The sequence below is a fragment of the Alnus glutinosa genome, chromosome 14 (genome assembly GCF_958979055.1).
Source record: "Alnus glutinosa chromosome 14, dhAlnGlut1.1, whole genome shotgun sequence".
NCBI classification, from domain to species: Eukaryota; Viridiplantae; Streptophyta; class Magnoliopsida; order Fagales; family Betulaceae; genus Alnus; species Alnus glutinosa.
The window spans coordinates 23,564,396-23,625,343 of NC_084899.1; the positions used below are offsets into that span (position 1 = coordinate 23,564,396).

Sequence of the window (60,948 nt, forward strand, 5' to 3'; positions counted from 1 at the left end):
CAGAGAGAGAAAGGTCCAAAGTCAAAGGAAGGAAATTGTCACAAACCACTTTTTGGTGTGAACATCATCAAATTGTAGATATGTGGCAATATATATACCATTAGATCTGTAAAATCTATTGTGTATCATGAAATAATTTATCTCAATTTCAAGTGAAATGGAAATGACGGATTTGAATCTATTGTCAAAATATATAGCCTCTCATATTTATGATATCTTTTTAATATAGGACTTCTTTCTTTCTTTTTTAACTACTGTATATTCCAATAGGGTATTTGCTAAAACTCAGAGAATCTCAAAATTTGGCTGATTATGGCAAGTGAAATCATTTATAGTCAAAATTAGATTATGCACATGAAACACTATGGAAGAAATATACTAGTTATAAGAGAGAAGTTATATGGCAAAAGAGTACCACTATTAGGGCTCAAGATTGCTGTCACTGACTCACTAATGCTCAACCAGACGTTAGCCATAGAGATTATTCAGAAATACAAAAGATTATATTAGTATACATGGGGCCTCATGGTCCAACATTTTCATTTACTAGATGCTACACGAATGCCAATTTATTCTATTTCTGAAGGCTTTTGAGGTTGCTAATGGTCATCGTGTCCATTGGGTACGAATTACAAGCTTGGGTTCGAGCTGACAATTCTTGTGCCACAAAACGCATGGTGGGTCGTGACTCTAGCTTGTCATCCACGCATTGTAAGGCTACAGCCACCACAAATGCCACCTCCTGCGCCATTTGGCCTGTGGGTTGTGGGAGTCCTTGGTCTAGCACATCCTTTAGAAAAAATTCTACAGTGTCGGAAACTGGCATTATTGTTGTTGATTTGGATGATGACAGAGAAGATAGGAGCTCCCTTGGGTGCCTTCCCATCATAATTTCTAATGCCACCACTCCAAAGCTATAGACGTCGCATTTATCTGTTACTCGCATCGTGAATGCAAGCTCTGCACATCCATAAAACAAGATCGACATCCATTTAATGATAGAATATGAGCATGAAAACACATAAAATTGGCTACACACTTCCTAATATGAGAAGCCATCCACCGAATGAGGATCCCTTGCAATTTTCCATCTGAATTATAACGAATTTTAGAGAACCCGATCCTACTCCATTTATAGTTATAGTTATTATACAAAAGTAGTCTATCCTAAGACAAATACTTGAAATGAGCAGTACAAAAATGCAGAAACTAGATTGTTAGCTTACCCGGAGCCATGTAGCCATAAGACCCAGCAATTGTTGTCCAGTTAGTTGTATCTGAACTCATCAATCTTGCAGTGCCAAAATCCGAGAGTCGGGGTTCAAACTCTGACTCCAGCAATATGTTGTTCATAGTTATGTCTCGATGCACAATTTGAAGAGAGCAATCATGGTGCAAGTAAGCAATTGCATGAGCCACACCTTGCACAATTTTCACCCTTCTACCCCAGTCTAGTTCTGCTTTCCCTCCCACCCCATACAATACATTTCTCAAACTGCCTCTCTCCACATATTCATAAACCAAGTACATGCACCCCTTAATGGAACAGAACCCATAAAGCCTAATGATATTGCGGTGCCTGACTTCTGTCAACACACGAATCTCATTCTCAAAACTCTTGCGACTGGCTACTGGGATGTCACTGGAGTCTGACATGTTAAGTCTTTTAACTGCAACAATCTGACCTGTTGTCAATGCCGCTTTGTAAACGCTTCCAAATCCTCCTTTTCCAATGCAGTACTTCTCATGGAAGTTTTCTGTGGCCTTCACGAGATCCCCGAATGTGAATTTACCTTCTCTTTCCCATATTAGTGACTCAGCCTTCTCATCATACTCTCCAATTGTTCTGCTTTCTTCATCGAGGGGTTTTGTCCTCCGATAACATATTATGAGTCCAGCAACAATGATTGCAAGCAGCAATAGGCCACAGATAGGAACGAGGACAACTATTAGAGTTGTATTAGAATGTTTTTTCTTTCTGGAATCTGTGTAACAAGGAGATAGTCCTTCTGCATCTCCACACAAACCTGAGTTTTCAACATAAGCTTTCGCAGGTGCATCTTTGAAAACTGGACTAGTTGGGATCGAACCTGTTAAATTGTTGTATGAAAAATCAATGGAGGTATTGCGTAGACTAACCATGCCGGTAAACGATGATGGGATTTCCCCTGAAAGTTGGTTATGTGACACATTAAGACTCTCCAATGATGAAAGCTTTGCAAGGTTTTGAGGAATATTTCCTGAGAGTCGATTGCTGCTGAGGTCCAACAATGACTGCAACGCGACTAAGTTACCAAGCTCGGATGGTATTACCCCTGACAGGTTGTTGTTGCTCAAGTCCAAGGACAATAATTTACCACAATTCCCAAGTTCTTTTGGTATGTTCCCAGTCAAACTGTTTCTAGACAAATCAAGATTGCTAAGTTCACTCAAATTGCCTAGACTCTGAGGAATCTCTCCTGTCAAATGGTTCCTGCCCAGATTGAGCTTGTACAGCAGGCTTAGATTTCCAAGTACAGTTGGAATTTCCCCGGACAATTCGTTGGAGTCCAGATTCAAATCCTGCAGTTGAGTCAACTTTCCAAGCTCTACTGGGATTTTTCCAGAAATTCTGTTTCTATCCATCTGCAAATTGGTGAGAGATTCACATTCTCCCCATGCCGGTGAGATTTCACCAACAAATTGATTGTGACTAAGATAAATGACACTAAGATTTTGATGAAATCCAAAAGCATTTGTAATGTTTCCATTGAATCGGTTCCCATCAAACCGCACCCTTTGTAGTTGATCGCAATTTCTCAAGCACTCTGGCAATGGCCCTGTGAAGTTGTTGCTAGTCACTGTGAAATGCTGAAGACCAAAGCTGCTGCATAATTCAGGTGGCAATTCTCCAGAGAAATTGTTGTTGGAAAAGCCAACGCTGCTCAGATTACTATACTTCCCAAAGTCACTCGGAATAGTGCCCGAGAAGTTATTGGTGAAAAGAGAGATTACCACCAAATTAGTGAGGCGAGAAATGGTGTCCGGCAACTCCCCATAGAGTTGGTTAGTGTTGAGATCAAGAGTCTGCAGCGATGTCATATTTCCAATCTCCGATGGGATTGTGCCAGTGAGATTATTGGAGTAAAGTTTTAAGACTGTAAGGTTTGTGAGGTTCCCAACTGTCAGAGGAATTGGACCAGAGAGGTGGTTTTGTGAAAGGTCTAATGCCAGCAAATCTTTCAAGTTCCCAATCTCGGATGGAATTGAGCCAGAGAACTGATTTTTAAACACAGAAAGATATTGGAGCTTTGTCAATAGGCCTATTTCCGGCGGAATTTCTCCAGTGAAATGATTCTCCACAAGTTCCAAAGAGGTTAACTCGGTCCAATTGGAGAAAAAATACGGTGAGATCACACCAGAGAGGGATTTGCTAGATAAACTCAAATGTGTAATTTTAGTCAGGTTGGTCAAGGACAAAGGCAATTCCCCAGTGAATGAATTTTGAGCCAGGGACAAGAAGGTGAGATTTGTACAAAACCCAAGCTCAGAAGGAATTGTAGAATTCAAGCTATTCGTACTAAGATCGAGTATCCCGAGCTCCTTGAGCTGGCCTATTGAAGAAGGAATTAGACCACTGAAATTGTTTTTTCCTAGAAGAAGATGTTTGAGCTTGGAAAGGTGGGAAATGTTTGGTGACAATGGTCCTTGGAATAAATTTTCAAAAAGATCAAGGTATTCAAGATTGCCCAGATTGGTAAATACAGATTCTGGTATTGGTCCGGTCAACTGATTCAGGGACAAATCCAAGGACGTCAAGTTCTTACAATCAAGTATAAATCCTGGGAACCCTGAAGCGAGTTTACTGGAATTGATTCCAAGATGGGTCAACAATGGCATGGCAGAAAACTTAGACCAATCAGGATTTACTAAGTTGTTTGATCCAAGGTCTAAGTACCATGCCTTTTGAAGATTGCTAATCTGATATGGGATTGTCCCATCGAGAAGGTTGTCGAGAAGACTTACATACTGAAGCTCCGTTAGCCGGCCTATCTCCGAAGGTATTGGTCCACTGAGATTGTTGTGGCTGAGGTCGAAGCGGGTGAGATTAAGGAACGGAGTGAAGTTGAAGTGGGCCAGTGTTCCGTTGAGCTTGGCACCTGAGAGGTCTATCTCGGAGACTGTTCCGGTTGAGTCGTCGCAGGCAATGCTTGTCCAGTTGCAAAGGTTGTTGAGGTTGGCGAGGGACCATGAAGTGAGAAGAGGGGGAAGAGGGGAGAGGCTGTTTTTCCATTTGACAAGAGCTTCTGCTTGTGTTGCTGGTGATGCTGTAATCTGTAATGAAAGTGTGGAGAGCAAGAGAAGGTGAAGGGAAAGAAGATGAGGAGGATTGGGATTTGCTGCCATGGCTGCCTTTCGACTTTTATCAAACTATCAAACAGCAAGATGTTAACAAGGTGGCAAAATCAGATTATATACGCACTCAAAGTAAACAAAGTGTTGCTTTATATAAATACGCAATGAAAACAGAGTCTTGCATGCTGACGTGCAGTTATTAGTCTGTTAATTTGTCTTTGCTTTGCATTCTGAGGTGCAGTTACGTTTCTTATTTTTCTCTCCTGCCGTGCGGTACTTTCTCTTCACAGGACAAAAAAACTCCTTTCTGTTCTCCGACTCCAAATACAAGAGTCGTGTACAAATATGAATAGAAAAGTCAAAAAAAAAATAATGGAACCCACCTTGACTTGATGAGAGTGAAAGCCTCACGTCCACGTGTTCAAATGTTAATATTGACAGATGTGGCCCTTCCTTTTATTTTTTTCGTGAAGGGCCATCTGGCCCTTCACTTTAAGCATGTGGGGCGACATGTATTAATTATTCCTTTTTTTACTTTTCTTTGGTTTTCTTTTTCTGATTTTTCTTCTTTTTTCTGATTTTTTATTTTTTATTTTCTAATACCTTTTCTTTTATTTAGACTTTAACAAAGATTCTCTTAAATTTTATTTTATTTTGTTACCATTTACAAGTTCATAGAATAACTTTGTTTTATTTTACCATACTAAATAAACTTATTTTATTTAATCCTGATAAATCCATTTTATAAACTTTTGTCTTTTAAAAAAATATTATCTTACATTTTAAATACACCTAATTAAGTTTAATTTATTATTTACTCAAATTTACACTTTAATTGTTAAATAATTTTTCAGACATTACAAGAAATCCCGACTGGTCTAAGTTTTCTGCCATGCCATTGTTGACCCATCTTGGCTTTAATTACAGTAAACTCGCTTCAGGGTTCCCAGGATTTATACTTGACTGTAAGAACTTGACGTCCTTGGATTTGTCCCTGAATCAGTTGACTGGACCAATACCAGAATTTGTGTTTACCAATTTGGGAAAGCTTGAATACCTTATGTTAGGGAAATATTTGTCCCCTCTTTAGAGTGGGGCCAGGTTAGCCCGTCAAGTTGGATTTGGAACTCCGGACTCCGGATTAGTCCTCGGACCTTGAGCCTTGGTCACTAGCAGCCTTCAGTATTTATAAGACCAGTCAAATCAAGTCAGAAAAGATGTTGGACGCCTACATAGAGCCTTGTGCTTGGCAGGGGCATAATGGACATATAACATGCAAGGGTATAAAAGGGAGTATCAGGACTATTTGACGAAAAAAAAAAATCTATTATTCTCTCGTGCTCTCTCTCTCTCTCTCTCTCTCTCTCTCTCTCTCTCTCTCTCTCTTTTTCTCTCCTTTTCATACAAATACTTGACTGACTTGACCGTCGGAGGAGGATTCGCCGGCCAACCCCGGCGGGTCTTTCTTGTTTTGCGGGCCAAGACACGAACGAATGGATGTCTCTGATGATGCCACGTCACCGGCCAAAAATTGCATCAACACCTTAATCTTTTTGATAATTTATTCCGAGGACCATTGTCACCAAACATTTCCCACCTTTCCAAGCTCAAACATCTTTTTCTAGGAAAAAACAATTTCAGTGGTCTAATTCCTGAGGATATTGGAGCAATGTCAACTCTTCGAACTATAGAATTGTACGACAATTCATTGGAAGGGAGTATTCCTTCTTCAATAGGCCAGCTCATGGAGCTCGAGAAACTTGATCTTAGAATGAATAGCTTGAATTCTACAATTCCTTCTGATCTTGGGTTTTGTACAAACCTCACCATCTTGGACCTGCCTGAAAATTCATTAACTGGGGAATTGCCTTTGTCCTTGACCAACCTGACTAAAATTGCTGAATTCGGTGTATCTGCTAATTTGCTCTCTGGTGTGATCCCACCATATTTTCTCTCTAATTGGACCGAGTTAATCTCTTTGCAACTTCAGGACAATCTTTTCACCGGAGAAATTCCACAGGAAATAGGCCTATTGACAAAGCTCCAATATCTTTTTATGTTTAAAAATCAGTTCTTTGGCTCAATTCCATCGGAGATTGAGAACTTGAAAGGTTTGCAGGAATTAGACCTTTCACAAAACCACCTCTCTGGTCCAATTCCTCTGACACTTTGGAACCTCACAAACCTTCAAGTCTTACAACTTTTCTCCATCAATCTCAGTGGCATAATCCCACCGGAGATTGGAAATATGACATCGCTGCAGACTCTTGATCTCAACACTAACCAACTCTATGTGGAGTTGCCGGACACCATTTCTCGGCTCACTAATTTGGTGATTTTACAGATGGGCAGAAACAGAATTTCTGGAAAAATCCCAGTAGAGCTTGGAAAGTTGACTCAACTGCAGGTTTTACATCTGGACTCCAACGAATTATCCGGAGAAATTCCAGCATTTCACTGATAACTTATGGAGCTTGAACTTGAGCAACAACACCCTGTCAGGAGAAATACCATCCCAGCTTGGTTACTTAAACGCAATGGAGAGTCTTAATGTGTCACATAACCAACTTTCAGGGAAAATCCCATCATCATTTACCAACGGCATGATTAGTCTACGCAGTAGCTTCATCGATTTTTCCTACAACAATTTAACAGGTCCGATCCCAACTAGTACAGCTTTCGAAGATGCACCTGCAGAAGCTTATGTTAGAAATTCAGGTTTGTGTGGAGATGCAGAAGGACTAACTCCTTGTTACACAGATTCCAGAAAGAAAAAGCATTCTAATACAAAAATAACTCTATTAGATTTTTCCTATTTTGATAAAATCTTAATGAGATTATATTATTATAATATATCATATTGGGACACCTCTCATGGTCAGATTTTATTTTGTTGTATTTAGCTGTATAAAAATTGTAGATATGTGGCAATATATATACCATTAGATCTGTAAAATCTATTGTATATCATGAAATAATTTATCTCAATTTCAAGTGAAATGGAAATGACGGATTTGAATCTATTGTCAAAATATATAGCCTCTCATATTTATGATATCTTTTTAATATAGGACTTCTTTCTTTCTTTTTTAACTACTGTATATTCCAATAGGGTATTTGCTAAAACTCAAAGAATCTCAAAATTTGGCTGATTATGGCAGGTGAAATCATTTATAGTCAAAATTAGATTATGCACATGAAACACTATGGAAGAAATATACTAGTCATAAGAGAGAAGTTATATGGCAAAAGAGTACCACTATTAGGGCTCAAGATTGTTGTCACTGACTCACTAATGCTCAACCAGACGTTAGCCTTAGAGACTATTCAGAAGTACAAAAGATTATATTAGTATACATGGGGCCTCATGGTCCAACATTTTCATTTACTAGATGCTACACGAATGCCAATTTATTCTATTTCTGAAGGCTTTTGAGGTTGCTAATGGTCATCGTGTCCATTGGGTACGAATTACAAGCTTGGGTTCGAGCTGACAATTCTTGTGCCACAAAACGCATGGTGGGTCGTGACTCTGGCTTGTCATCCACGCATTGTAAGGCTACAGCCACCACAAATGCCACCTCCTGCGCCATTTGGCTTGTGGGTTGTGGGAGTCCTTGGTCTAGCACATCCTTTAGAAGAAATTCTGCAGTGTCTGAAACTGGCATTACTGTTGTTGATTTGGATGATGACAGAGAAGATAGGAGCTCCCTTGGGTGCCTTCCCATCATAATTTCTAATGCCACCACTCCAAAGCTATAGACGTCGCATTTATCTGTTACTCGCATCGTGAATGCAAGCTCTGCACATCCATAAAACAAGATCGACATCCATTTAATGATAGAATATGAGCATGAAAACACATAAATTGGCTACACACTTCCTAATATGAGAAGCCATCCACCGAATGAGGATCCCTTGCAATTTTCCATCTGAATTATAACGAATTTTAGAGAACCCGATCCTACTCCATTTATAGTTATAGTTATTATACAAAAGTAGTCTATCCTAAGACAAATACTGGAAATGAGCAGTACAAAAATACAGAAACTAGATTGTTAGCTTACCCGGAGCCATGTAGCCATAAGACCCAGCAATTGTTGTCCAGTTAGTTGTATCTGAACTCATCAATCTTGCAGTGCCAAAATCCGAGAGTCGGGGTTCAAACTCTGACTCCAGCAATATGTTGTTCATAGTTATGTCTCGGTGCACAATTTGAGGAGAGCAATCATGGTGCAAGTAAGCAATTGCATGAGCCACACCTTGCACAATTTTCACCCTTCTACCCCAGTCTAGTTCTGCTTTCCCTCCCACCCCATACAATACATTTCCCAAACTGCCTCTCTCCACGTATTCATAAACCAAGTACATGCACCCCCTAATAGAACAGAACCCATAAAGCCTAATGATATTGCGGTGCCTGACTTCTGTCAACACACGAATCTCATTCTCAAAACTCTTGCGACTGGCTACTGGGATGTCACTGGAGTCTGACATGTTAAGTCTTTTAACTACAACAATCTGACCTGTTGTCAATGCCGCTTTGTAAACGCTTCCAAATCCTCCTTTTCCAATGCAGTACTTCTCATGGAAGTTTTCTGTGGCCTTCACGAGATCCCCAAATGTGAATTTACCTTCTCTTTCCCATATCAGTGACTCAGCCTTCTCATCATACTCTCCAATTGTTCTGCTTTCTTCATCGAGGGGTTTTGTCCTCCGATAACATATTATGAGTCCAGCAACAATGATTGCAAGCAGCAATAGGCCACAGATAGGAACGAGGACAACTATTAGAGTTGTATTAGAATGTTTTTTCTTTCTGGAATATGTGTAACAAGGAGATAGTCCTTCTGCATCTCCACACAAACCTGAGTTTTCAACATAAGCTTTCGCAGGTGCATCTTTGAAAACTGGACTAGTTGGGATCGAACCTGTTAAATTGTTGTATGAAAAATCAATGGAGGTATTGCGTAGACTAACCATGCCGGTAAACGATGATGGGATTTCCCCTGAAAGTTGGTTATGTGACACATTAAGACTCTCCAATGATGAAAGCTTTGCAAGGTTTTGAGGAATATTTCCTGAGAGTCGATTGCTGCTGAGGTCCAACAATGACTGCAACGCGACTAAGTTACCAAGCTCGGATGGTATTACCCCTGACAGGTTGTTGTTGCTCAAGTCCAAGGACAATAATTTACCACAATTCCCAAGTTCTTTTGGTATGTTCTCAGTCAAACTGTTTCTAGACAAATCAAGATTGCTAAGTTCACTCAAATTGCCTAGACTCCGAGGAATCTCTCCTGTCAAATGGTTCCTGCCCAGATTGAGCTTGTACAGCAGGCTTAGATTTCCAAGTACAGTTGGAATTTCCCCGGACAATTCGTTGGAGTCCAGATTCAAAACCTGCAGTCGAGTCAGCTTTCCAAGCTCTACTGGGATTTTTCCAGAAATTCTGTTTCTGTCCATCTGCAAATCAGTGAGAGACTCACATTCTCCCCATTCTGCTGAGATTTCACCAACAAATTGATTGTAACTAAACCAAATGAAACTGAGATTTGGATGAACTCCAAAAGCATTTGTAATGTTTCCATTGAATCGGTTCCCATCAAACCGCACCCTCTGTAGTTGATCGCAATTTCTCAAGCACTCTGGCAATGGGCCTGTGAAGTTGTTGCTATTCACTGTGAACTCTTGAAGACCAAAGCTGCTGCACAATTCAGGTGGCAATTCTCCAGAGAAACTGTTGTTGGAAAAGCTAACCTTGCTCAGATCACTATACTTCCCAAAGTCACTCGGAATAGTGCCCGAGAAGTTATTGGTGAAAAGAGAGATTGCCACCAAATTAGTGAGGCGAGAAATGGTGTCCGGCAACTCCCCATAGAGTTGGTTAGTGTTGAGATCAAGAGTCTGCAGCGATGTCATATTTCCAATCTCCGGTGGGATTGTGCCAGAGAGATTGTTGGAGTAAAGTTGTAAGACTTGAAGGTTTGTGAGGTTCCAAACTGTCAGAGGAATTGGACCAGAGAGCCGGTTTTGTGAAAGGTCTATTTCCGGCAAATCTTTCAAGTTCCCAATCTCGGATGGAATTGAGCCAGAAAGCTGATTTTTAAACAGATAAAGATATTGGAGCTTTGTCAATAGGCCTATTTCCGGTGGAATTTCTCCAGTGAAAAGGTTGTCCTGAAGTTGCAAAGAGGTTAACTCGGTCCAATTGGAGAGAAAATGCGGTGAGATCACACCAGAGAGAGAATTAGAAGATAAACCCAATTCTGTAATTTTAGTCAGGTTGGTCAAGGACAATGGCAATTCCCCAGTGAATGAATTTTGAGCCAGGGCCAAGAAGGTGAGATTTGTACAAAACCCAAGCTCAGAAGGAATTGTAGAATTCAAGCTATTCATACTAAGATAGAGTCTCCCGAGCTCCTTGAGCTGGCCTATTGAAGAAGGAATACTCCCTTCCAATGAATTGTCGAACAATTCTAAAATTTGAAGATTGGACAATGCTCCAATATCCTCAGGAATTAGACCACTGAAACTGTTTTTTCCTAGAAAAAGATGTTTGAGCTTGGAAAGGTGGGAAATGTTAGGTGACAATGGTCCTTGGAATAAATTATCAAAAAGATTAAGGTATTCAAGCTTGCCCAGATTGGTAAATACAGATTCTGGTATTGGTCCGGTCAACTGATTCTGGGACAAATCCAAGGACGTCAAGTTCTTACAATCAACTATAAATCCTGGGAACCCTGAAGTGAGTTTACTGTAATTAAAGCCAAGATGGGTCAACAATGGCATGGCAGAAAACTTAGACCAATCAGGATTTACTAAATAGTTTGATCCAAGGTCTAAGTACCATGCCTTTTGAAGATTGTTAATCTGATATGGGATTGTCCCATCGAGATAGTTGTCTAGAAGACTTACATACTGAAGCTCCGTCAGCCGGCCTATCTCCGAAGGTATTGGTCCGCTGAGATTGTTGTGGCTGAGGTCGAAGCGGGTGAGATTAAGGAACGGAGTGAAGTTGAAGTGGGCCAGTGTTCCGTTGAGCTTGGCACCTGAGAGGTCTATCTCGGAGACAGTTCCGGTTGAGTCGTCGCAGGCAATGCTTGTCCAGTTGCAAAGGTTGCTGAGGTTGGCGAGGGACCATGAAGTGAGAAGAGGGGGAATAGGGGAGAGGCTGTTTTTCCATTTGACAAGAGCTTCTGCTTGAGTTGCCGGTGACGCTGTGATCTGTAATGAAAGTATGGAGATCATCAGAAAGAGAAAGTGAAGCAAAAGAAGAGGCGGCTTGGGATTTGCTGCCATGCCTGCCTTTTGACTCTCACATGTCATGTTTTTTGATCTGCATTCAATCTATTGTAGCCTTGTACGCTTATAGCAAAGAGAGTAAAGGGACTGGGGGAGACAAGAAAGTCAAATGTTATCGGCTCCATGTCTTAACCTTAGCATCAATGATTTAATATATTTGCCCCGAGACCCCTAAACTACAGCCATATGTACTTTTTTCCATATGAGCAGTGCTCATACGTCCATGCAGTTTTAGTCCTACAAACTATCCTTTTTGGGCCCTTATTTTATTTAGCAACCAAAAAAAAGTGAACTTTTTATAAAAACTATTATCAGATAACTTTAATTCACCTTTTTCTCATTAAAAAATAAAAAATAAAAAAATCAACATATGTATTTTTAATGTTGATTTTTGTTCTCATTTGATTTGAGACCGTTTGTTGGACTGAGATGTTAAAATGGTAAATATAGATTTTGTCATATAGACATACTCTTTCAAATTCAGAGATATATTAAAATATTGTTATAGCGTAAATGAGTTTTGGTGAGAGAAATCGAGAGAGTAAAAGAAAAAGAAACAAATAAAAATAAAAATAAAAAATACATGTGTGAATTTTGCATTTAATTTGCATAATTAGATGGAGTGACTTTTTAGTGAATTGGTTAGTTATTTTAGCCTAAAGGTAAAAATAATTAAGCCATTGAAAATGCTCTTAGTTATCTTCAAAAGCTACTAATTTAGCTTACTGCAAACCTGTACCGTTTGAAAAATTAAAAACAAAATTAATGCTGGCATTGCAAATAGAACTGGGAAGGGGGTGACAAAAAAGTCACGAAAATACTCAATATAATTTGTGAAAACGAGTTGGGTCATAATTTGAGTGTGTAAATGTAGTTGAGGCAGCAGTTTGGGTCTAGAATATGATTTAGCTATTTTTAACTTTGCAGTGAGAAGTTTTAGTGTCCACCAAAGTATGTTCAAATCAGGCGCGGCTTCGTAATCTTCTTTGGCTTTTCTTCCTTTAAAAATAGCTTTCACAAATCTTGTCGGACAACGGGACAAGGATGCTATTTTCCAACGACTTTTTATACACTGTCCCTGTAGATGAGGATTGAGACCCGCCGTATTCAATGAATCAATGGGCTGGAATATTTTTAGTGAATGACAACAAGGTATAAAGCTAAGAAAAAAGTTTTTTTTTGGGTGGGTGTTTGTTAACCTAACCATTTAGTAAGTCGAAACTTTTTTTTCTCAAAACTAGGTATAAGGCTAAAGAGATGTTTCTTTTTTAGTAAATTAAAAGATAATTTTTTCTTCAAAACTTTTTTACGACTTAACATGTAAGAATATGATGAAAATATACTCAATTCTTATTAGTAACATTTCATATTTTTAATATGTAGCATTTTTGATGTCATTCGACGTAAAAATGGCCTGAATTCATATAATTTGAAAATATATAATTTCATTAAAATTGTAAGAGATCTTGATCCAACTAAATTTGAGGGTAATCGAATCACTCCTAAACACTTTATAGTGAATAAAGTAGCCTTTAAAGCATAAACAACCTTGATAAATATGTGTCTACCTATGTTTCAAGTTATAAGGTGTTTTTAGAAACTTTTTTTGGAATTAATGAATCAAGCCATGAATATTGTTAAATCATAACTTATTTTAAAAGTTAAAACTTATAAAAAGAAAGTGAATTTAATCGGTTAAGATTTGCCATGGGGTTCATCCAAACCATGGCTACTTGGTGTTTGCTTTCTTTGTATAAAATGGTAGCTGTAATTTATGTATGAATGATGTGAGTCTCTGCTGTTATGGGGGAAGAGTGAGAGTTTTTGATAAGCAATTGGAAACTCCTTTCTTCTATTTGAGAGGCAAGGCTTGATATAATGAGTGAGATAATTAAGTCGAGCCTCCGGCGAATGAGGTGTGATTTTTGTGAGGTAATATTATCTGATTCTCATCATCTGGTAGTGGGGATAATTAAACTGTGAAAGGGAATGTGACACACACCCATCAAACATGGTTAGCCTAAGAATCAGACAATGAATTAATCAGTTGAGAATTTCTAGGAGATAGAATAGGATTGAAAGTGGGTTGCCATTATTCATCCAAAAAGAAAAAAGAAAGTGGGTTGTCAAGTTATCAGATCCACTGAATGATTTCGTTGCAATATAATGATTGAATGAATAAAGGGAAGGTTGTTTAATATCCTCTCAATTTTTGACACAATCATTAAATACGATACAAATTCAACGTAAAATTAGCAGGTTATAATTGAGAGTCTGACTTAAATAAGTTAAGTTAGAGTTGATCCATAGAGTTTTATATATGCTTATGTCTCGATACGATTTGAATCTGATATTTAACATTTAGGGCTGTCAATTTTTATATGACCTACGGATCTAACACAAAATTAGCGAATTAGGGCTGAAGGGTCAGATCCCATTTAACTAAATGGGTTGAATTAAGAATTAAGATTGTCTTATATAGTATTATACTTCTATTTCTACTTCGACACGACCTGAGCTTAACATACGAACGCTAATTAACACCCCACATAAGAATGCTGAGCAACTCTAATATGATAAAAAGTTAGTCAATAGTCTCTAATCAAGGCTACCAATTATAGTTTTAAAAAAAAATACTAATCAAAAGTCTCATTATCCACATTTATAGAAAGTCTGAATGCTCATAAATTCTTGGAAAGTCTAATTTGTTTGTTTGTTTTTTTTCTTTCTTTCTTTGAGTTTTATTTTCACATTGATGAAAGTTTTTGACGTGTATAACTTTTTCTCTCACGTCAATTTAAATTATATGCTCAAGAAAAATTAGGAAATCTTTAAAGTGTATAAATTTCCATCCTCTAGACTCTAGAATGACGATAAGATTGGGCAACATAAGTATGTATGAACACAATACTAAAGCCACATGGGAAAGTTCTCTCTTCTTTTTTTCTTTTTTCTTTTTTAATTATTATTTTGAAAGAGTCACGGGGCTGAGAAAAAATAAAATGAAAATGAAGAAATTAGAGATGCTGACCCTTATCCCTCTTGGCCCTATCCGTAAAGTAAGAAGTTGCAAGTTGCATGGTTGGAAATGGTACATATTTGGTGAGGATCCAAATTACGTGACAACCCACTGACCCACAAATATAGTCAAAGGTCAAAGAATTTATTATGAAAGTTGATTTATATATGCCTTGAGACTTTTGTGGCAGATCCATTATTTGATTTGGATTTTTGTACCAATTTGTACCTTGGACTTGATGTGAATCTACAAATTTTCTTCTACAATTGACACAAATTTCATGCATGCATTTAATGAATAGATTTGTCAAGCGGATAGCTTACTAATAAGTAGTAAGGATATATTTGTTAATATCGGTGAGTCAAAAAACCAAAAAAAGACCACAAATTGTTTATTTGAATTTATATGGAAAGATTAAAGGATAATTTTTTATTATTATTATTGGAGGCAATATTATCCGTTCATTTTTTTCACGGAATAATTTCCTAAACTTATATGGATTAGGATCCTTATAATTTTTATTTGTTTTCAAATAGAGAGAACCCAATTTCGTACAAATGTTTAAGGTGCAACAGCCCTTTTGACTAATATATATATATATATGTATATGAAACTTTAAGAATTAATTTTAAGATTTTAAAGATTTAATTTTTACTGTGAATTGAGGTTTCTGTCGTTTTAAAGCAATGGAGAGAAACCTTATCCGACCAAATGAAATCATGGTAATCAAAGGGTGGAGGGAGCAAGTTCTATTCTACAATAACATCCGAAGGTCTCGTTTGCTTCGTGAAATGGAATGATTATTTTTATGTTCCTCTAAAAAAAAAAAAAAATTAAAATTAAAAGGAATAGTTATTTTTCAAAAATAAATAAGAGAGTCTTATCATGCGCTCCTCCTTTCTTTTCTTTTATTTTTTTCTCTGGCAGCTCAAAAGCAGAGTTTTGACCAAGTGGAAATGTTTAAAAAGCTTACTTTGACAAAGAGGAATTTTTGGCTTCTGGATAACTTGCCAGCTTCCCAGGATGGTTCCTGGAAAGCATGCAGAAGCCAACATGGCTGCATGCAAAACAGATATACATTGTATACAAAGAACATGATAATCTTTGACACCTCCGGCTAAGGCTCAAAGAACAATTAGCATCCTCTTGAAGTATGCAAAACAGATATACATTGTATCGATATGAGTAACAAAGGAAATCCGACTAAGTTGAATCCAAGTACTATAAAAACCAAACGAAATAGATGCAGTTGTGACATGCTTAGTTTTCTATTCCTTCCCAGCATTTCTATAGCAAATAGGTGATTTGTCTTAGCTATTTTCATGTTAAATTACTATTTATTCAAAAGTTTTATTTATAAAAAGTGTTAGATTTAATCATTTAATTAATATTTTAGCAATCATCCTCACGTGCGAGACTAGACAATACGTAAAATATTTTAACTACAATAGGGTAAACTGCGAGAGAGTCAGGGTTCAAACTCCTAACTTCTATTCTGACACCATGTTAAATCATCACTTATCTAAAAAAATTAAGCTCATAAAAAATAATAGACTTAATCATTTAATTAATACTTTAACACCTCGACTAATATGCATTTCATCTAGTGACAATCAATTTACAAGTGACCACCGATCATACCGAGGAGATTTTCCCACCGCATGGCAAAATCTAAACAGCTTAAATACAATTTAGATAGATGGAGATAATTCCACCAGCCATAATGCCAAATTTTGATATTGTTTGAGTTTCAGCAAGTACCCTATTAGAATGTACTTAAAATAAAAAATAAAAAATAAAAAAAAAAAAAAAAAAACTATTTCCAAATTGAAAAGATATCATAAATATGAGTAGTTAATAAGACATTAGATTTAAACCCGTCAAATGGAGAGGAACAATTTCATGATACCACGTATTTACAAATTTATACCATTAAATATAACAAAATAAAATCAGAGATGTTACATGTAATATTATGGTATCATTAAAAGACTTCCAATCTGTTAATCTCATCGATATATGATAAGTCTTGAATTATTCGATTCAAGATCCCTTAATTTGCATTTGTTAGACCTAGTTCTTGTTGTATATATAACGTGTTGTTGTAGTTTTTGTGTTTTGTCTTATTTTTAGGTCTTAATTGAAATCTAGTTAAAAACACCTGAATTAGACCTGAAAATACATCAAGGGCAATTTGTTCATTTCCAGAGTTCAAAGTTGCTCCTGCCAAGTGAAGAATCGGCTAAGGCAAATCGATCGATCGACTTTATAATCGATCAATCGAATCATCAGTCGAAGAAGAATGCGATCGAGCGAAATGCGATCGATCGACTTTATAATCGATCAATCGAATTTGGATATTTTCGGAACAATCTGGAACAATGTTGACATATCACTTTTCCTTGATATTTTAAATATCTTAGATATTTTCTAGATATTTCTAGATATTTGTTAGATATTTTCTAGATATTTTTTAGATATTCCTTAGATATTTTCATATATTTTCAAAATATCTTAGATATTTCCAAATATCTCTTATCCTATCCTATCTTATCATATCATATCCTATCATATCCTATCTTATCATATCCTATCTTATCTTATCTTATCTTATCTCTTATCTTATCCCTTCTTTAGATTTTATTTTGTAAATCTCTTCCTCTATATATATGACGCATGGGTGAGAGTAATAGGCATGCATCTTTTGGGAGCTTCGATTGTCTCAGGTGTATCTTAGTTAATTTTAATGCTTTTCATTTCCTTTTGTAATCCGAATTCTCTTTGATTAATATAGTGTTCTTAGTTTATTTAAATCTTGTTTTCTTTACTGTTTTCCTTTAATTTCATGCTTAAATTAGTTTACTTCATGTCTAGCTAATTTAGTTCTTAGAGTTTGATCAAAATCCAATCCAAAAACCATGAAGTGTTCTTGATGTTCTTGAGATTTTCTTAATATGTTTGATGATTGTGTAAGGCTAGAGGATTGCAAAACCCATGCTAAAAGGTTTTGTTTTCAATATTTCAATCCATTTATTCATGAAAAAGGGTTATGCTTGTCTATGAGTTTTCTTGGATTCATGAGTAAAATCAACATTTTTGAAAGATAATGATGTCTTGTGCAATGATGCTTTTTGACATAATGTGTGTTTTCTCATTAGAGTCACCTTATAGGGTATACTAGGGAATACCGGTCGTTTCACACCTTTGGTAGTTTAAACCGTTTTTCAATTATAGTGTAACTTTTACGTGATGCGTTCGGTGTAAAACTAGATACCTTATCATTGTGGTCTAACTAGGGTTTTCATATATTGTGTATGCTTATTAGGATGTGTTGTAGAGTAGTAAGCTAGGGAGCATTAATCACTCCACACTTTTCGTAGTGTAAACGTTTTTCAATTATAGACTAATCTTTACATGGAGTTGATTAATGTAAAACTAGGTGCTTTATAACTACGTCTTAACAAAAGTGTTTTCATGTCGAGGTCGTCGTAATGGTTGACGCCCATTACGCGCTCATATCATGTATGTTAGGAGGATCCATATAGACTTTAAGCATTTCATTGGTTGAGGATTGGACAAGATCAATACCCTAAGTTTTCTCTTAGTTTGTTTTCATTTTTCCGCTTTCATTCCTTCACTTTATTGTTGTAGCTTCAATTCTACAACCTTTACTTTTATTTTTATCTTTAAGTTAAGTTAGATACGCTCTTTAATATTCTATTGCGCAAAACAACCAATAATCTCTGTGGTTTGATCACCCTTACTATAGTACAATCGATACGTACTATTGCGAGTGGTAAACTTATAAATTTAAAATCCACGTAGCCGGTTAGTCCGCTACCAATTTTTGGCGCCGTTGCCGGGGATTAACGGTTGTTTATGGGATATTTAGGATTGTATTTAGTTTGATTTAGTACATAGTGTTAATTCTGTCCATAAGCTGTTTTTGGTTCTGTATAAAATCTGATTTTAGTGTTTTTTGGGTTTTACTTCGGTTCTGTCTGTTTTCTGCAGAATTCTGTTTCTGTAGAAATATCGATCGATCGACTTTTTGGACCTGTAATTTCGATCGATCGATCGACATAAAATTAGATCGATCGATTTTTGTTTTGAGCAGCACTGTTTTTCTGCTGACTCCAGACCGAACTTCCATTTAATTTCTTACTTTCATGTGCATAGTTAGACTTTAATTCTGTCTTAGATTTATTTTCTATACTTGCTTGCATTTTTCTTTTCTGCAGAGAATCGATCGATCGACTTGAAAAGTGATCGATCGAAATATCGATCGATCGACATAATATTGGATCGATCGAATATTCCTACAGTAGCACTCCAGCTGCTACTGCACTGCCTCACTGCAGACCGGTTAGTTTTTCTTCCTTTTTCATTTCATTTCTTTTATGTACCTTGTATATATAAATTAAATTTTGTTGGTGCATGTTTGGTCGTCGTTCATTGTCATTGCCTATTTTTCCCTACGACCCAAACTTAGAGCGGATTTCTAGACGAAGTAGATCCAAACGGAACTCACGTCTAAGAGCCCATTCTAATTCACCAATGGATGAAGAACCAAAGCCTGTGCTGTTGAGGGACCACTATGTTCCCTCAACATACACACCTACTTCAAGCCTTCAGTTGCCGGACATTACGGCAGCTCATTTTGAAATTAAGTCTGGATTCATTCAAATGCTTCCATTATTTTACGGACTTAATACTGAGGATCCTTATAAGCATTTAGATGAATTCATAGAAATCTGCTTCACCATTAGGTTGCAAAATTTTACAGAGGATTCTTTAAGGATGCGTTTGTTTCCGTTCTCCTTAAAAGAAAAAGCTAAGTATTGGTTGACTTCCTTAGAGACTAACTCCATTACTTCTTGGGCTCAGATGCAACACGAGTTCCTTAAGAAGTACTTTACCATAGGGAAGACCAATCATATACGAAAAGCCATAACTGGTTTTTCACAAATAGAGGGAGAACCTTTTCATGAAACTTGGGAGAGGATGAAGGACCTTTTACGAAAGTGTCCACATCATGCTGTTCCCAAGTGGCAGCTTGTACAGTGCTTCTATGATGGCTTGACTGAGCCACATAGACGGATGGTAGATGCCTCATGTGGGGGTACTTTTATGTTGAAGAGTGAGGATGATGCATGAACACTTTTTGAAAATTTATCAGAAAACTCTTTACACCATTCATCATTCGGTCGTAGGACAAACACTAGGAACCAAACTCTTTATGAGGTATCCCAACCTTTGGACTTGAATGCCAAAGTGGATGCCTTATCTAGAAAATTAGATCAATTGTTAGCATCTGGTTTTGTTCCTGCGACTGCATCTCATATACACACACCACATGATGCATGTTCATTTTGTTCCGATCCATCACATCAAGCCGGAAATTGTCCTATTGTTGGATAGTCTTCTGAGCCTCCTTTTGAGCATATGAACGTAGTTTACTCTAGACCGGTTAGTGATCATTTTAATAATTCTTATAACCCGGCCTTGAAAAACAATAGTAATATGTGGCGGCCTAATGTTCCACAATACAATGGACTGCAAAACCAAGCTTATCAGCAGTCCAACAATCAATTTTACCAGCTGCCACCTAATAGTAGTCCTCCCAACCCACAATAGCAATCAGCCCTTCCACCTCTTAGAAATTCTACATTTGAGGAAAATGTGTTGACCAATCTCAGTAAATTTGAGTCTCAGACTCAAATTCTGAATTCCCACTCTCAGTCTATAGCAAAGCTAGAAGTCCAACTTGGACAACTAGCTAAGTCATTTAACGAGAGAGAGCAAGGGAAGTGTTTTAGTCCACCAGTTACTAATCCTATGGGTGGAGGGGTAGTCATTGATCCAAAGGTGGGAGAGACAAAGACTGAACCAATAGGACAATTAGAAAAAACCAAACTTGCCAAGGGTAAAGGAGTGTTTACCGAAGCACCACACTCCACCACACAATTCCTTGAGGCACATTTTAAATCCGAAGTGCCATATCCACTATGTCTCAAGGATCCTAATTGGAATGGGCATGAAACGATAAATTTTGCCCAACCACTGCCAGACACAAATCCATTCATTAGCAGTGAGTTCTGATGGGTCTGGCTGAAGACGTTAAACTTAGCACTCCTGGGAGGCACCCCATTCATTTTGTTTCATTGTTTATATTTCATTCTTCTGTTATTTTTAATCTTTCACTTTCTTTTTTTAGTTTTATTTTTCAGGTTAAGTGTTCCTACCTCTAAGTTTGGGGGTATGCTTTTAGCCATACCTCCCCATTCAGGTTTTCTTTATCCCTTAACCATGCTTTCATTTTATATACATTGGGGACAATGTGTTATTTTCAGTTTGGGGGTATAGAAGTACACTTTTACACTTAGTCTGAATTTTGTTAAAAAAAAAAAAAAATCAAAATTTTTCAAATTTCTTTGTGAATATCTATGTTGTTTTGTAGAAATTAGTTGATTTATAATTGTGATTTGCTTTTCATTGACAATTTTAAAATTTTGAACACATGATCACACAATTAGAGATTCTAAGTCTGCTTAATTACTTTTGGCTATGAGATTCACTTGTGAAATTTGAAAAATCATGACATACATTGGCATATTGTTTGTGGGGTATGTGGTTAAGTAATACCTTGCATATTTGTTTTGAGTGTCTTGGATAAAAACCAAGTTTACTTGTTAGATGGATGACGTGGGCATAGTTAAAAAAAAAAAAAAAAAAAAAAAAAAAAAAAAAAAAAAAAAAACTTCATTGAGTAACCAGACCTCTTGCCTCATTAAGCATTGAGTGTTCGCGTCAAAAGATGTAAGTAAATAAAAATGGTTAGTTTGACTTCGTAGTTCTTTTTGACTTGAGTTATTAAGCCCTTAGGGATGTTCTACATCTAGTGCCCTAAAGCCATCTGGTTTGGGAGTCACTGGCCTAACACTTGGTACATAGGTCATTTAGAAGCTTAAAGGAGTTGAGCATTGCACAACCATAATAAATAATGTAAATAATATTAAAGTATGCATATGCCTTGGTTATTCCATCTAGCGAGAGATATAAAGAATTTTGAGACACTGGAGCATGTATGTAGGTTATATTCTTTGAAAGCTCCATAATTGTATGTTAATATCAAACTGCATCATTTCTAACATGTAAGATCTTAGCCGGCCATTTGTAAGCAAGTAGACTATGATTTTCTTAAACTGTGTGAAGATGGAGTTTATTAGTTTAAAGTTGTTCATGAATTATGAACCATTGTTTTGATGATACTTCTTTCTATTAGGTAACATGTATATTTTGTAAAGATAATGTTTGTAGGTAGCATTTTCTGCTAAACCTTCACGAGACTTCACTCGTCCACTAGGATAGCCTAGGGGTTTAAAAGGCTTGTTGCATGTGCTAAATGCAATCGCGTTTCCCACGAAATAGGATATAGATTAGTTGTTTATATTTTAATTTCTAGTTGTAATGCTATGGACTAGCATTATGTAAGTTTGGGGGTGTGATAAGTCTTGAATTATTCGATTCAAGATCCCTTAATTTGCATTTGTTAGACCTAGTTCTTGTTGTATATATAACGTGTTGTTGTAGTTTTTGTGTTTTGTCTTATTTTTAGGTCTTAATTGAAATCTAGTTAAAAACACCTGAATTAGACCTGAAAATACATCAAGGGCAATTTGTTCATTTTCAGAGTTCAAAGTTGCTCCTGCCAAGTGAAGAATCGGCTAAGGCAAATCGATCGATCGACTTTATAATCGATCAATCGAATCATCAGTCGAAGAAGAATGCGATCGAGCGAAATGCGATCGATCGACTTTATAATCGATCAATCGAATTTGGATATTTTCGGAACAATCTGGAACAATGTTGACATATCACTTTTCCTTGATATTTTAAATATCTTAGATATTTTCTAGATATTTGTTAGATATTTTCTAGATATTTTTTAGATATTCCTTAGATATTTTCATATATTTTCAAAATATCTTAGATATTTCCAAATATCTCTTATCCTATCCTATCTTATCATATCATATCCTATCCTATCCTATCTTATCATATCCTATCTTATCTTATCTTATCTTATCTCTTATCTTATCCCTTCTTTAGATTTTATTTTGTAAATCTCTTCCTCTATATATATGACGCATGGGTGAGAGTAATAGGCATGCATCTTTTGGGAGCTTCGATTGTCTCAGGTGTATCTTAGTTAATTTTAATGCTTTTCATTTCCTTTTGTAATCCGAATTCTCTTTGATTAATATAGTGTTCTTAGTTTATTTAAATCTTGTTTTCTTTACTGTTTTCCTTTAATTTCATGCTTAAATTAGTTTACTTCATGTCTAGCTAATTTAGTTCTTAGGGTTTGATCAAAATCCAATCCAAAAACCATGAAGTGTTCTTGATGTTCTTGAGATTTTCTTAACATGTTTGATAATTGTGTAAGGTTAGAGGATTGCAAAACCCATGCAAAAAGGTTTTGTTTTCAATATTTCAATCCATTTATTCATGAAAAAGAGTTATGCTTGTCTATGAGTTTTCTTGGATTCATGAGTAAAATCAACATTTTTTAAAGAGAATGATGTCTTGTGCAATGATGCTTTTTGACATAATGTGTGTTTTCTCATTAGAGTCACCTTATAGGGTATACTAGGGAATACCGGTCGTTTCACACCTTTGGTAGTTTAAACCGTTTTTCAATTATAGTGTAACTTTTACGTGATGCGTTCGGTGTAAAACTAGATACCTTATCATTGTGGTCTAACTAGGGTTTTCATATATTGTGTATGCTTATTAGGATGTGTTGTAGAGTAGTAAGCTAGGGAGCATTAATCACTCCACACTTTTCGTAGTGTAAACGTTTTTCAATTATAGACTAATCTTTACGTGGAGTTGATTAATGTAAAACTAGGTGCTTTATAACTACGTCTTAACAAAAGTGTTTTCATGTCGAGGTCGTCGTAATGGTTGACGCCCATTACGCGCTCATATCATGTATGTTAGGAGGATCCATATAGACTTTAAGCATTTCATTGGTTGATGATTGGACAAGATCAATACCCTAAGTTTTCTCTTAGTTTGTTTTCATTTTCCGCTTTCATTCCTTCACTTTATTGTTGTAGCTTCGATTCTACAACCTTTACTTTTATTTTTATCTTTAAGTTAAGTTAGATACGCTCTTTAATATTCTGTTGCACAAAACAACCAATAATCTCTGTGGTTCGATCACCCTTACTATAGTACAATCGATACGTACTATTGCGAGTGGTAAACTTATAAATTTAAAATCCACGTAGCCGCTTGGCGAGCTACCAATATACCCAAGGACTTTTTCTTCTATCTATTCTCTTTCATTCTCGGAAAGTACTCGTGACTTTCCAACCATTTTACCTCTAGAGGCTAGTCAATCACATTACATTATCTGTATGAATTAATATTATTTTTCACACTAAAACAAAATAAATTATTGAAATCTTTAATTATGAACTAGTACTGTTGCACCAGTACTTGAATACTTGCTTTTAGTTAATTTCCAGTAATATATATGCAAATTAATAAGGATATATTACCAAAATCCTGATTTAAAGAAATCTTGCTTTTTCCCAATATGGGGGATGGTTCTGCTCCTTAATTAAGAAGTTGAACATTTCAAAAAAAAAAAAAAATCCAAAATGTATTCATTAACCTCTTGCTTAACAGAGTTCGAGTAGGTTTTGTAGAAAAGGGCAGTAAAATGTATCTTCTTGAGCTTTGTGTTAGCAAATTGAAAAATATTCCTATTTCGAAGAAAATAATGGTTGGTGGGGGTGCATTCAAAGACAACATGAGCAAAAGCCCATGGTTACAAAACATGAAGTAAGCAAATTCTTGATATATAGAATTAGACAGGTTCCCTTCTTGTATTAGACGATCGAACTTGTAAACCTAAGTGACCCGGCCACTTGGCATTATCAACCTTTCTATTAGATCAAATAATTAGCTTACTAATGGATATTTTCTTTTGATCAGTAATTTTTTACTCCAAGTGGCCGGATCCGAAGGAAATATAAGATTCGAGATAATGACCTCCGCTTCATAAAGCGTGGCGCTAGAATTAATGAGATTATAATATATCATATTGGGATACCTCTCATGGTCAGATTTTATTTTGTTATATTTAACTGTGTAAAAATTGTAGATATGTGGCAATATATATACCGTTAGATTTGTAAAATCTATTGTGTATAATGAAATAATTTATCTCAATTTCAAGTGAAATGAAAATGACGGGTTTGAATCTATTGTCAAAATATATAGCCACTCATATTTATGATATCATTTTAATATAGGACCTTTTTTTTTTCTTTTTTTCTTTTTTAACTACCGTATATTCCAATAGGGTACTTGCAGAAACTCAAAGAATCTCAAAATTTGGCTGATTATGGCAGGTAAAATTATTTATAGTCAAGATTAGATTATGCACATGAAACACTATAGAAGAAATATACAAGTCATAAGAGAGAAGTCATATGGAAAAAAAGTACTACCATTAGGGTTCAAGATTGCTGTCACTAACTCACTAGTGTTCAACCAGACGTTAGCCTTGGCCTTGAGATTATTCAGAAATACAAAAGATTATATTAGTATACATGGGGCCTCAAGGTCCATCATTTTCATTTACTAGATGCTACAAGAATGCCAATTTGTTCTATTTTTGAAGGCTTGTGAGATTGCTAATGGTCATCGTGTCCATTGGGTAGGAATTGCAGGCTTGGGTTCGAGTTGACAATTCTTGTGCCACAAAACGCATGGTGGGTCGCGACTCTGGCTTGTCATCCACGCATTGTAAGGCTATAGTCACCACAAATGCCACCTCCTGCGCCATTTGGCCTGTGGGTTGTGAGAGTACTTGATCTAGCACATCCTTTAAAAGAAAGTCTGCAGTGTCTGAAACTGGCATTGCTGTTGTTGATTTGGATGATGACAGGGAAGATAAGAGCTCCCTTGGGTGCCTTCCCATCATAACTTCTAATGCTACCACTCCAAAACTATAAACGTCGCATTTATCTGTTACTCGCATCGTGAATGCAAGCTCTGCACATCCAAAAAACAAGATCGACATCCGTTTAATGATAGAATATGAGCATGAAAACACATAAATTTGCTACACACTTCCTAGTATGAGAAGCCATCCACCGAATGAGGATCCCTTGCAATTTTCCATCTGAATTATAAAGAATTTTAGAGAACCTGATCCTACTCCATTTATAGTTATAGTTATTATACGAAAGTAGTCTATCCTAAGACAAATACTTTAAATGAGCTGTACAAAAATGCAAAAACTAGATTGTTAGCTTACCCGGAGCCATGTAGCCATAAGACCCAGCAATTGTTGTCCAGTTAGTGGTATCTGAACTCAACAATCTTGCAGTACCAAAATCTGAGAGTCGGGGATCAAACTCTGACTCCAGCAATATGTTGTTCATAGTTATGTCTCGGTGAACAATTTGAAGAGAGCAATCATGGTGCAAGTAAGCAATTGCATGAGCCACACCTTGCACAATTTTCACCCTTCTACCCCAGTCTAGTTCTGCTTTCCCTTTCAACCCATACAATACATTTCCCAAACTGCCTTTCTCCACATATTCATAAACCAAGTACATGCACCCCCTAATGGAACAGAACCCATAAAGCCTAATGATATTGCGGTGCCTGACTTCTGTCAACACATGAATCTCATTCTCAAAACTCTTGCGACTGGCTATTGGAATGTCACTGGAGTCTGACATGTTAAGTCTTTTAACTGCAACAATCTGACCTGTTGTCAATGCCGCTTTGTAAACGCTTCCAAATCCTCCTTTTCCAATGCAGTACTTCTCATGGAAGTTTTCTGTGGCCTTCACGAGATCCCCGAATGTGAATTTACCTTCTCTTTCCCATATCAGTGACTCAGCCTTCTCATCATACTCTCCAATTGTTCTGCTTTCTTCATCGAGGGGTTTTGTCCTCCGATAACATATTATGAGTCCAGCAACAATGATTGCAAACAGCAATAGGCCACAGATAGGAACGAGGATAACTAATAGAGTTGTATTAGAATGTTTTTTCTTTCTGGAATCTGTGTGACAAGGAGATAGTCTTTCTGCATCTCCACACAAACCTGAGTTTCCAACATAAGCTTTCGCAGGTGCATCTTTGAAAACTGGACTAGTTGGGATCGAACCTGTTAAATTGTTGTATGAAAAATCAATGGAGGTATTGCGTAGACTAATCATGCCGGTAAACGATGACGGGATTTCCCCTGAAAGTTGGTTATGTGACACATTAAGACTCTCCAATGATGAAAGCTTCGCAAGGTTTTGAGGAATATTTCCTGAGAGTCGATTGCTGCTGAGGTCCAACAATGACTGCAACGCGACTAAGTTACCAAGCTCGGATGGTATTACCCCTGACAGGTTGTTGTTGCTCAAGTCCAAGATCAATAATTTACCACAATTCCCAAGTTCTTTTGGTATGTTCCCTGTCAAACTGTTTCTAGACAAATCAAGAATGCTAAGTTCACTCAAATTGCCTAGACTCCGAGGAATCTCTCCTGTCAAATGGTTCCTGCCCAAATTGAGCTTGTACAGCAGGCTTAGATTTCCAAGTACAGTTGGAATTTCCCCGGACAATTCGTTGGAGTCCAGATTCAAAACCCCCAGTTGAGTCAACTTTCCAAGCTCTACTGGGATTTTTCCAGAAATTCTGTTTCTGTCCATCTGCAAATCAGTGAGAGATTCACATTCTCCCCATTCCGCTGAGATTTCACCAACAAATTGATTGTGACTAAGATAAATGACACTAAGATTTCGATGAAATCCAAATGCATTTGTAATGTTTCCATTGAATCGGTTCCCTTCAAGCCGCACTCTCTTTAGTTGCTTGCAATTTCTCAAGCACTCTGGCAATGGCCCTGTGAAGTTGTTGCTATTCACTGTGAGCTCTTGAAGACCAAAGCTGCTGCACAATTCAGGTGGCAATTCTCCAGAGAAATTGTTGTCGAAAAACCTAACTTTGCTCAGATTACTATACTTCCCAAAGTCAATCGGAACAGTGCCCGAGAAGTTATTGGTGAAAAGAGAGATTGTTGCTAAACTAGTGAGGCGAGAAATGGTGTCCGGAAACTCCCCATAGAGTTGGTTAGTGTTGAGATCAAGAGTCTTCAGCGATGTCATATTTCCAATCTCCGGTGGGATTGTGCCAGTGAGATTGTTGGAGTAAAGTTGTAAGACTCTAAGGTTTGTGAGGTTCCAAACTGTCAGAGGAATTGGGCCAGAGAGGTGGTTTTGTGAAAGGTCTAATTCCGGCAAATCTTTCAAGTTCCCAATCTCGGATGGAATTGAGCCAGAAAGCTTATTTTTAAACAGATAAAGATATTGAAGCTTTGTCAATAAGCCTATTTCCGGTGGAATTTCTCCAGTGAAAAGGTTGTCCTGAAGTTGCAAAGAGGTTAACTCGGTCCAATTGGAGAGAAAATGCGGTGAGATCACACCAGAGAGAGAATTAGAAGATAAACCCAATTCTGTAATTTTAGTCAGGTTGGTCAAGGACAATGGCAATTCCCCAGTGAATGAATTTTGAGCCAGGGCCAAGAAGGTGAGATTTGTACAAAACCCAAGCTCAGAAGGAATTGTAGAATTCAACCTATTCATACTAAGATAGAGTCTCCCGAGCTCCTTGAGCTGGCCTATTGAAGAAGGAATACTCCCTTCCAATGAATTGTTGAACAATTCTATAGTCTGAAGATTTGACATTGCTCCAATATCCTCAGGAATTAGACCACTGAAATTGTTATTTCCTAGAAAAAGATGTTTGAGCTTGGAAAGGTGGGAAATGTTTGGTGACAATGGTCCTCGGAATAAATTATCAAAAAGATTAAGGTATTCAAGCTTGCCCAGATTGGTAAATAAAGATTCGGGTATTGGTCCAGTCAAATGATTCTGGGACAAATCCAAGGACGTCAAGTTCTTACAATCAACTATAAATCCTGGGAACCCTGAAGTGAGTTTATTGTAATTAAAGCCAAGATGGGTCAACAATGGCATGGCAGAAAACTTAGACCAATCAGGATTTACTAAGTAGTTTGATCCAAGGTCTAAGTACCATGCCTTTTGAAGATTGTTAATCTGATATGGGATTGTCCCATCGAGATAGTTGTCGAGAAGACTTACATACTGAAGCTCCGTCAGCCGGCCTATCTCCGAAGGTATTGGTCCGCTGAGATTGTTGTGGCTGAGGTCGAAGCGGGTGAGATTAAGGAACGGAGTGAAGTTGAAGTGGGCCAGTGTTCCGTTGAGCTTGGCACCTGAGAGGTCTATCTCGGAGACTGTTCCGGTTGAGTCGTCGCAGGCAATGCTTGTCCAGTTGCAAAGGTTGCTGAGGTTGGCGAGGGACCATGAAGTGAGAAGAGGGGGAATAGGGGAGAGGCTGTTTTTCCATTTGACAAGAGCTTCTGCTTGTGTTGCCGGTGACGCTGTGATCTGTAATGAAAGTATGGAGATCGTCAGAAAGAGACAGTGAAGCAAAAGAAGAGGCGGCTTGGGATTTGCTGCCATGCCTGCCTTTTGACTCTCACATGTCATGTTTTTTTATCTATTTTATAGCCTTGAATGCACATGTTTGTTCCTTTTTGAGCTTTTCTCCCTTAAAAAATAGCTTTCACAAATGTTGTTGGACAACGGGACAAGGATGCTATTTTACAACGACTTTTTATACACTGTCCCTGTAGAATCTGTAGATGAGGATTGAGACCCACCGTATTCAATGAATCAATGGGGTGGAATATTTTTTGTGGGCCATTTATTTTAAATGAATGGCCTAGATGTTGACAATAAGGTATAAAGCTATGAAAAAAGTTTTTTTTGGGTGGGTGTTTGTTAACCTGACCATTTAGTAAATCAAAACTTTTTTAAATAAAATAAAATCAAAACTTCTCTTTTTTTTTTTTCATAACTGTTGTTTTTTTTTTAAAGGGTACAAGGTATGAGGCTAAAGAGAGACGCTTTCTTTTTTAGTAAGTCAAAAGATAATTTTTTGTTTAAAATTTTTCTACGACTTAAACTTAAAGCGCGAGAACCCAATAAAAATATACTCAATTCTCATTAGTAATATTCTACTTTTTTAATATGTAACATTTTTTAAGGGATCCTGATCTAGCTGAATTTAAGAGTGGTTGAATCACTCCTAAACACTTTATAGTAAATAAAGTAGCCTTTATAACATAGACAACCTTGATAAATATGTGTCTACCTATGTTCCGTCTTATAAGGTGTTTTTAGAAACTCTTTTTGGAATTAATGAATCAAGTCATGAATATTGTTAAATCATAACTTATTTCAAAATTAAACTTATAAAAATAAGTAAATTTAATCGGTTAAGATTTGCCATGCGGTTCATCCAAACCATGGCTACTTGGTGTTTGCTTTCTTTGTATAAAATGGTAGCGGTAATTTAAGTATGAATGATGTGAGTCTCTGCTGTTATGGGGGAAGAGTGAGAGTTTTTTATAAGCAAATGGAAACTCCTTTCTTCTATTTGAGAGGCAAGGCTTGATATAATGAGTGAGATAATTAAGTCAAGCCTTCGGCGAATGAGGTGTGATTTTTGTGAGGTAATATTATCTGATTCTCATCATCTGGTAGTGGGGATAATTAAACTGTGAAAGGGAATGTAACACACACCCATCAAACATGGTTAACCTATGAACCAGACGATGATATGATTAATTCAGTTGAGAATTTCTAGGAGATAGAATAGGATTGAAAGTGGGTTGCCATTATTCATCCAAAAAGAAAAAAGAAAGTGGTTTGTCATTCTCAAGTTATCAGATCCACTGAATGATTTCGTTGCAATATAAATGATTGAATGAATAAAGGGGAGGTGGTTTAATATCTTCCCAATTTTTGACATAATCAGTCATAGATTTGTGTCATATTCACTGATTATATGAGGTGTGATTTTTGTGAGGTCATATTCATAGGTATATATAAGACCCTATGTCTTGATACGACTCGAATCCGATACTTAACATTTAAGGATTTCAATTTTTTATATGACCTATGAATCCAACACAAAATTAGTGAATTAAGGTTGAAGGGTCAGACCATATTTAACTAAATGGGTTGGATTAAGAATTAAGATTGTCTTATATAGTATTATATTTCTGCATCAACACGACTCGAACTCGACACACAAATGTGAATTAACATCCCGGATAAGAATGCTGAGCAACTCTAATATGGTAAAAAGTTAGTAAGTAGTCTAATCAAGACTACCATTATAATTTTTTTTAAAAATCTAATCAAAAGTCTCATTATTCTCATTCATAGAAAGTCTGAATGCTCATAAATTCTTAGAAAGTCCTATTTGTTTATTTGTTTTTCTTTTCTTTCTTTCTTTAAGTTCTATTTTCAAATTGATGAAGGTTTCTGACTTGTATAACTTTTTCTCCAACGTCAATTTAAATTAAATGCTCAAGAAAAATTAGGAAATCTTTGAAGTGTATAAATTTCCATCCTCTGGACTCTAGAATGATGATAAGATTGTGCAACGTAAGTGTGTATGAACACAATACTAAAGTCACATAGGAAAGTTCTCTTCTTTTTCTTTTTCTTACTTAAGAGTCACGGGGCTGAGAGAAAAGAAAATAAAAATGAAGAAATTAGTGATGCTGACCCTTATCTCTCTTGGACCTATTCGCAAGTTGCGTAGTTGGAAATGGTACGTATTTGGTAATATGAACATATATATAGTCAAAGGTCAAGGGGGAAATTTGAAGAACAGGAAAACGAAAGAATTTATTATGAAAGTTAATTGATATATGCCTTGAGACTTTTGTGGCAGATTCATTCTTTGATTTGGATTTTTGTACCAATTTATACGTTGGATTTGATGTGAATCCACAAAATTTCTTCTACAATTGACACAAACTTCATGCATGCATTTAATGAGTAGATTTGTCAAGCGGATAGCTTACTAAGTCAAGCCTCCAGCGAATGAGGTGTGATTTTTGTGAGGTAATATTTTCTGATTCTCATTATTTGGTAGTGGGGATAATTAAACTGTGAAAGGGAATGTGACACACACCCATCAAACATGCATGGTTAACCTTAGGATCAGAGGATGATATGATTAATTCAGTTGAGAATTTCTTGGAGATGGGATTGAAAGTGGGTTGCCATTATTCATCCAAAAAGAAAAAAGAAAGTGGGTTGCCATTGTCAAGTTATCAGATTCATTGAATGATTTCGTTGCAATATAAATGATTGAATGAATAAAGGGGAGGTGGTTTAATATCCTCTCAATTTTTGACACAACAAGTGAATACGACACAAATTTAATACAAAATTAGCGGGTTATAATTGAAAGTCTAACTTAAATAGGTTAAGTTAGAATTGATCCATAGGGTCTTATACATACCTATGTCTCAACACGACTCGAATCCGATACTCAACATTTAGGGCTGACAATTTTTAACACAACCCACAAACTCGACATGAATCCAACACAAAATTAACGAATTAAAGTTGAATGGTCAGACCCCATTTAATTAAATAGGTTGGGTTAAGAATTAAGATTGTCTTATATAATATTATATTTCTGCCTCGACACGCGAACGCAAATTAATACCCCACATAAAAATGCTAAGCAACTCTAATATGGTAAAAAGTTAGTAAAGAGTTTCTAATCAAAGCTACCAATTATAGTTTTAAAAAAATTATAATCAAAAGTCTCATTATTCACATTCATAAAAAGTCTGAATGCTCATAAATTCTTTGAAAGTCCTTTATTTGTTTTTTCTTTTTCTTTTTTTAAGTTCTATTTTCACATTGTTTGAAAGTTTTTTGCGTGTATAACTTTTTTTCCAACTTCAATTTAAATTAAATGCTCAAGAAAAAAAAGGCGTGTATAACTTTTTCTCCAACATCAACTTAAATTAAAGGGATAATTGCACCGTTGGTCCCTGTGGTATACCATAATTATTTTTTACTCCCTATGGTTTAAAAAGTTCATGGGAGGTCCTCATGATATGCAATAATTACAAATCGATCCCTGGCGTCAAATTCTGTTAAAATTTTTAACAGATTCCGTCAAATGCCACGTCAGCAACACTTGTCTACCGTAATAAAAATATATAAATTTATTAAAAAAATAAATAAAAATACTTATTTAAAAAAAAAAAAAAAAAAAAAAAAAAAAAAAAAAAGCTGAAGGAGCCGGCCACCCCCAAACCGCCCCCAGCCACTGGGGGTGGCCGTAGGGGTGGCGCACGGCCACCCCTGGAAGATCCAGGCAGGGGCGGACTAGCTTTAGGGCCAGCAGGGGCCGTGGCCCCTGCTTGCCCCTGAAAAAAAAAAAAAAAAAAAATAAAAAAATTACTATACTAGTCTAAAATTCCCAAGTTGGCTCCACCAAGGCCACCATCACTATCCAGTAGCCATTTTTTTTTTTTTTTAGGGGCCCACAGCATGGTTTTTTCAGTTGAATACCAAAATCAGTTCATTGCTTCTTAGTTCTTTGGTTCTTCCGTCTATTATCCTCTACTCTAGCCTTCTATTAGCACTTAGCAGTTTATCAGAAGTGAGGAGTCCATTGTCCAAGACACTCCATCAGTCGATTCAGACTTTCAGTTTCAGTCCATCTCACATGCTGCCCTGCAGCACCTCAAGCACGCACGGCTCAAGAAATGAAATGATAGAAGATAAAAAAAAAAAAAAAAAAAAAAAAAGGGAAAAAAACCTGTAAAAGCTCTTAGACAAAGAACTAAAGAACGAACGAAAAACACAAAAAAAAGAACGAACGAACGAACAAACGAAAAAATAATTAAAAAAAAAGCCTGCACAGCTGCACTGCGCCACTACCAGTCTGCCGGTGACTGCCGACTGGTGTCGGTAGGGAAAATAACCGAGGATTTGCCTCTCGGTTTTTATCGTTTTTCTTTACAATGTAGGAGCACTAACTTTCTTGGCTCTTTGTTATTTAGGGTTTTTATGCTAATTCTTGGATATGATCCTGATATGAGGGGGGTTTCTTTGCGGATTTTCGTTGTTGAAATTTTCTGCCTTTTACGGTTTTACCCAGAAATTTCTTGCAATTTCAGGATTTGTGTGATCATTTTTGGAACTTTCTAGGGTTTTGGATTTGCGTTTGGTGATTTGAATATCATTTTCCTATGGTAATTTCACCGAATTTTAGGGCTTATGGAAGTTGAAAAATGAAAATGCATTGCCGCTGTTTGGTTACTGTAGGTTTCAACGTATATCTTATGAGTTATGGAAATTTGTTAGGCTCTGTTTGGCTGTTGGGAAAATTGAGGAAAAGAAACGAAAATTGAATGTCTATTTTTCAGAATAAAATGGGTTCAATCAGAGAGAGAGAGAGAGAGAGAGAGAGAGAGAGAGATCTGATTTGGTAGTTCTTTTGGTTATATTGGTTGTGATCAACATACTGTTTGGTCGGTGAGAAAATGTAAGAAAAATAAAATCTTGACTATTTCTCTGAGCAACTGAAAGGATCTTCAGGTTTAAAATAAGCTAAAATTAATGCAAATTAGGTGATGACGGTTAGTAGGATCAGATTTTCCAGGATTCCAAACGATAAATCATGTAGCAATGCAAAGTATTCATTCCCTTCTGGCCTTCTTCTGTCGTTCATTCAATTGGCATTTTCTTTTGAGTTGGATAGAATTTTGGATTTTGCTTGCTCCAAACTCTTGTTGGATTATGGATTTTCTTTCAGCTCTCGAGGCCTGTGGTGTAAAAGTCCTAATCATAGAGTTCAAGATATACCTTGGTTATACTTATTTAAGTTTAATGCTTGTTAGTCCATTATCTGAAGCATATCACCTTTATTATGTTTTTTTCGGAAATGTGCAAACCCCACATTCATTGGCTGTTTAACTTTTTCATGCAGAAATCAGAGTCATCAGATTCAGAAGCTACTGATAACTTTTTTTATTACCGTGAGTGGTGTTTGTGGCTGTGGACCTGTGGACCTGTGGTGGAAAAAGAAGCTGAAGTGAAAGTGTGAAACTCAGAAACTTTGAAGTGTGGAAGTTGGGCATTGCTTCTCTACTATACTTGTGCTGATCTTGTGACTCTTGTCTACAAGGTAATTTCTCTATTCAAATTTTCATAATATTTTTTGGTTTTGGGTTATATATGAAATTATGAATGATATTAGTTTTGAAGTTTTTAGTTTTTCATATTATTATTTTTAGTTTAGTATTATATAGACTCTTGTTTTTTTTTGGCTTTTTTTTTTTTAGGTTGTATGATTGTTACTTGTTAGACTCTGATAATTTTTTTTTTTTTTTTTTTCGTTGATAGTTTGATTGTATCTTATGGGGTTGTAATTTAATTTGGAAAATTTAGGTTCATCAAGCATGTCAAAGTTTAAAACTATCGAGTCATTCTTCAAAAGAAAAGAAGTTGATGTTCCAGAAAGTAATCCACCATTGAATTTTAATGCTGAAACTTCAAATCTCAAAGAACGTCCTCTTAAATCTCAAAGGATTGAAGTTGAAGAACATCCTTATGAATCTCTAATTGTGGAAGCTCAAGAGATTCCTTTTAAATCCTCCACGCTTAATGTTAACGAAGTTGATGGTTTTTCTATAGAACGGGATCCAGGAAAACGTCCTCCGATGTGGGACTATCCAGTCAATCGACGTGATGAAATAAGAATGGCTTATTTGAAAGCACATCCATATCAAATTTTGCGTAAAGACTATCCATTTTCTGGACCAAAAAATCATCTCCGTCGTTTTCAAGCTTCATGGTTCACACAATTTTCATCTTGGCTTGAATATTCTCCTACTACAGATGCCGCATATTGTCTACCATGTTATCTTTTTACAATGAAACCAGTTGGACGTCATGGATGGGATGTATTTATCACCAAGGGATTTAGAAATTGGAAAAAGGTTAACGATGGAAAGAAATGTGCCTTTTTGACTCATATTGGAGAGGATCCTTGTTCACCCCATAATAATGCTGTGAAATCTTGTGAGGATTTAAAACAACAATCACAGCATATCGATAAATTATTGAATGCACAAAGTACTGAACAAATTCAAAATAATCGACTACGTGTAAAAACTTCTATTGATGTTGTTCGGTGGCTTGCATTTCAAGGATGTGCTTTTAGAGGTCATGATGAGACTCCTGATTCAAAAAATCGAGGTAATTTTCTTGAGATGATTAAAATTTTGGCATCATATAATGAAAAAGTTGCAACAGTTGTTTTGGAAAATGCTCCTAAATCTGCAAAGTATACTTCACATAGAATTCAAAAGGAGATTTTGCAAGTCATGGCAAGTAAAGTGCGAGATAAAATTCGTGAAGATATTGGAGACTCTAAATTTTGTATTATTGTTGATGAAGCACGAGATGAGTCTAAAAGAGAACAAATGGCTATTGTTCTGAGATTTGTTGACAAATATGATTTTATACAAGAACGCTTCTTTGATCTTGTTCATGTTAAAGATACATCGGCATTGACTCTCAAGAATAAAATATCTGATGTTCTTTCTCATCATGGACTTGACATTCAAAATATTCGTGGACAAGGATATGATGGTGCTAGCAATATGCGTGGTGAATGGAAAGGATTGCAGGCATTATTTCTTAATGATTGTCCTTATGCATACTATGTTCATTGTTTTGCTCACCGATTGCAATTAGCATTAGTTGCTGCATCTAGAGAAGTGGTTTCTGTTCATGAGTTCTTCACAAATTTGAATTTCATTATCAATATGGTTGGTGCTTCATGTAAACGTCACGATCAACTACAAGCTGCTCAAGCAGAAAAAATTGCACATATGCGAGCTATTGGTGATCTTAAAACTGGAAAAGGAGCTAACCAAATTGGCACTTTGAAACGAGCTGGTGATACTCGTTGGGGTTCTCATTATAATTCTATTTGCAGCCTAATAAGTATGTTTAATGCTACTTGTTCAGTGCTTGAAATAATTAGAAGAGAATGAGCTAATTACTCTCAACGGGGAGATGCTAATGCTGCTTATAAAATGGTTACATCCTTCGAATTCATTTTTATTTTACATTTGATGAAGGAAATCATGGGTATCACTGATGTTCTTTGTCAAGCTTTGCAGCAAAAATCTCAAGACATTTTGAATGCTATTAATTCAGTTTCTACTGCAAAAAAACTTATCCAAAAGCTGAGAGATGATGATTGGGAGAAATTGCTTGAGAACCCAATTTCGTACAAATGTTTAAGGTGCAACAGCCCTTTTGACTAATATATATATATATATGTATATGAAACTTTAAGAATTAATTTTAAGATTGTGAAGATTTAATTTTCACTGTGAATTGGGGTGCGTTTGGTAAAGTTTGTTATGGTCTTTTTTTTTTTAATAGAAATAAGAAGTGGTTGACTTGATATAAAGTAGAAAGCAATTTTGAATTTTTTATATGAAAACATGAAAAATATTTTGTTTTGTAGTGAATTTTTTTTGTTTAAATAACAATAAAAAGTTATTAATGTAATATAAAAAGTAAAAAAAATTAAAATGTTTTGAACGTAATTTTTTAAAAGAAATTGAAGTTGGAGGGAAATGAGTTTGCCAAACAAGCCCCAAGGTTTCTGTCATTTCAAATCAATGGAGAGGAGCCTTATCCGATCAAATGAAATCACAGTAATCAAAGGGTGGAGGGAGCAAGTTCTATTCTACAATAGCATCCGAAGGTCTCGTTTGCTTCGTGAAATAAAATGACTATTTTTATGTTTTTCTAAAATATATATATATATATATATATATATATTAAAAGGAATAGTTATTTTTCAAAATAAATAAATAAAATAAGAGGAGTCTTATCACGTTGTCGTCCTTTCTTTTCTTTTATTTTTTTCTCTGGCAGCTCAAAAGCAGACTTTTGACTAGGTGGAAATGTTTAAAAAGCTTACTTTGACCAAGAGGAATTTTTGGCTTCTGGATAACTTGCCAACTTCCCAGGATGGTTCCTGGAAAGCATGCAGAAGCCAACATGGCTGCTAGGGGGGACACCTCAGGCTAAGGCTCAAAGAACAATTAGCATCCTCTTGAAGTATGCAAAACAGATATACATTGTATCGATATGAGTAGCAAAGGAAATCCGACTAGGTTGAATCCAAGTACTATAAAAACCAAACGAAATAGATGCAGTTGTGACATACTAGTTTTCTATTCCTTCCCAGCATTTATATAGCAAATAGGTGATTTGTCTTAGCTATTTTCATGTTAAATTACTATTTATTCGAAATTTTTATTTATAAAAAGTGTTAGATTTAATCATTTAATTAATATTTTAGCAATCCCCCTCACGTGTGAAACCAGACAATACGTAAAATATTTTAATTAAAATGATGTAAACTGCGAGAGTCAGGATTCAAACTCCTAACTTCTATTCTGACACCATGTTAAATCGTCACTTATCTAAAAACCGTAAGCTCATAAAAAATGATAGACTTAATCATTTAATTAATATTTTACCTCGAATAATATGCATTTCCTCTAGTGACAATCAATTTACAAGTGACCACCAATCATACTGAGGGGATTTTCCCACCAAAATTTAGATAGATGGAGATACAACTTCTAATTTGTCATATTAGCATACAATTAAGAGTTACATTAAGCAAAGCTTGCAATTTTTGTTCAATGGTCTTATCAAATATGGCCAATATATTTGCTACAATTCTTGATTGTCCTCGTTACTTCTGCTGCTACTGTACAAGATCTAGATCTGCATCAATTGTGAGATGAACGACAACAGGATCGCCTACTGACCATCTTTTAATGTAATGGCCTTCCCCAAAATGAAGAAATATTTAAGAAATATTTCACTGAACTGGATTTGCTCCTTCCATCTATACTGTCTAGTGGTCGAGTATCAGGGTACTAACTCAGAGGCTATCAAACTGTTGAAACCATAGGGCATTGTAGTTCTTTCTGGCTGCAACTTTAGAAGGGGTATAAATGTTTCTTCGGATTTGTTCAATAATCTGTGTAGTGCATGGCGCATAGAATGGAAAGGCAGAAAAAATTGTTGACTGTGCTAGTTTAGTTAAAGCTATAGCAGGGGGACAGGATCTTTTACCCCATCTCCAAGTTAGCAGATGTGGTAGCATGACTTCTTGGAATGGATGAAGGTGAAACAAGGAGATTCATATAACTAAAAACCAACAACAACATACTGAACTGTGTTAGAACCAGCTTCTATGAAACTTGAACCTACATAGATTTACTCCCTGCAAATGAAAGCGATTCTCTGTCATGAGGCCTGGAGAGGACTTCATGCTCGCAACCTAAAGGCATGACAGGTTGAATGCTGCCTGGATTCAGTGGAAAAAGCGTTTTGTAGTAACCATCCATAATGGCCATAAAATTGCAAGTTTCTGCGACCTTAGGAATCTGTTCATAATAGACATGCAACACTTATTATACAGAAAAATTAAATCATTAAGCTTAAGGAGTAACATTCTTAAACAAAATTTTGGGCAGCAATATCTTGTATCAGTAGACTATAGTACAATTATAGTCTCATCTGAGAGGTGGTTGCAAGTAGTATTTTCCTGTTAGTCCATTGTTGCAAAACGGGCGCCTTTAATTTAAATAGTATGTCCCCTTCTCAATGGATAACCATTTGCCACCACTGGGAAATTTGTTCTCATCTTAAATTGAAAATTGAGATGATTTTAATTATACCAATAGAAACCAAGTCACACAAGCACCCTTGTTCATGTTCCTAGTCGAAGGGCAGAGGTGCCAGACTCAGTAAGCAATCAAGCAAGACAAAGTAACAAACCATATCATAAATGCATTAGCGGATAAATGTGCAAAAGGAATGTTGTTTGCAAGAAAATGACAACATCATGTCATGCAGCAACCAAGGATCTCGCATGGTTCGGTAACAGCATGAACGCCCCAAGTGTGTAAATTTTTACTAGCTTTCTTCATTACAAAATAGTTCCCTCTCCATTTCAAGTCATTTTATGGTCAGGATTTTGTTTTGTTACATCTAATAGTATACTTACTGTCACATTATTTAAAATTTTAAATGACGTGGCAATATATATATACCATATGACAACATATACACTATTAGATCTGTGCAATCTAATATTGACCATGAAATAGTTAAATGAAATGGAGAGGATCTTGATCCATTCATTATAGATGCCAAAAGCAGTAGGCCACTTATTACAAATAACAACCTAAGAAATAAGAATTCGTTTAATGACCCACATGCATTACAATCTATTATATGTTGTCCATATGGCCTAGCCTGTCTACCTCAAAGTTTCCCAATAGAGTTGCTATTCCAGCTTCCAAAGTAATAAAAATATAAATTCAAGTTCTGGAGAAAAATTCTACTTTCTTAGCCTAACACTAAACCCAATTATCCCATGAATTCTAAACCATTGAAGTACAAGACAAGGAAATAGCCACTAAGCAAAAGTGAGTACCTGGTAAATGTCACGCATATAGGCATGAAGATTGGGATACTCGAGTAGCTTCTTCTTGGTGCACTTGAAGAGGACATTGTACACAAGATCGAACCGAATCAAAGTGGTAAACAGGCATATATCTGCAAGGGTCAATGCACCTCCACACAAGTAGCGGAAACTACCCAAGTGATCATCTAACATCTCCAATGTACTGAACAACTCATTCACCGCCGTATTGTATGCCTCTTGGCTTTGAGCAAACCCACATCTGCCAAAATGCAATATCATAACACATTCAACATGTCACACCAATCCAAGCACATGACCATTCTCTTCCATGTAAAGAAAATTCCAATAAAACCCAAATAAATCAATGAAATGCTTGATACCGCTTTTACTACAATCCTTTACAAAATCATGCGACAATATCTTAATAGTAAAAAAAAAAATCAAGATATCATGTCAGCTTGCAAGAAAGACTGTAATAGCTCGGGCATTTCTTACCTGTAAACCCCATTATTGACAGTTGGGTAAATTATGCGATTCCATTCCTCAATCTTTCCCTTCAGTGGCTCCGGGGATAGATTTAAACCTTGATTGCCCGCTATCCCGTTTAGTCCCGAATTGAACAATTCAATTATATCGTAACTCTCATTGCAGACCACCTCTTTCCTTTGCACATCCCACAGCATTGGCACGGTGGACCGCCCATCATACCCTCCTCTCCTGAGCTTATAAACCTCTCTCAGATTTCGGCACCCATTGGCATAGTCCCGCGTCGGGACGAGGACATCCCTATCCGCGTATGGGATATCCTTGAATTCCCACGAGCCATCAACTCCCGGGGAGGCTATTGAGACGGGCACGGCCTCTTCGAGGCCCTTGAGGGCCCGGACTATGAGGGTCCGGTGGGCCCATGGGCAGGGGAGGCCCACGTAGAGGTGAAGAGCGGTTGGGCTTTGGCGGGTAAAGCCGGTTGCACGGAATCTGGAGGTGGGTCTGGAGTAACCGCCGGAGGGATCGGAGGGGGCGAGCTGGGACATCATGAGCTGCCACGCGGAGTGCCAGGCGGTGCGGACGGTGGAGATTAGGAGGCCCGGCGGGAGGGATGGACCCCAGAGGAGATTGGTTATGGAGGTGAGGAGAGAAGGGTTTGGGGGTGGGGGGTTTTGGTTCAGGGACATTCTGGTTGTGCTGACGTGGCATGAGGTGGCGGGTTTGAGATTGGAGAGGTTGGGGGTTTTCTTGGGTGGTGGTGGGATGGGGAGGAGGTGGGGGATGAGGAGGGAAGTGTTGGGCATTTTTGTTCAGTTCGCCAGTAAGCTGTAGCTTAACCAAAATAATGTAAAAAGATTTAGTATAGCTATTTGTGTTATTTTTTAAAATAATTGCTCTAGATAAGAATTTAATTATCATTGCATTAAACAAACAATTTAAAATATAAAATACTTTTATGGGAAGTACAAGGTTAGAGAGTGAGAGTCTCGTTTCTTTTATAGAGAGAGCTAGAGCTTTAACATTTTTGTGCCGGGGGAGGGAGGCTTCACGCCACCCTCATCTTGAAGTTGGTCCCCCTAGCCTTTCTAAGGTTAGGATGGTTTTTTTGGCCCTCCCCGGTGTGAACCAGTGGAGGTTAGATGTCTTCTGGTTTTTAGGCTGTGGAGTTTTGTTTCTCTTGACTTGTATCGGTGGTGGTTGTTGTTTCTCATAACTTTTAGAGCTATGGAGCTTTTTCTTCTCTTTCTGTTGCTCTCTTTTTTTGGCAGGAGCTACACTAGCAATTGGTTGAGGAGAGCGGTCGTTCGTGGTGTGTCTCCAGCGAAGGTATTGTCTGGTCGTGCAAAATTTGGAGATATCTTTGGAGCTAGATTTTTTTTTATCTTCAGCTGGTTTTCTCTTGACACGCGCTCTTTCGTGGTGGTCGCCGGCTTCTTCCAGTCCGGTTGTGTCAAGCCACGGTCGTGGTGGTCCCTCCTGCTCGGCGCATGGCTAGCACACGTCAAGGAGTTTTCTCTCGCTGAACTAGTGTGTGAGGGCCACAGCCTGTCGTTTCCGGTGGTGGTTGGTGGATCGATGTTTCCGAATGTGGGGCTTTTGAACACGGCGCGTGCCCTGCACGCACCGACTCCAATGACGGCACGTATCTTGCACGCGCCGGTTCTGGTGACGACGATTTTCGACGCTGGTTGTTTTGTGGTTATCACGCAGCTTTTTGTATTATTATTTTTTTTGTACATCATTGTCTCTGTTCACAGTTTACCTTTGTAATTGACTGTAAATTATTTGGGCATTTTATGTGGCTTGCAAGCTAGACCAGACCCTCTCATTTTAGTTGGGTTGTGCTTCGGTGTAAAGAGAATACCTAATTGTTTGTTCATGCAATTTTAGTTTGTTGCTTAGGAAGCTGCTTTAAGTTAGGTTTGTTCATAACTTAGTGGTTAGGGATTCTGTATCTCTATTCACTACCTTGAGCCTACGGACGTGTGTTGGTAGCTTTCGAGATGGTAGTTTACCTTCGGGCTTATTATTAATGGAAGTTCCAACTCTCATTCAAAAATATATATATAATACTTTTAACCGCTATTTCATATTTGCTACCCGCATATGGCATCCGTATTCTCTTTATATATAATATATATTATATACATCTATATTTAATTAAATTTACTAAAACGACGTCGTTTTGAATTTTATAAGTTTATGACATTTAGGTTATGTTAGGTTTTTTTTTCTATTATCTCAAAGTTATACCTCACTACATTTACTTTTTCTTTGGATAATTTAAATCCCGATTACTCTATGAAACAATGATCTTTTATGGCTGATAATCGTGAATTGTGTAACAAGTGAAATATTAATTTATTTAAGCTTGCATATAGTAATAACCACATTATTAATCTTGTATATAGATTTAGATAGTAATGAAAAACGTCAATTATCTCATATGCGGATAATAATCGCATCTAATAACTGCAATAGTAGCGCGGATGCGGATGCGGATGCGGATGCGAATACGAATGCGAATACGAATGCGGATACGAATGCGAATACGAATGCGGATACTTAAAAGTGATATACGCATTATGTGAATACAACATCATTTTAATAAAGGTCGTAATTCCAGAGGAATTAATACCGCAGGGCATAGAGGGAAAGGTCATAAGTGTCTATATCGTAAAATTAATTTTTGACGAAAATACGAATATTGCTAATAAGCGTATCCGCATTTTCACTTATAATTAGTAGAAGGTGACCACCACGTGACGTTTTCTTTCTCTTCTTAATTTTAATTTTAATTTTTTTCAAGTAGTGTTCTATATATGTAAGGTTTTTCAAAATAAATTAGTGTACTGAATTGAAAACATTTTTTCAAATGTAGATCACATAAAAAAAGACATTTAAAAATAAATTTACTTCTTTCTCAAACCAAAAACACAATAAATTCTCAAAAATACATTAAAAAAAAATCAATATTTTTAATTTATATGTTTATTTATATTGATTTATACATATGATTGCCCATTAAAGATTTATTGCGAACTCAGCGGCACATACGCTTGCAAAAGAGGAAATTCAGTTTGTCGCAGATCGAGTTTGGCTTGATTGTTATCCGAATAGTATTAGAGAGATTGTAATTTCAGAGTTACCTACTCTGATCCATTAAGAGTTTTATGCTCTTGTTGTTTACCCGTTTAATGAATGAAATCAGTATGAATGTTTATCAAAAAAAGATTTATTGACCATCGTTCAAAAAAAAAAAAAATTTTTTTGACCATTTGTGACAACCTGTAAAAATACTAGTCACATATTTGTTATTACTTTAAAAGAATTAGTAAAATTATAATTAGAGTTTTCTAAAATAATTTATAAAACTCAATTTTATTTAATAAGAAATTAGTTTTAAATTATTTTAAATATATATGTTTAAATTAAAGTTTCGTACATACAGACAGTCAGATATATAGTAAACGAAATCTATTGATAATCCAGGATTAATGGTACTAATTACTGAAGAAAAGAGAATGGTAAAAGTACCATCGTTGAGGGCGGGAAACCCAGGAAGCCTACCGCAGACGCTGTATACATGTAGCCCTTCTATTTTCTCCGTGCATTTTTTTCTCCACAACTGCTGTACTGTTCAAATCCAACCAATCATCCAGACTCAGACTGGGCCTTTCTTCACTTGTCCACTAGCTTGAGGTAATTTTTGCGCGTATCAGAGAATCTAAAGCCAAGTATTATCACTGGGGGACTGGGTTTTTCAGAGGGCTTGGAAGAAGATGGGCTGGAACCACCCGGACATTAGCTTGGAGGAAATGGTGAAACTGACAAAAGGGTTCGTAGATATACTGATTCTGGCATCTGGGTATCAATCCTCTGGTCGTCTTGCCCACTGGGATCCCCAAAACATCAAGAAAGCCTTTCAGTGGGGCCTCTTCTTTGAAAATGTCAGTATACATATGCTTGAGTGTGTGCCTGTGGGTGTGTTTGTGTTGTTGGATTACTGGTTTTATGGAATATCACTAGGAATCTCTTAGATATTGAGATTGATGATCAGGCATATGAGGCGGGTTTCTGGGTTTCCTAGCCCATATATATATATATATATATTTTTTTTTTCACATTCATTGTGAATAAATATTCCATAATCGAAATTACAACTATAAGAAAAATAGGAAAGAAAAAACAAAATTTTCAAAATTTGATTTTGCCTCTACGAAGTGTAGGAACTTATTATCATGAGAGATTTTATGTTGGTGGCAAGATGTTAACTGGCTCGTTATTTTATTTTATTACTATTATTTTTTGTACATTTGCATTTATGCTGTTCTATGGATTTCCACAAGTTCTTGGGAGATAGAAAGATACTCTTTTTACTTTGCGCTAATATTTCTGTTAGTTGATGACATAGCAGTAAGAAGTTTTCTCTGTATATGATGCTCTCCTGATTTTATAAACCCTTTATTGGTTTCTCGGTGGTGGGATACTTGCTATGGATTGCTGATTTTTTAGTAGGGTACATTGTGTTTATTGTATCGATCATGGGTGTATATATGTCTGATTTTTCTGCTGCAACTAATAGCATAATGTGTTTACATGTGTTATCTCTTTTCTGATTGAAGTTCAAGTTTGTTTTGATTTTTTCATCAGGTTATGCATCAATTCCTTTGCTTTTAGCTGGGGTAGCATAACTGCAGTTTTTTTTTGTTTTCCTGGTAATAATGGGTAACCTTCTTAACAATAAAAAAAAATGTCTAGGTGTTTAGCCGTTTGAGCAACTCAGATGTTTACCAGGAGTCATTGGAGGAACTTGATGCAGCTCTATCTGAAATGACTTCCAATGCTTCTTTCCCTCAGGTTGTGGATAGTATTTCTTTCTTCAATTTTTTTATTTTTTTATTTATTTTTATATATATACCTTGATTTTAGAACTAATCAGATTACTTGTGACAATGTGATTGCTTTGTTATATAAAAAAAAAAGGGTCTTGCACATCTGACGTCTGCTACTCTTACCAAGGCACGGGGATTTGTATTAGAACATTTTATCCAAACTTTACCTTTAAGGGATTCACATCTCAGAGCTTTTCTGACCGCAGTCATTGAGATGGAGCTTGATGAACTATCAGAAACAGAGCATGATTGCCTAAATGCATATCTGAACAAGTTGACTCTGCAGAATACATCACTTAACTCAATTCCAGATGACAGGGGTTTCACGAAGGATTTAGTTATTTCATCCCCAAACATTGCTTCAATTAACAAGATTGAAAAATGCATTGGTGATGATTTTACAAGGTATGCTGTTCAAGAGATCTTCAAGAGGCGGTGTGCAGTGTCTTGCATATCAACAGTTGAGACAGGCTTGAATACTCTCTCAAATGTCATCGGACATAGCAGTCAGTCTGATAGTAATTTACTCAATGAACAACTAAAGAATGAAAATGCTTTAATGTAAGTTAATATTGTATTGAGTATTTTTTTCAGCGCTAAAAATGCCCTTTAGTCCATTGCTAAACCCTTCTTCTTCTTTCTTTCTTTCTTTCTTTTTTTTTTTTCTTTTTTTTTTAAATTTTTTTTTTTTTAATGTTGCTATTAAGTCCACTAAACTTTCATAAAATTCTATGTGGTGCTCAGGTCCCTAGACCTATAAAATCAATTTGATTATTGCAAATTTCAAGTTATGATAGAAAAAGTCAATTTTTTGTTCCTCTTCAACAAAATTCTTAAAACGACAACCTTATCTCTCGGTAGTTTAGTTAGTGCATCTGTTTAGAAGCATTTAAATAGGCGTTTAAGAAAATGCCTCCATTTGCTATGTCTATGGAAGTGGAAATTACTTGGAGCTTGTAACTGGTATGTAGACAATGATTTTAAGATTCGGTTTAAATATGTTGGGAGTTTATATGGTTGTAACAAATGTTTTCTCACGTATCAGATCTTGGTTTAACAGGGTAATACCCAATACATAATCAGAAATTTTCTGGACTGAGTTTTTAACAACTATGTGTTGAGATATAGCTACTGTAGCAGTTGCTACTCAAGAACATATTGTGGATCATGGCTGTTCTCATTCATGTCGCAGAATGTTGACTTTCTTTACTATATTCAAGAGATAAAAGTTGATAAAATCTGCTTTACCGGTTGGCATCATCATATGTCCTGAGAAATTACATGTTAATGTTTACCTGTTTCACAGCTGTTGCATCTGAAGACCTGGTTGGCCTCAATAAAAGACACTGATAGCATAGTTAATGCTGAACTTGGAGATGTCATGTGTTTTTTTTTTTTTTTTTTTCTCCATTATAATATTCCTTTTCTAAGAATTTTAGTACCCTTGATTTGCTTGAGAGCTCATAGACCTTCCACGCTAGCAGTTTAACAACAGATTTTTTTTTATTATTTATTTATTTATTTTTTTGAATAGTTTAACTCAGAAGTTTGTTTATAACTAACACAGAATTTTGTTTATATTGATTTTTGCCAATCACTGAAGATAAATAGAAGTGGTGACATTTTGTGAAACCATAATATGCCCTTATTCTTTAAGAAAATGGCTTAGAGACTCATTCAATGATAAAAACGAAATTGGTTCTTTCAGTTCTTGTTGTTATTAGAAAGGGTCAATTCTATTTCATAAGATATTCAAGAGTTCTTAAGTGAATTTTATTTTGTTGCTGCTGTGTGCTAATCAACTTGCCTTATGGTATGTAGTTTGTTGACATTTTTCATGAATATTGTATTGAGTCAGATTGGCCGGACAAATCTTCATGACTTTACTGGTAAGGCCTGAAAGGGATGTATTTGACTTTCTTATTCAGAAATGTAGAACTGTTGCTGGAGTTCATCACGTGGAAACACTGGAAATCAAGGATTCTCTCATATTTTCTTGATAAGAGAACTGTTAGATTAGTCTCAGGTGCCAGCTTGATATTTTCTGCTCCTAAGGTTCAGTGGATACAAATTTTTCAAGGGCTAAATATTTCAGCCAAAAACAGTGAGAATGATTCTATTGAAATAATTGTAAGTCAGTTAAATTCTTGAAACAAATTATAGAAACATATTTCCCATAGTTCAATGTTGATTTGTTAAAGGTTTGATTTTTCTCCAGCAATTTCTATCACACATATGCATGCTTGCTATGTAGTTGCATCAGAAAAGCTGAAAGGGCTTCCCAATGTTGTAATTTATTGCAAGGTTGAAGGAAGAAAGCTCCAATCTATCAATGTTGCTTAAATTGCCCAATCACAGACATAATGAATGTATTGGTAGTTGAGGTGCTTGTCTTTGAGGATCCTATACCTGTCCAAGTCTCACTTTGCTTCTAATATCATACATATTTTTTATACTTAAATTGGGTACTAGCATTATGCAAAATTACACCAGATGCGTCAAGGTACTGCTCCCTAGGCTAGCCTTTGAGGCTACAGAACTTAGTAGCCCACGGCATAAGCTTTTTAATTTTGTTATGAGATTGGAAACAAACATTCACCGTTCTACAGGTTCTTGCCTCACATGTATTAGGTGACCAGAGTATCAAGTTATGGTACAAACTTTCTTTGTTTAGGTTTATTAGGACTGAGAATATATTAAATTCTCTCTCTCTCCCTCTCTCTCCCCCCTTCTTCTTCCCAAACCCCTTTTATATCTCATGCTATTCAGTAATGCTTATGTCGAATTCTGTGATCTATGAGTTGGTATAGAAATTAAATGGGTTTGAAAGTTACCTTACTATTAGAAAAAAGGTATGGAGCTGTATTTTTGAAGTGTTATCCGGCCTGGGTTGTGGCTAATCAAGTCATATCTTATAGCTGTATGTTTCAATTTCAGTGCAGTGGAATAGAAAACATATTATTTTCTACTTGTTTAAGATATCAAACCTTGCTCTTACATGTGAGTGGGGTTTGATCAAGTAACATTGTTTTTATGTTCCTTGTGGGACTGCTACTCACTGCTTGTTCAAGCTTGATTTTGTTCATATAGGGATGTATATAGATAATTCTTTGCAAGACTTGCAAATGGATCTAACCTTTAAGAGTATATTTTCCAGATAGTGATTTCCTAATTATATTTATACCTAGTTTATTTCATTGAGACAGGAGCTCTTGTTACTTGGATGCATTGCAAGCAGATGGAATTGTCTAATTGAACATTTCACATCTGTTTCTTACTATTCCCGTACTATCCCAGAGCAATATAATGAGCTGTGCAACTTGGTTTTGGGAAGATCTCAAAGCCTTAATTCAATTAATTCAAAGGTATCTGTTATACTTAAGATGAGTTTGGAGTAAAAGATAGATATGCATATCTTAATAAGTTACATGACTCTCTAGTCTGCTGATTCTTATTGAGATGTGTTTCTAGGAATGTATTTGCATTTGTCAATAATCTTAATCTTGTTCTGGCCATTTACTACCATATTCAGTTTTTTAAAGCTTCATTTTCTTTATCCACTATCTTCTATATGTAGGATGGGCCTTTGCTTCTATGCATAAATTCCTTTGAGGTAGATGGCCTATTCCACCTACTTGTCTTGACTTTGTGGTCGATGCGAGAACATGTGCTGAACAAGACTAATGCAAACTTTCATTTCTCCTATGCTAATTTTTCCAATTTTGATATGTTTTTACTAAAATCCTATGAGGTTCAAGAATATCTGAGAAATTTTTGGGGATTTAATGTTATAGGTTCATTAGCTTACTTGTTACTTCGAGAGTTGATGAATGTTAGTAAGGATTTATTAACATTTCAACTTCACCACCTAAGGCAGACATTTATCATAATAAGGGCTTAGGTAGAATGACTTCAAAGCCATTTTCATGTCGAAGGGCAGGTCAGGCTCTCCACTGAAAAAGAATCACAATGCCCTTGATTGGCAAATAGCCTGCTTCAGTGGGGGGCTAATGTCTTGGAAACGGATGCCTGCCCAAGTAAACCTGTTGTCACCTTTGCTGATGCTTACAGGAAGTGGAAGCCTGACTGGAGGAAGCACTAAAAGGGCAGCTGACCTAATGCTTTAGGCTGGCCTGGTTTATGCAGGCTCTAAGGTATAGGGAGCTTTTTATCATAGTGCATGGTATTGGTGGTACTGTCCTGCTTGTGGCAGCAAAGATGACCTGAGGTTTTGGTGGCTAAAGTTTGGAGCTATCTTTCACAAATCTGTAGAAATGCGCTGGTTAAGAATGACTCTGCTACGTCAGTGTAATTGGGAGGGAGGCCTGCATGGCTGCACCTTTGCTTATGATAATTGTCACATCGTGTGAAATTGAGCTGCATCTGCAGTTGCCCTTTCAACCATAGCAAGCATTTGTTCTAGAAACTACATCCACCTGGAGCTCAGTAGGCTTCAAATTTGCAAATACCATATAATGCGAACTATGCATCAATTTATCAAGAGAAAAGAAAAACCCCAATATGCCTGAACAATTATGTATACCATCATACTAAATTTTACAACTATAAAGAAGTTGTCTTTTATCTAGTATGAATATCGATTGGGGATTTCAAATTTCTCTGTGCTCATAACATTTGTATACAGAATATTTATTGGTTCTATTTCAGTTATCTAATTTGGTTTGAAAATTATTGTTTACTATAAGAATAACTCATGTGGTTCTTTTTCTACTGATCAAATTCCTGAATAGTTGATCTGTATGTGTTCTGAAACAAGTGCATTATACAAGCAATAAGGAAGTTTTGCCAGAGCGAAATGTTGACATTTCTAATCCAGATTTGTCATGTTTATATCTTGGATTCATTGTATATTGTTTTTTTCTTCTTGCAAGTTAATGCTGTAATCATCATTCTTCTTTGCTTACATGCTCTTATTGTTTTAGCTGTCCATTGGAGGCCACTGTTTACATCACTATTTATGGTTATTTCCTGTGGTTTAAACTAGGAAAGTGGCATTCTTGATTATCTGACTGGACTGCTGGGTGGTCAACTGTATGAATTATGGAAAATATCCCCTGCCCTTGCAGCAGCTGCAATTCCACGCTGGTACTCCAATGATTCTTCTATCTAATGTGTGCATACAAGATGAAATGTATACCAGTTCATTTTTATTGTTATAAGAATTGACCTGGAATTAGAGACAGATTTCCAACAAGTCTAGAGGTGCATTAGAACAACTTTTGCAAATGGCCTAATATTTAGAGTGTATTATTGGGTGATTATGGTGATATTTCCATATTTAAGGAGACTCTAGTTCTCTTTCCGTGGGATCCAGATACCTCTTCTAAAACAGCCCTGCAAATTTCTTTGAAGCAATCTAGTATTTCAGTTCACTTGGTTTGCATTTGAAGATGGTAATAACTTGTGTCTCAGGGTTATGGTGATATTTCCATATTTAAGGAGACTCTAGTTCTCTTTCCATGGGATCCAGATACCTCTTCTAAAACAGCCCTGCAAACTTCTTTGAAGCATTCTAGTATTTCAGTTCACTTGCTTTGCATTTGAAGATGGTAATAACTTGTGTCACAGGTCACCCTTGTTAAGATTGTACTTGAGCGAAGTGGTGACTCAATTCAAAGGAGATTTTTCGACAATGAGGTTTTGTATTTGTGCATCTCTTTTTCCCTTATTGTAATTTGTTTCCATATGTTTGATCCTTGTAAAAAAATACTTCCATTTCTTCTAGCAATTTGCATTTATTCTGTTATGTAGATGCTGCAGTTGTTCTCAAGATATGAAGGAACACAACACCTGTGAGTATATTCAATGACACCACATTTTCTTTTTTTCCTCTGCTGCTGTTCATAGAAATACATCTGGCTGTCCTCTGTAGTTTGTCATAGTTGAGGACTCTTGTAATGAATATCTATAAGATTGAACATCTCAGCATGTGATTTAATGTTAGGGTATTGGTGTTGTGATAGCCAGCAGGTTTATTTGTATTTAGGGTATCGTAACAAATATCTGCATATTTAACACCTTAGCATGTGAGTATGATTTGATCATTGAAATTGTGATAGTTATAGCAAGCAGATTTGATGAGACACTTTGTGCTCATGGACCCTGTCCACCTCCTGATAGTTGCTTTGCTCGTACATCTTTTACATGTCTCATGTGAAAAATTAAGTTTGAAACTGAGTCATGATAGGCTCCATAGTTTTGTACATTACATTTTTATCATACTCCAGTGAGCTTGAGCCTTGCACAATGAAATAGTGGAAATTGTCTGCAACCTGTATTGGACTTGGTTGTCCATTTGAAGTTTAGGTCAATAGGTAATGTATATAGAGATTCCTTAAGTATTTTGTATTGTTAATACCATAGGAAGAACTGCATTCATTGCTTGTCTGTACAGTATGTGTTCCAATTCATGGAAGTCAATAATTGAACACTAAAAATTGGCACTGAGCTTCTCAGCATATAAGAGTTGGAACTAGTTAATCAAACCTGTAGATGTAATAGACCCTGGATGCTAGGTCACACACATGCAGAGCAAACAATGCATCTAATAGTTTTTCTTACTCGTTATTACTCTTATAAGTTTTTATGGGGACAATATAGATGACTCTAATCAATGTTCAAGATTTATTTATCAGGAAGAGAAATTTTTTTTCTAAAATATACAAGAAATTAAATATGATGTATTCTCAGGTGAACTTGCTGAGAGAATTTGGTGCCTCTACATCATTCATGTTCAGGGCTCTCATCTATTGCATGGTGCCACTAGTGCTCGATAGCTGGCTAGTTTACTGTAAGAACTTGTATTCGACACATTTCGTATAACCGTTCTTGTTTGCTCATACATGAAAGATTGCTACACTTGTGTTTCCTAAGTACTTGTTCTAGAGTCTTCTTGTTAATATTTTTGCCATCAAATTCTTTCCGGGGCTCAAAATTTCCATTTGGTTCTGAGTTTCCTTTGTAAGACGTAGAATTTTTAGCAATCTAGTGTGATGGTGTAGTTGTGCCTTGGTGTGATACTGCAGAAGGAAAAGGGTGCCGAAAATGCCAGTGAAATTCTGCCATTCTGGTATGTCTAGAGACATGTTACATGTACATCTTTTGTACATCGCTTTTCTAAATCAACCATTAGATCTGTAGGATCCACATGATCCACATGTGGGTCCTACAAATTCAATAGTTGATTTAGAAAAGTAATGCACAAAAGATGTACAAGAGATGTGCAAAAATGATTTCTCATCCCATGTTGAAATGATTTTGATAACTTTTTTTTTTACCTAAAAGTGGGTTGATTTCTGAACCAGAATTTTTTATGTAAAACCGGAAGCCTATTTTTTAATTCTAATGAATTCGGCACTTCTAATTCTGTCCATGTACAGAAGTGATTTGTCTTCCGTGTTTGTTAGGTAGAATATGTGCCTGTTTTTATATGGCAACATAGGATTTTGTGTAAGAGGAAGTTACCATTTGGAGGAAGATGGTATCTATCTGTATGTGTTTGTGTGTAAAAAGTCATTATTCATTTACACGATAGTTTGTGTCCAACTTCTCTTCTTTCTATACCCTCCTTAGATAAGATTTGTTTGTCTTTCCTATTTAGAATTTTGTATTCATCTCAAAAGTATTATTCGATCCCTCCCCCCCTCCTCTCTCTCTCTCTCTCTCTCTCTTCCGTATGATTTACACATTTTTATGGGCCTTTTCTATAAAAAAAAAAAAAAAACTGTGATCTAGCTTGCAATAGAAAGGCCAAAAGGTTTTTTTTTTTTTTTTTTTTTTTTTTTTTTTTTTTTTTTAAATAAAAAAAAGTGTTTAAGCAGGCAGTTCTTGGGCATTTGGGTGTGGACGGTGTAAAGATTTACCTCGGACAAGACCTAATTATCCTACTTTTTCTTTAGTGATGCTTCTGGGAAAGTTTTGAGTAAAATAGAAGGAAGATGACAAATGACAAAAAGTATCAACCTTTTTGAAGGCTATCGAGTGCAAAAAATGCTCAATCACCACTACTGATGTTACATCACCATATGCAATTCTTGGACACTCTCCAAGCTGGGGCCATTCTGACTAGGTATGGTCGTAAAGCAAAGGTAGATGAGGTGTTGATGGTGATGGTTCTTATCTCTGCCAAATGGGAGAGTGACATGTAAAGATGTGATACCTGCCAACCGAAATTGACATTGGAAAGTGCAGTCTTCATGTTTTCTTTTGGCTATATAATCTAGGCAGTTCATTGCTTCCAGCCATACAAGCTCTCCTTGAAACAATACACAGCTGCTGGTGGGAAAGGAGCTATAACAATGAAAATAACAAGCATCTCTAGCTTGAGGAGGACCCAGTTCTTGAAGCTGGGGAAGAGAATTGCTAGTGCTGGGTCTGCTGCCACACTTGGGAGTGTCAAGAGAAGAACGTTGCTGGATTGTTGCCATGGATCGAACGCCTTGAGGCAGTTGGTTGGGAAGTTCAAGTCACAGTGGAAGCAAACTTTGGGTTGGCAAAGGAACAGGGCACGGTACAGCTACGATCTTCACAGCTATTCTCTCAACTTCGATGATGGTTTCTTTAAATGATCATCTCTGACATCATGGTTGCCCATGGTTTTTCTTTTTTCTTTTTAAATAAGCAATGATTTGTTCTGAATGTATTTTATTGTTTCAGAGGCCATTTATGGTGTATACACCAGGGTTTGTGGAATTGTTTATCAGCTTTTAGTTCTATTTTAGTCCTACAAGTTTCCTTCTCTATGATGGTTGCCTGATGAGAGCTAGTATCATGGCAGACAGACAGAGAGAGAGAGAGAGAGAGAGAGAGAGAGAGAGATAGCATATTCTTGTCCTTATTCTGTCAAGCTTTTAATATTCCCTTCATGTACATGTGTAATGCTCTTTTAGTAAAAGAGTCTATCATACTGATGGAACAAGTCACATTGAAATAAATAAAAATAAATAAATAAATAAAGAAATAGTAAAGGGTGATTGGCTCTAAAGGAAGATTGATCGATTTATCTTATTGAGACTTTATTGTTTGGGTTTGGACCGTTTGGTTTTAGCAAGCAACTACATTAAGGTAAAGTAGAGATTGTTCTTAATAGTTTTTTAGTTTATTATTCGCACCTAACCGATATTCTTTATCCGCATTTGCGGATGCAGTTTTAGGTTTAATAACCGCATCTATATTTCATTTCTTTATATATATATATATATAAAATCTAAAGATCTTAATCTTCCTGAGTTCGAAACGACGTTGTTTTAGTGAATTGAATTTAATATATATATATATATATATATATATATATATATATATATATATATATATATATATATATATATATATATATATAGATTATGTTAGATTTTTTTTACTGTCATCTCAAAATCATACCTTACTATATTTATTTCTTTTTTTTTTTTTTTGAGTAATTCAAATTTTAATTACTCTATGAAACAATGACTATTTATGCCTGATAATCATGAATTGTGTAACAAGTGAAATATTAATTTATTTAAGCTTGCATATAGTAATAACCACATTATTTAAGTTTGCATATAGATTTGGATAGTAATCCAAAATGACCATTACTGCATATGCAGATAATGGATAATAACCGTATTTAATAACCGCACGAATGTGGATACCTAAAAGTGATAACCGCATCCGCATTTTCACTCCTACCTAATATTTTAACGACATGTTACGTCAAACCAATCCAAAATCGACACATATTTTATATGCCTTATTAATATAATTTAGAAATAAAAAACATTAAAATTTTGGGAAAAAAGAGTGAATGGGGATGATTTGGAAAGAGAAGGGACGGAGAAGAGTCAATGCTAGTGTTGGAAAAAGAAGCTTGAGAGGAACGACAGCTTTGTTACTGGAAATTCCAAAGCAGAGGCGTATGTCATTTTTGTTTTGTTGCTCAGAAAAAAGAAAAAATGTTAATTTTTTTTTATTATTATTTTCAGTTTTTCAAATTTCTGATTGTAAAATTATTTTATAATCCAAGTTTTTTTTTTTTAATGGGTTAAACACCTTTTAGCCCCACATGATTTAACTCTTTTATTTTTTGTCCCATGTGGCTCATTTCGTATCACATATGGTATTTTGATTTTGGCTAAAGATAGAAATGGTACTCCCGTCCAAATTTTCGTCAAAAAACTAGAAGTAATCAATGTCAGTGCCACTAAATACTCTTTAAAAGTCGACACCAGTTCCAAATGCCACATATTATATACATGCCACATCAGCGCCATGCATATCAAAGTTTCAATAAACAATAAGCGGATTAATTGAGTTTCGTGGAATGCAAATTATTCACATGTCAAAGTACAATTACAAACCATTATGTGTTTCTTGCTTATAGTTGTTTGCTAGGTATATCCAACTCAGCAAGTGAATTATGCTTAGAATATGCTAATCTAAGCTAAAAGCTTACACAAGTGCAAACATGTTTGGTTGCAGTTTTCAAAACAGGTTTTCTGTTTTTCATGAGAGATTTGTGGAAGCAGAAGATCAGTGCAAATTATAAATGCCAAACGCACTCTAAACCATGCTCTAGTCTATTTTCATGTTTCATTTTTAAAATAATATCTACTAGCTGCATCTTTGTTTGTTAATTTCAAAATGTTCAATATTTGAGCTACAAAGTTCATGAATGTTATGATCATTTGAATGTGCAAATCACGTAGTAAATTAGTAATATTACTCCGTTAGTTTGTTGTGCCAAAACAAGACTTAATTTCATAAATCTTTCGTTAATTCTATTTTTTTACATTTTTTTTTTCCTTCGAGGATATATTGCAGAAATTTTATTCATTTTAATGGGATTTCTTTTTATAAATCTTTCATTCATTCTCTTTTCTACAATCTATTTTTTTAGAAACACTTATCACTTTATTAGACTAATTTGGAGCTAATTTCTGTCATAATATCGTAATATAGTGATATTTTTCTTCTTAAAAAAATAAGTAAAAATTCAACCTACTATTGGTGAGAAATTAGGGATAGGTTTTTTAAAAAAATAAAAATAAAATATTGGGTTGGAGAAGATTATTTCAAGTCAATTCATTAAATTAACATATATCATTCAAGCATGTGTCTTTTTTTTAAAAAAAATATATATATATTTTTAAAATTACATGAGAGAAACACATACTCTAAGAATACAAATCAGTTTAATAAACTTAATTGGAAGCATTTTCTCTAACACAACTCAAAGGTATGAGGCTAGTGAAATTGGAGCGCATATTTTATTTTATTTTATTTTTTCGGTTATAGAAGAGATCTATTGTTTTAGGCTGATAATTTTAACAAGACCCGCAAATTTGACATGAACCCAATATAAAATTAGCGATTTATAATTGAAGAGTATGACATGTTTAATTAAATGAATTGAATTAGGATTGATCTATATAATCACTTGCTTATACCTCAATACAATTTGAACCCGACATTCGACCCTTATTTGTCTAACATAGTCTGGCCCAGAATGCTCTGTCTAAGCCTTAAGCAATCAGAGGCTTTAGGCTTGCAAGTTCAATTACCCACCGAGTATGCAAATCCAAGCCCAGACCAATTCACCTCAGGCTTATACTCCCATTTTAACATACATTAAGTAGGCCCAGAAAAACCTAAGAACAGAGAAATGCTTTTTGCGGTACCAAGCAGGTCCTAGAATCCCTGTTCCTCTCTCCGACTCTGTCTACTGTTAAAGATCCGGTAAACCCTCTGCTCTTCTTCTTCTTCTTTAATTTACTTCTTCTGTTTTGGGTTTTGGCATCTAAAACTTTTTTTTGTTCTTTTTGGTCTTAAGTTACCATTTTGATTATGTTTTTTGAACGGAGGAATCGTGTATCAATCGAGGAGTTGTTAATGTGGGAAAGTTCTTTGCAGATTTTGTACCTTAATTAAAATCACTTGTTAAAGAGAGCAGCAGGCATAGTGAAAAAGACGATGGTGCGGAACAATAACAGCGATAGCGACGACGATGAAACCTTCTATTACCGCTATTCCTCTTCTTCAAATCCCGCCGCCACATACTCCGCCGCAACAGGCTCTGAACCCCACAAAAAGAAACCCAAAGGCGGGGGAGGCTCAGGAGGCCTCGCTCCCTCCAAGTCGACCCTCTACGTGTCCAACCTCGACTACTCGCTCACAAACTCCGATCTCCACACGCTCTTCTCCACCTTCGGCAAGGTCGCGCGCGTCACTGTCCTCAAGGACCGCGCCACGCGCATCAGCAGGGGCGTGGCCTTCATCCAGTTTGTCTCTGCCGCTGATGCGCTCTCTGCGACGCGTCAGATGCACGGGAAGGTCCTCAACGGGCGCACCGTCTCCGCCTCCATCGCCGCCGACAACGGACGAGCCCCGGAGTTCATTCGAAAGCGCGAGTACAAGGACAAGTCCCGGTGCTACGAGTGCGGAGAGGGGGGACACCTGTCCTACGAGTGCCCCAGGAACCAGCTGGGCCCCCGGGAGCGGCCGGTGCCCAAAAGACCTCGGGGTGGTGCGGCGGCCCAAGTGAAGGAGGTGGGTTTGGATGATGATGAAGAGGCTCCGGCGTTTGATGATGAGAATTGGGCATCGGTGGTGGACAACGGGGCGGACCAGCGGTTGTTGACGATGGGCGAGAGCGATGGGGATAAAAAGAAGATGAAGAAGGGCAAGAAAGCAAGCTATTTTAGTGATGAGAGTGGTGATGAGGATGAGTGAGAATTTAGGGTTTTGGTTGTATTTATCTGGGTGGTTTTAATGTAAGAGTTTTGAAGATCAATTTCATCAATCTTCTTCTTTTTTATTCTATTTTTTACCCAATTCTTCCTGTGATTCATATTTCCCATACCCTTCAAGTCTACAAATTTAATACATACATTTGCTTACAATACTGCAGAAATAATGTCATTTTGAAGGCAAAGTAGATGATCTTTTGCCACAAATTCAATCTTCTTGAAGAGAAGCAATATTCCATGGGTTAAGATGAGAAGATGAGTACATAGAAATGCACAAAGATAGCAGGGGAATGATTCTTCATCACCAAAGTATTGAGATGGAGAGAAATATATATATGCAGAAACCCAGTCTCAAATTTGCAGGACCTTGTGTGATTTTATTTTTAATTTTTGGATAAACAAGCGTAAGAAGCATGAATATCTAAAACATATTGAAACAATAATTGAAATCTCAAAATCCAACAGAATGGAGGAAAAAAGGATGGCTGAAGAACAAATTACATGAACTAGAAATAATACCTACACTGCAGGAGGTTTTTTCACCCCTGCAACCCACCTTCCACGAGAGTTGATCCTTCGGTTCATTAGCCCCCCCTTCTGTTTGCGAGAAGTATTGCCCTCTTGTCAAATGGGTAAAATGCTTTTAACTGCATCAATTTTGTTTGTTGATTTGCATGAAATTACTGATGAGTAATCATGTATTCAGTAAAAAAGAAAAATCAAGAGAAGTTATATACCACCAGAAATATAAATCCCTGTGTTTTTAAAACAGAAACATACAAGGGTCAATCCCACATCGATAAGAAGCAAAAAGCTTTACTCTTTATATTGGTCTAGTGATATGGCAACAATCGCCGGGCTTTGTAACGTGAGCCTGTAACCTGAGTAGGGGTAATAAATTGATGGAACTCTAGGCCAGCCCAAACGACCGCTTCCTGAACAAAGCGGCTCACCGGGTTGATCTCAGTTGGACTATCTCTTTTTTTCTTTATTTTTTTATTTTTTTTATGAATTTGTAAAATGTGGAGTATAGAGATACTGTGAACTTGCTGTTGGAAAAGTGGTGAAGATGATGGGTTTGATGCTTTGCAAAATGATAATGATGACGATAACTCCAAACTGTCTCCGGTAGCCCATTGGTTACTGTTGTTGATATATCCTCGTTACAGTCCAATCTTGAGGCTAAATCGAAGCTGTATGAGGATAATGCGCTGCAATATATATATTTCTGATGAAAAATTTTCTGTACGTAGTACAGAAAGTGAAAGATTCGGATCTTCTTTGGCCTCTCTCGGTCACTGTCAGTGCATTTGGGTTCTCTGGGTTAATTAATAGTATTACAAGAAGAAGAAGAACCCAGATGAGCACAGCCAGATAAAATAGCAGCCATCTTTAGAAATCAGAAGACTAGTCCGATAATTAATTGTCAAATGCGCAAGGAATAAGAGAAACGAACATTAGCCAGATGATATTTTTGCATGCACTTTTTCCTCCTCCCTTCCTTCATGACCTGCATGATTTTCATGAATGTAATGAAACTACATGGGGCAATACTCCATTTATTTCATGTAGTAATCATGAACTTTCATTCAACAACTTATGTATGTCTTCTCAAGGTCGATCACGCTTTTACTCAAGTCACGTTATTCTACCACATTTTCCATATGAAAAATAAAGACTCCTTAAATGTATGTGTGTAAACAAACCAAATATGCAACTAAAATATAAAATACGGAAAAGTATAGAACACGTATTTTGATTACGAAGTAAAAACCCTTTGTATCAAAGAAAAAAATCACCAGGGCAGCCAAACTCAGGAAATTCACTAACATAATAAATAGTTAGTTACAAAGCAGTTGTACTCATATAACCTGATACATTAGTTGTAACTTGAATTCTGACATGTACATATACATGAACGTCTTTCAACCAGACTTCCTGTCTGAAGAGTTCTTCAATGGAATTTTTTATCTTAGAGCTCCTCTCTAAGTTAGATTTCAATGGTTGATTAAATCACACAAATACTCTGAGAGAGTTAGCATATCTAACAATATCTACCTAAACGTCATCTCTTAGCACAATGAGAATTCTACTATGGAATTCTTGAAATTACACAACCTATGAGTCTCTTTAAATAGGCTTCAGAAATTCTAATTCTACTCAAACTCGGATTTGCATAGGCGGCGTCTGAACCTGGCTTCTGGACGTCCGGAGCGCGTTCGGACTTGGAAACTCTAGTGTCCGAACGGTTGCATAAAGTAGTTCCTCTGTCCCCAATCATCGCATAATAGTTCGGACTCCTTGCTAATGGGAACTTACTGACTTCAACATCCGCTGGGCCTATCCGAACAGCTTTTGGACCTTGAGCTACTGACTTCACCGTCTGTTGTAGCGTTCGGACCTTCATAGGACTCTGAGTCTTTGAGCTGAGCGTCCAGACTTTAGCAGCTGGGCGTCCAGACGGTCTCTAGGGAAAACCGACTTTCTGAGCTGTAAAATTTCGAGAAACTTTCCTTCACTAGGACCTTTCAGTTCTTAGTGCTATTTTGTGCAGATACTTGTTCTAATCAGTCATTTCCGTATTGAAAAATATATTCTGCAAATAATCTTCTAGAAGCTCTCTGAAAATTACGGTGTCCTGTTATGGAAATCCCTGTTGTGGAAATTCCCTGATATG

At 36.3% G+C, this 60,948-nt stretch overlaps 7 protein-coding genes and 1 pseudogene across 7 annotated transcripts; 3 read left to right on the forward strand and 5 right to left on the reverse strand.

The window, feature by feature from the left end:
• Positions 1 to 481: 481 nt before the first annotated feature.
• Positions 482 to 4,430, reverse strand: LOC133857550 (MDIS1-interacting receptor like kinase 2-like). The gene is made up of 2 exons (XM_062292817.1): positions 1,227 to 4,430; positions 482 to 960 (listed from the first exon to the last, which is right to left on the reverse strand). Exons 1-2 carry the CDS (start codon positions 4,384 to 4,386, stop codon positions 575 to 577), a joined length of 3,546 nt encoding a protein of 1,181 aa, XP_062148801.1. The 5' UTR covers positions 4,387 to 4,430; the 3' UTR covers positions 482 to 574.
• Positions 4,431 to 7,544: 3,114 nt separating this feature from the next.
• Positions 7,545 to 11,716, reverse strand: LOC133857034 (MDIS1-interacting receptor like kinase 2-like). The gene is made up of 2 exons (XM_062292134.1): positions 8,403 to 11,716; positions 7,545 to 8,137 (listed from the first exon to the last, which is right to left on the reverse strand). Exons 1-2 carry the CDS (start codon positions 11,662 to 11,664, stop codon positions 7,752 to 7,754), a joined length of 3,648 nt encoding a protein of 1,215 aa, XP_062148118.1. The 5' UTR covers positions 11,665 to 11,716; the 3' UTR covers positions 7,545 to 7,751.
• A 7,887-nt stretch (positions 11,717 to 19,603) lies between these two features.
• Positions 19,604 to 19,701, reverse strand: LOC133858217 (small nucleolar RNA R71; annotated as a pseudogene).
• A 5,468-nt stretch (positions 19,702 to 25,169) lies between these two features.
• LOC133857386 (MDIS1-interacting receptor like kinase 2-like) lies at positions 25,170 to 29,268 on the reverse strand. The gene is made up of 2 exons (XM_062292643.1): positions 26,001 to 29,268; positions 25,170 to 25,735 (listed from the first exon to the last, which is right to left on the reverse strand). The coding sequence occupies exons 1-2, from the start codon at positions 29,260 to 29,262 to the stop codon at positions 25,350 to 25,352; spliced, it is 3,648 nt and encodes a 1,215-aa protein (XP_062148627.1). The 5' UTR covers positions 29,263 to 29,268; the 3' UTR covers positions 25,170 to 25,349.
• Positions 29,269 to 35,063: 5,795 nt separating this feature from the next.
• LOC133856847 (uncharacterized) lies at positions 35,064 to 36,665 on the forward strand. The gene has a single exon (XM_062291887.1). It carries the CDS (start codon positions 35,064 to 35,066, stop codon positions 36,663 to 36,665), a length of 1,602 nt encoding a protein of 533 aa, XP_062147871.1.
• A 1,467-nt stretch (positions 36,666 to 38,132) lies between these two features.
• LOC133857970 (uncharacterized) lies at positions 38,133 to 41,464 on the reverse strand. Its single transcript, XM_062293365.1, has 3 exons — positions 40,637 to 41,464; positions 40,151 to 40,400; positions 38,133 to 39,095 (listed from the first exon to the last, which is right to left on the reverse strand). Exons 1-3 carry the CDS (start codon positions 41,431 to 41,433, stop codon positions 38,916 to 38,918), a joined length of 1,227 nt encoding a protein of 408 aa, XP_062149349.1. The 5' UTR covers positions 41,434 to 41,464; the 3' UTR covers positions 38,133 to 38,915.
• Positions 41,465 to 44,152: 2,688 nt separating this feature from the next.
• LOC133856593 (uncharacterized) lies at positions 44,153 to 53,848 on the forward strand. Its single transcript, XM_062291653.1, has 10 exons — positions 44,153 to 44,580; positions 45,392 to 45,490; positions 45,617 to 46,086; positions 47,454 to 47,655; positions 48,732 to 48,890; positions 50,531 to 50,631; positions 51,115 to 51,183; positions 51,298 to 51,338; positions 52,237 to 52,336; positions 53,445 to 53,848. The coding sequence occupies exons 1-9, from the start codon at positions 44,413 to 44,415 to the stop codon at positions 52,320 to 52,322; spliced, it is 1,395 nt and encodes a 464-aa protein (XP_062147637.1). The 5' UTR covers positions 44,153 to 44,412; the 3' UTR covers positions 52,323 to 52,336; positions 53,445 to 53,848.
• A 3,305-nt stretch (positions 53,849 to 57,153) lies between these two features.
• On the forward strand, positions 57,154 to 58,339 carry LOC133857323 (U11/U12 small nuclear ribonucleoprotein 31 kDa protein-like). Its single transcript, XM_062292543.1, has 2 exons — positions 57,154 to 57,261; positions 57,436 to 58,339. The coding sequence occupies exon 2, from the start codon at positions 57,496 to 57,498 to the stop codon at positions 58,252 to 58,254; it is 759 nt and encodes a 252-aa protein (XP_062148527.1). The 5' UTR covers positions 57,154 to 57,261; positions 57,436 to 57,495; the 3' UTR covers positions 58,255 to 58,339.
• The last annotated feature ends 2,609 nt before the right edge of the window (positions 58,340 to 60,948 follow it).

Bases quoted from the DNA above. Each gene is read 5' to 3' on its own strand.
- LOC133857550 (XM_062292817.1), bottom strand. From the start codon at position 4,386: ATGGCAGCAAATCCCAATCCTCCTCATCTTCTTTCCCTTCACCTTCTC. The intron at 961-1,226 runs GTAAGCTAACAA...ATGGATGTGCAG, and splicing joins TTATGGCTACATGGCTCCGG to AGCTTGCATTCACGATGCGA.
- LOC133857034 (XM_062292134.1), bottom strand. From the start codon at position 11,664: ATGACATGTGAGAGTCAAAAGGCAGGCATGGCAGCAAATCCCAAGCCG. The intron at 8,138-8,402 runs GTAAGCTAACAA...ATGGATGTGCAG, and splicing joins TTATGGCTACATGGCTCCGG to AGCTTGCATTCACGATGCGA.
- LOC133857386 (XM_062292643.1), bottom strand. From the start codon at position 29,262: ATGACATGTGAGAGTCAAAAGGCAGGCATGGCAGCAAATCCCAAGCCG. The intron at 25,736-26,000 runs GTAAGCTAACAA...TTGGATGTGCAG, and splicing joins TTATGGCTACATGGCTCCGG to AGCTTGCATTCACGATGCGA.
- LOC133856847 (XM_062291887.1), top strand. From the start codon at position 35,064: ATGTCAAAGTTTAAAACTATCGAGTCATTCTTCAAAAGAAAAGAAGTT.
- LOC133857970 (XM_062293365.1), bottom strand. From the start codon at position 41,433: ATGCCCAACACTTCCCTCCTCATCCCCCACCTCCTCCCCATCCCACCA. The intron at 40,401-40,636 runs GTAAGAAATGCC...GCATTTTGGCAG, and splicing joins GTCAATAATGGGGTTTACAG to ATGTGGGTTTGCTCAAAGCC. The intron at 39,096-40,150 runs GTACTCACTTTT...TATTATGAACAG, and splicing joins ATATGCGTGACATTTACCAG to ATTCCTAAGGTCGCAGAAAC.
- LOC133856593 (XM_062291653.1), top strand. From the start codon at position 44,413: ATGGGCTGGAACCACCCGGACATTAGCTTGGAGGAAATGGTGAAACTG. The intron at 44,581-45,391 runs GTCAGTATACAT...AAAAATGTCTAG, and splicing joins GGGGCCTCTTCTTTGAAAAT to GTGTTTAGCCGTTTGAGCAA. The intron at 48,891-50,530 runs GTATCTGTTATA...GGTTTAAACTAG, and splicing joins TTAATTCAATTAATTCAAAG to GAAAGTGGCATTCTTGATTA.
- LOC133857323 (XM_062292543.1), top strand. From the start codon at position 57,496: ATGGTGCGGAACAATAACAGCGATAGCGACGACGATGAAACCTTCTAT.